Source organism: Panthera onca, chromosome C1, assembly GCF_046562875.1.
Source record: "Panthera onca isolate mPanOnc1 chromosome C1, mPanOnc1 haplotype 2, whole genome shotgun sequence".
In the NCBI taxonomy this organism is placed as follows: domain Eukaryota; kingdom Metazoa; phylum Chordata; class Mammalia; order Carnivora; family Felidae; genus Panthera; species Panthera onca.
In genome coordinates this window covers 147,015,738-147,087,826 of record NC_138346.1, presented here as the reverse complement: position 1 = coordinate 147,087,826, position 72,089 = coordinate 147,015,738, and the positions used below count along the sequence as shown (strand labels likewise).

General features: G+C 38.7%; 1 long non-coding RNA gene across 1 annotated transcript; it reads left to right on the top strand.

Annotated features, from left to right (window-relative positions):
• The first annotated feature begins 34,826 nt into the window (after positions 1–34,826).
• Positions 34,827–54,905, top strand: LOC132672469 (uncharacterized). Its single transcript, XR_009607531.1, has 3 exons — positions 34,827–34,887; positions 48,677–48,908; positions 54,691–54,905. It is a non-coding gene; the product is annotated as an uncharacterized LOC132672469 (long non-coding RNA).
• The last annotated feature ends 17,184 nt before the right edge of the window (positions 54,906–72,089 follow it).

The window sequence follows — 72,089 nt, the reverse complement described above, 5'->3', positions numbered from 1 at the left end:
GGGAAAACTAAAAACTGAGTATCACAAATTAGTAAGTGCAGCCAAAGGCCTACACACTTTGATGAAGTATCCTTTTTACCTGTAACAGACACCAACACAAAATTTCAAAATAAGCTGAATTTAGAACCAGACCATACTACATCAGAAAGTACTAAACCAAGATGATAAAATATTATTGATTATAACCAATCATGGTCACAATGAAAATTTTTGTGAAAGTAAAGGACTTTGTACCATTACTATATGAAATATTTTATCTCACTTTTGTCTCCTCCAGTTAAAATGTTTGCACAGGCTCTATTATGTATTAACAATTCATGGAATAGTACATATATAATTTATAAATCGATAAATATGCATATTTTGAAGTATTCAAAAAAGTTTATTGATGGGATATATAATTTTAGAATTTTGAACTACTTTTAGGAGGTTCCCTTTTGTTTCCTTCTTCTACTCCCTTAAATAAAATTTCTCAAGTGGAATTTCAGATTTTAGTAAGTAAATGGAAGGGGAACACAGGAAAGTCTTTTCTTTCACCTTCTGAAAGTACGTTCAGAATCCACCTAAGGGTAAGCAGTCTTTAGCACTTGTCTTGCCTCAGAGCTAAAATAGATAAGTATAGTGGGGCTAACAGACATAAGTAAAAATTGTAACCACAATTGGGTTAGCCTCAAGTTGGAAGAGATGACATGTCTATTTATTCATTTTTTTTTTTCCAAAAAAAACCCCACCAAAAACCAAAAAACAAAACAAAAACAAAACAAAACAAAACAAAACAAAACCAACTTTCTTAAATTCCTACAGGCTCTATCCTGGGTGCTGGAGAAGGAGACCTGCTTTAAAACTCATTCACTCCTGGGAGAAGTAGACACAACTCATCTCCCCTTTGCCTATGGAGGGCCCACAAGAACCCCAACTTAGAAACAAGGAAGCCATGTATCCACTCTGTGAAACAGTTATACAAATTGCATTTGCAATGTGTCTTTAAATTGCAGGGAGCACAAGTGCACCTGTGATTTTAAAATATTCCAAACAGTGTCCTCTGGATATGCTCCCCCTTCAGCTACAAACATTCTGCCGGCAAATGCTATTCCAGTCACTCTATTTCCTTCCTCAGCCCTTCTGTTCCTCTGCCCACACGTTTCACGGAACTACCAGAAGCCACCAGGCAGGCAGCTGCCACGGAGCACCGAGAAAGGATTTAATTTCTTGGGGTACGTTTTCCAAATGCCAGAAAATGCAGAATCAAAGAAAATTAGCTATTCTGACAATCACACAGTGCAGACAACAGGGCACACTGGGTTCTGCCCCCCAGGTTGCAAGAAAGGGCAACAGTTTCAAGATCTGTCTTATGTACTTGTGGTTCAGAAACATTTTCCCTGAAAACATGCGGGCAAAATCGTTCAGTTCTTGAATGCAGTCCTGAGAAAGTACCAAACCCTGTAAAACAGGTTACTGTTGCAGGACACACTCACCTAGGAGACAAGCTCCATGATTGCCATTTTCTGTCTAGGCTCCTTCTTTCCAACTTCCAAAGAAATATTCATATCAGACCTAATTAAAAGCAATGCAAAACAGCAAGGTACGTTGTTTAAGGATAAATGTATACGTAAAGAATGTGTAAAGGAGTGCACCAACCAAATTCATTCTCACAGTTACCACTTACAGAGGAATCAGCAATGCCATCAGAGAGGGCGAGCTTTGTATCTTAAATTGGGGAAAGGGGCAGTGCTTTACTGTCACAAGTCTTTATGCCTTCTGAGAGTCTTAAATATGGTTTATAATGCATTTTAACCCGAACGCCTTCAGTTCTCTATGGCACCAACCTTCTCATTACCTGAACACTCAAGGTAAAGAAACTGAGCCCCAGAGTCAAGTGGCCAGAATCAAAACCTGTTCTCTGTCACTTAATAGATTAGGCAATTTCTTTAACCACTCTAAGTAATGGATCTAGTCTTCTGAAAAATATGCAGAAATAAGAGTATCTCCTTCAAAGATTGGTGAGAGAAATAAATTAGGTCATGCATACAAGAACTTAGTACTGTTCCTAGCATATAGGAAGTACTCAATAAATGTCAGCCATCACCAATAATCATTTTACACTTTCTCAATGAGCAACCTGCTAGTAATTCCACTCAGCTTTGGACTGTATTCAATCAGCATCCATTTTCAGCTCTCCTTCCTGAGCAACAAGCCAAGTATATACTACCAAGAGATATGAGGAGCCCTACCCTTAGAACCCAATTCCACATTCCCCTATGTTTTGAAACAAACATCTGTGCTTTGGAAAACAGTCAATTTCATTCTTTTTAGCTTCAGGAATCAGGGATGGATAGGCTCTGGGGCTAATGCACCAGAAAGAATTTTAATATGACAGTAATGTGGGAATAGTCTCACCATGACTTAGACACTATAGGCATATACCCAGCATGTTGGTTTTCCCACAATTCTAGACCTGAACATTATGATAATAATATGTACCCATAAATAGTGACAACAACCAGGTCTTAGGTATCAGTGTCTTTAGGTGTCATAAAACAAGACACTTCATGGGACACAAGGTAACTTCTCAGAGTCCCCCTGAAGACAAAACTGCCCAGCATTTACTAATACTGTCTGGCAGCAACAGCTATCATCAGATATCCCTCCCCCTTAAAGGTCTCCCATGGAATAACGTAGCCCCCACATACAATGGGATGCATTCAGCCTCTGAGTTGCCATCTCTACAGATATGCTGGCTGTTCTCCATGGACTGAGGATGGCTCTGTGTGAAACCAAAGAGGTAATTTCAGCAGCAACATCAGTCACTTGGCTAGTTGTTATCAGCATTGCTCAGGGAGCCACAAGGGTGGGAGGTGATCCAGGAGAGGTTTCAAAGCCTTTGCTAGTGACATAAAGACCACATCTGCTGCCTGACCACTCACTGGCCATGGCCAATGAGCACTGCCAAGATACATTCTATTTTCACTTGATTTTATTCTCCCTCCCCAGGATGGTCAATCTACCCATATTAACTGTGGAAGGTTCATTTTACATACATTTATCATCAGGATTTGTGAAAATGCTACATTTTTCTTTGGAGTTGCCTAATGCACGAACCCTAAGCAGTTCTGTCCTCTGGTTTCAAGATGTGGTTGATAAATGAAGAAGGCAACTCCTTTTGTCTTTTAGGTTGATTATCCCTGATCCTTAAGATAAACTGACTCAATTATTATCATTGACTTTCAGCTCTTGGCCACAACCACACAAGTCAATCTCCAACTCTGTATTGTGATCAGGTTCTCCCGTTAGCTGACACTTTATCTATCTATGCTGTGGTTCCAGAGAGGTTTCTGTTACCAAAACTCCAAATCCAAGTCCTATTTAGGGTTGTTGCTTCCTGTTTGGCCTACACTTGGTCAATGGCAGGAATGTCCTCTCTGAATAAATCTGGCGTATCTGCCACATTTTTTAAGGGGTGCACCTTCATGGCTATCTTGAATTTATGATCTAGTCCTTCTAGACATCTAGAGAGACACACAGCTGCTGTTGAGCTCAGAGAAATCTGCTGGAAAGTTGCAATGAATAACAAGGAGAAACAAACACCTCATTATCAAAGGCTGCATTTCTCTCCACCAGATCCTCACCTGTATTCTACTTCCCCAGATCCCCCACTCCCATTCAGTTTCCTCTTACCATATCTTTCCTACAGACCCACAGCTTAGACGTGGATATGAATGAGCGCCAAGCTTGGAAGTCAGAAGTCATCATGATTTTAACTTCTTTGCATTAAGCATAATGTACTGAGAGTCAGGATGTCTTTTAATTGCATAACGATGAGACCCCAGGCTCAAGGAACTTTTACTTCCAAGACAAAAAAAAACAACCCACAACAGCTTAGATGCAAAGTTAGTGATTTCAAACACATGAAACATAATTTAAGTATTAAAACAAAATACACAGTTTCATCCATAAACATGTCTTTCAGTCTGTTTTGATGTAAAACTCCCATTGTTTTTCTGGATTGACTTCAAAAAATCCTGTTTTTTTTTTTTTCTCCCCACCCCCTCCCCCACCAAAAAGCTCTCTATCAGGAAAGAGCAGTGTTGGTCTGAGCTCTTGAACTTTTCTGATTCAAACTCAAGCAGACAGGCATTGTGCATATCATGCATGTAAATTTGTAAGTGTGACAATTCCTTGAAAATTGACCTCAAAAAGAAGGTATATGAATGGGCCTAGTACAATGGCTGGCAAATAATAAGCACTCAGTACGCGTGAAAGACAAATTCAAACCATTGTGTCATAAATTATGATTTACATGTTTTTCTATGAAGAACTATACAAGAGAGAATGAATTTTTTCTTGCATTAACTATGGAAATTATAGCTCCAGAAAAAAAAAAAAAAACTTGGAAAAGACAGTCAGGGACACTTACATATGTATTCCAAGAGGAAAACAGAAAAAATCCAGGCAAATTCTGTAAGAAGAGCTTGCAACTGGTGAACCTGTTATCAAATACTTTCTTCCAAATTTCACAGAATTAAGGAACCTGTTTTCATGGGGGTGAAAAAAACCCCATGGGGTGGTGAATAGAAATCTCCTTAAAAAAAATTAAAACTCTCACAAGGGACAAAAAAAGTAATTAAGAAATATGGTTATTCATCCAAGTCTTCCGTGGCAGCCATCTTGTTTCCTATTCCAGTATATAAAGTTAGTAATTCTAAAACAATAAAGATGGGACGGGGAAACTCCTTATTAATGAAACACTTTAAATGAGCTCCCTAAATACTTTAACTAGCATTTAATTTATTTTTAATCAGGTGCTTATCATTTGTTAATTCCAAAGGCCCCAGGATTCCACAGCCCTTAGATAGGCTAATCTCCCATTGGGAAGCAACACATATTAAATAGTTACTAAACCTTGGTAAATACACTTTTAATAATTAATTCTAGAAGTATTTAACTTGCAGTAATATACCGGATATTTCAGCAATATTGTAATCCATGGGATATTGCCCAGGGATTTCTCAGATTAACACATTTGGGTCCCTGAGTCCCATCTGTATACCTCTATCTGAATTAACAGCAGGTGATTCAACACATGGCTACCGGGCTCTGTGTGTCTGAGTGACCAATGATTTTATTACCATATCAGTGAGATCAAATCAGTGAAATGCATCAGCTAAGGAAACGCTTAGTAAGGGATGAGACAGAGCGGCCTGCAAGTCAACCTGGGTTTTCAAAAATGATAACTACTGAAAAGAAAAATTACTTTTCCTGTTGAGATGTGTAAATATTATGTAGATATTCTAACTCAATCTCTATGATGGATGGTGCTCAATTTTAAACATATTTCAGTAATGCCTTAATTTAATAGAATGGAAGATACACAAGATGTTGAAGGATCAAGGTGAGAATAAATCTCGCACAGACGGTTTAGTGTCGTTCTCAAAATCCATGGGATTCTTACATTTCTCACTCCCCTTTGCTTTCTTCTTTAAAAAAGATGCTGTGCATAACATTCTACAGGCCCTTCCAGCTCTGTTTAGCCTTCTCGGAAATGACTATAGTTTACCCTTCCCCCTATTTGGTGAAAAATGCAACTGGCATGCTGGATGTTACAACTGAATCAGACCTGACCTTTGTCTGGAGCACAACAGGCCACTGCTCCACCCAGGCCGACAGAAACTGCAGACTGACCAGCAGATGGTGCTACAGAGCAGGCAGCTACCAGGGCTTAACTCCTTGGAGCCCTTCAAGGCCTGCGGCACACTACCCAAAGGATCTGTGTAGTCTTCTGGCTAGTCAGTTACCTCACTGAGCAAGGATCCTCCATTCTCCATCTTTTCTGTCCTCCACTTTTTTCCCAATGTCATAAATGTGCTCTTTGTAGTCTTAAAAATAGTGTGTCCCATCCCCAGTGCCATTCTCCAGCCTGTTCCTTCAGGGCATCATGGAGTACTTGTGTAAACATAACCGGTGCGGACAGCCCTTTCATTCAGAAAGAAGGATCCTGTTTCCTGCACTGGCTAACGAAAATGTGCGCCATGACAATGTTTTAGTAGTGATAAAATCAAACATTTTCTGGAGCCATTATAGTCTAAAATGTTAATGCAGTTTACTTTTTAAGATGTGATCGATAGACGGGGGGAAAGTGCCCATAAATTACTAAAGGCAAAAAAACATTCTATTAGCACACAGTAGATTCTGCAATATTTGTTGGTCTGTGTTTTACTGGGGGGACATTTTTTTAATTTGCTGAAAGCCTGAGTTTTGTTTTGTTTTTTCAATACCTGTCTTTGTCTTTCTCTGTGCAAGAGGGATATTTTTAACATGAGTCATTTAGGAAATGTAATTCTAATGCAGTATAGCTATAGGTTTCAATTAACGTTCTACCTTTCTGACAGGCTTTACATTACATGTTTTATGAAATCATTAACTATTGTCATGTTTCTATTATGATACTATTAGGAAATAAAGAGACTTATGTAAATGGAGATGTAAAAGAAATGTATGACAGTTACTCAGAGCAACATCTGTGCACTATCATACATGCTCACACTAATTTTCTAAAGATTGTTCCATTCATTATAGAGCATTGTTAGTTGCAGTGGCACAACCCTTATTTCCATGCATTTAGGGAATGAGGCAGAGAGTGGGTAAATGAGAGCCTAATCAATACCACTTTTCATTTTGCATCTAATGTGCTGCCTTTCCCTTTCTTTTCCTCATGCACAAATCCAAAAAAGATCCTGACGTTACAGTCATAAAATGTAATTCTTCTGCAGAAACACAGACAATAATGCCTTCTGTATTCAGGCGTATTGCATATTCTAATGGCATTTGGCTAAATTGAGTATGGATTTAACATCAAAGGCTTCATGAATTTTTCAAATGAGATATTAAAGTCAATATTTCAAGTGAAAGATATTTCAATTTAGTTGCATACACAACAATAAAAAACTTCTACAAGGTAGAGGTACTAGTGGCTGTAGCAGTATTAGTTCATTCAAGAAATTATTAGTTTATAAGAAAATCAAACACAAGGTTGTGATATGGCAACAACTCTGAATAAATTAGACTAACCGATATGCACTAGTGTGCTTTATCTCTTGCAGGCTGAAGCAGTACACTTGCCATGGGCATGTTCAGGGCTCCTGGCTGATTTTTTCTAAACTCTGTTGATTAGCGTGAAGATTTGCATTGCCATTTCATAAATCTCCTTATTTTCATTTGTAGCAGTGGAAGACTTAGGATATGGGGGGGGGGGGGGAGAGCTGTTTTTCCCCCTGCATTTAAGTGAATCTTACTTCAAGGTGTCAATGCCTAAAGTGGGTTTCCACAATGATGTTATAAATGTTGCCTTTCAGGCAGGTTGGAGGATGGTCGGGTTCAGTGGGGGGTGGGGGGTGGGGTTACACTGCAGATGACTGCTGGCCATCTATGTCACCGCAGACTGCCGGTACCTCCCAACGGCACATGCAAGCTTGGGTTTCCAGAGCACCTTTCCATCAAAGAGCTTGAGGCTCTTACACACATGTTGCCTCATCCATCTAACCAAATCCCCAGCAAGGAAAGGAACAACAGAGAGCGTCGTCATCCCCATTTCATAGATGGGCACATGTAACACACAAAACATGAAAATGACTTGCTTGCTCACTGGACTCTGGCCTTTGGGGAAATGTTTTAATACAGACGTCAGCACTAAAACTGGAACTGGAACTATGCCTCCTGATTTCCGGACCAAAGTCCTAAATACTGAATCTCCATCTCTCCTATGCAGCCAGGATGGCAGCAGGCTGGTCTGTTTGGGTTTGCACTGCCTCTTTGGCTTTGCTCTGTAGATACATAGAACGGCATTAGCCTGAATTTCCTGCATCACAGTCCCCATCTTACCTCCTTGATTTGACTATAGCAAACTTACAGTGCCTTTCATCCAGTATCGTCAAGCTCGCATCACTGTAATCACAGATTAACCCTTAACATCAGAGAGACTCTCTATATTTACAGACACTTCAGGCAAAAAAAGAGTAAAGCAACACACAAACCCACCATCCTAGAAGAAGTGGCCATTTCTAGGCGACGACAAGCAGCCCACCCAGCTGGCCTCTATGCAAAAACCCATTGCTATAGTTCATAGCTAAGCCAGATACCAAACAATGCAAATCACTCAGCTCTGCTGCATGCCTGTTAACCCGTCTGCTACCAGTGCATTATTGAAACCAGCGTCACTGTCAGACTCCCTCACTTTATCGAGGTCTCTTAAAAGAGATGGCATTTTAAAGACCCAATAACCCTGAAATGCATGAGGTTTCACTGTGTAATTTGAAGGATGACTGCCCATCTTTAAAATAGGAAAAATCCTAACTTCATAAATACTCTGTAATGAGGAAGACAGGAAGATGCACATCTACAACAAATGTGCTGTTTTTTTTAACAAGAGCAAAATATTAGAGCCATCATTTCTTGTTATTTCAAAGGATGTAGAGCCCCTAGGAGGGTGTTTTCCATTGGCTGGCCCACCACACACATATACCCACAAAATATTCCCTTCACTTGTTGAAGATAATACAGACTTATGTGATAGAACTTACTCTGCAAGTGGATCACACAGAACTGTTTCTCAGTGTATCATACCCACTCCCAACACCACCACCACCACCACCACCACCAAAAAGCCTCCAGAACTGAACACTGCCTTTTTGCTTCATTGCATCTAAATGATCAGACTCATTTCAGTCTCGATCCTCAAACTTCCCTCCCTCCTTTTATTCCCCTTCCGTTTTAAGGGACCCTATCGTCCCCATCGTTTGGGAGGAAAACCAAAACGACAAAAGCTATAATTCAACACTCATTGTAAGGTTTTCAGTTATAACAGTGCTCCTGAGCATGACTATTAGATATTGGCTTCTTTGGAAAACTGTTGATCTTTTGATATTTATCATTTCTTTATTTAAACTGTAAAAGAGAGCTTTGTGGAGAGCTCGACTTCTCTCTAACTAAGGTCTGTATTAAAACTCAGCCTGGGCCATGAATGAAAATGGAAGCTGTGGACACAAACTATTCCCTCATCGGCCCCTGCCCACATCATAAAACCAGTACGCTACTTGGCACAGAAGAAAAGAGATGGGGGAACGCAAGAACTAAAAGCAGGGCCGACCACGGACCTAAGAGCCACGAATATAAACACAGAGGGAAGTGTTAGCTTAGCTCTAGAAGGTGGCAAGGGGAACATCAGAAGTTTATGTGATATTCAGTGTTCATATTCCTAAAAGAAAGTGCACATTTTAAAATTTTCACTGCACATCTGTGCATTGCTACATTTTTTAAGGGCCTGCTAGGACAGGAATTACAGGAGATTTGAAGCTCACAACTGAGTAACTCTGGCAAAGCTGCATGGGGGAGGAAGGCTACTGAAAATCATGGGGGGAAAGGTAGAGCCTGTGCCAAAGAGGAACATTAAAAAGGGTTCTAGCCGAGGAAACTGTCAGCTTTATATATGGGAACTTGGAATGGAAAAATTGGTAGTGCCACTGAACCTGAACAGCAGCTGTGAAATCAGAATTTACTCCCTAATCTGAATTAACTAATCAAAACCAGGTCACTCCTCCGCCTTCCCTCCACTACCCACCACATCGCCCCTGGGTTATTTTTCATGACCAATCGCATTCTGCAGCAAAATAAATACAGAGCAACAAAAACAGAAATACTAAAGGTCAAAGTTTCCCCACAAGACCCAATGCACTCGAGATTTATCAATGGAGGAAAACACATAGGCTTTCCACCTCCCATCTTTTCATTTGTGGTGCAGGGACTTGGTAAAAAAGAGCAAGGTTACATCTGCATCAGCAATGCACTGAATAGAAACCAAGAATGACTTATAAGTGATGACTTCTGAGATCTAAGCTCAAAAGAAAACGAAAAGGTCTGCATGACGCAAAAGGACCACCGTGCTAGTAATTTTTAAAAATTCAGATTTTGCAGCTAATTTCATACACAAGCACTTTTTGATCAAGCATACGCATTTAATAAAATTGTACTGGTAAATTACCCAAAGAAATACATTAAAGGGTGTACACTAGCCAAAGCACAATTTGAAGCTCTTATTAACTGGTGATTATCTTCACTGATCCACATTACCATTCAGTTGCAGATGTTACTGACATTAAGATGTATGATGCAGAGGCTGGAGAAAAAGCCCATTTAAGACAGGTGAATACTTAATAGTAATTCAACATACGCGGCACAAAATGTCTTTCACAGGAGTTCAAGGATTTTCCCTTTTTTCTCCTTGCAATTTTATGTGAATGTTTATAAATAAAATGAGAAATGAAACTCCATTTGGTAGCCATTTGACTTGCTCCAGTTTAATGGCCATTTAAAACTTTGCAATTTATCATTTTAGGCCTCTTTCTCATCTGGCTTTATTTTTATTTATTTATTTATCTTTAAAACTCTTCCTCTCCTCTGAATCCTTATGCAAGATCCACATTTTGAGTATGCAGATGAAATTTATCTGACCTCGCGTGGTTGTTTATATTTTAGTTTCAGGAACTGCACGGCTGCTACTGGAATGGTTAACTGACTGCCCGCTGGGTGCAGAATAACTGTTCAGTATTACAGAAGGACATGTTGCCTTCATCCCTGTCACACGCCTGTCCTTTGCTATGCAGCCCAAGGTAGATACAGAAATTGATCAATTCTATGCATTTCCAAATGCTGCTAACAGCTTATTGGGGATGCTTTTTTTAAGTGGACTTTTAGGAAAGAGAACCTAGATGTTTCAGTAAGTAAAGAGATTAAAAGCAAAGGAATCTGTAGGGAAGCAAGTCAACACAATGGGAAAAATTCAGGTACAAGTCAGACCATCAAGTCAATCTTCCTCTTACTTTCTTCCACATACAGACGCCAACGGATTATTAATTTTATATACATGGTATATTCACACAAACTCTAAGTAGTTAAAAAAACAATTGCAAAAGCCACAAGGTTTCCTCAGCACTTCTATCCTCCTTTCTGGATAGCTCTGATTTTATTTTTCTTTAGTTTTTTTTTTTTTTTTTTTTTTGTAACGTTTATTTATTTTGAGAGAGAGAGCAAGGGGAGGGGGGAGCAGAGAGAGTGAGAGACACAAAATCCAAAGCAGGCTCCAGGCTCTGAGCTGTCAGCACAGAGCCCAATGTGGGGCTTGAACTCACGAACCATGAGATCATGACCTGAAGTTGGATGCTTAATTGACTGAGCCACCCAGGTGCCCCTCGACAGTCCTGATTTTAAATGTATGACTATCTCAGCTAACCTCTGTCACACTGCAGCTTGTCAAAGCACCACTCTTCCAAACCCAACCTAAACAACGTTCCTCAAAACCCAACTGCTTCTCTATCCTTCTTTTTCTCTTTGAATCTTTTTAATTCTGTGCTTCCCACACTCCTAATCTTGCTCTCTGCAGTACTGACTGAAAATAAAATATTAAAGGTTAATAAGGGCAAAATGTATGCCATATCCCTGCTGATACTTCTTTTTCAACAACTGCCTTTACCCAAAGGACTAAATTATGGGAGATCCAACACAGGCAACAGGGCCAGTGAGGAGTATATTTTGTCTGAGGAAGTTTTCTTCTAATCACGCAGTATAAGTATCTACTTATTCTTCACAAGCATAACTCTGACCCTGTAAACATATACATATGTGTATTCATAGTTTTCTTTCCCATATTTGGAAATACATGCATGTTGCTAGTTATTATATACAAACAGAAATTCTACCATCTTTAGGGGAATCTATATTATAAAATAGCTCGCAATTCAAACATTGGGTTTCCAATATTCCTCCCTATTTCATCAAAGTAGAGAGTAAAAAGTGACTTCTCTCCAGGTCAAGGGAAATGAGTCCCAAGGAGTTGTCTTGAGTCAATGATTTTCAGACTGTGCTCAGAGAAACTATAAATATCTTCTGAGGCTTCCAAGGAGAGCAAACTTGGGGAAGACAAGACATGAGGTTGAGCTTGAGACAGAGGTACTATCCTTCCATCTTCCTTCCTTAGTCAAGGCAATTCTACTTTTATTAATTTCACATATGAAAGATTTTACCCGAAGACAGGTCTCCTCTGCTTAAAGACAGTGTTAGCTTCTTTCTAGGGAGAACAGCACTGGGGAGATGAAGACTCTATGGGCTCAAAGGGAAGGGAGACCTTCTTTTTTTAAAATGTTTATTTATTTTCAGAGAGGGAGAGGGGCAGAGAGAGAGAGGGAGAGAGAATCCCATGTAGGCTCTGCACTGTTAGCACAGAGCCCGACGCAGGGCTCAAACTCACGAACTGTGAGATTATGACCTGAGCTGAAATCAAGAGTTGGAGGCTTAACCAACCAAGCCACCCCAGCTCCCCAGAAGAGGAGACTTTCTACTGAGCCATCTATCTTCTGTAGTTGTAGTCTTCAAGCAAACTTCCCTCTCCTGGCTAAAGATTCTGCCAGGGACTTTGAAATACTAGGACCCACCTGACTTTGTCTCCTTCTAGGCTCCTTAGAAATATACAGACAAGTCGTATTCATGGGCTTTAAACAGAGTTCATCCTTGGAATCTTTCCTGAGAATAAAAATTAATATATAAACAACCTATGTTTATTTTACTTTGCATAAAGGCAGAATTCCTAGTGGAGAATATCTAATTTGTCCACTTAATAGAGGGGAACCTTATTTCTTTTTTAAATTAATTCGGTGAGCAGACATGTAAGCTAAACATCTTTGCAAAAATATCATTAGGAGATGGTCCTTAGCCCAAATTGTTAAACTCTGAGCTGCCAAGTTTTACATTATGCATAAGTGCCCACACCAGCAGGGTGAGACACGCATTTTACATTTGTGCCAAGGGAAGGCCGTGACATATGATATAGGCTCCTTTCCTACTGGACATTGTTAGATAGATGGTAATATAAGTGAACAGAAGACACCAAACTTACAGTAAGTACTTTCTAGAGGCAAATAATTCTCTACTGTATGGTCCATTATCATTTCAATGTACATTTTGTCTTCCTTATTTGAGGAAGAGTTGTTAAACTAATTACCTCAAACTCTGAAAGTGGGGGTAAAAGAGACCATAAAAACATAAAATAATAGTAATGAAGGTTAAATAATAATAAATGTGCCCTCACTGTCAGATTCTGAGAAATTTCTATTTTGCAAAGGATTTCACACTTCCTACATCCCCGTGTAACATATGGTATGTTCAAGTGGTTAATTAAAGTTCATGTGTGACTATTGATTCATCCCTATTTCAGACCATAGTGGCAGGAAAAGGTGTTCACACAAACTTGGGCTACCACTGGCACCAGTTAGTTCTTCAGTTAAACGCATATCCGATCAATTAAGTTCCAAAGTTGAAACTGCATCAAAAGTATGAAAAGAAAATCTGCCAGTAAGTTACCAAACGGTGCACGTTTAATGAAATGCTTCCTTTGGTTCTATATTTGAAAACGACTGTTGTCTCCTTTCCTAACAAAGGAAGACAAAGCTCTGGTAGGACATTAAGGACACTCCACGTTTTCCTAGCAAAGGCAGTTCTGTGGTACAGGAGGGGCTCCTTGTCACCAGGTTGCCATATCACCACCAAAGAATGCTCTTGTAGAATAGTGTGGTGCTTAAAATACAGTAATTACTGTTACAGTGTGTGCACAGCAATGTAAGAACCGTATCTAGAGCTATACGTGGTACCGAGAGTCGAGAAACAGCTGTAATTTTGGCTTTAAATATGTTTATGAGCATTCTGAATGGTTTAAGCTTGCTGTGCAGCATATGATTTTAATTTTCTTTATGGATATAAGGGGGCCATGAAATGCTGACTTTTGATATAATAATCTTTCAGATTTCAGAGAAACTATAGGAGGCCAGTCAGTCCTCAAGCCTGCCCTCTTAAATATCGACTTATAAATTTCTCGGTGGTAGATGTAAGTTAAAAAAATTATACTGCACATTGTATAGTAAGTCTTATATCTCTGATTTGAATGAACCCTTTCAGTCGACTACCTAGGCTTGGGAAATCAAAGAAAACCTATAAAATGGAGGCAGATACCTTATTTACCAAATCATGACTCCTTTCTTTGAAACAGAAGAAAATAGAGTATTCCAGAGGAAAATTTCATTTCTTTATTTTCCATACACAAAAATCAAGGAATAGCTGTTTTTATACTGAAACTTATATTTAAATACACTTCAAAGCAATTGCTAAATTGGTCACTTCTTAGGAATTGCTAAACCAGATTTGCTTACAATTAAAAAAGAAAAAAAAAGAAAAACATTTCAATTGCCTCCAGTTATTGTAAGTTAATTGTGCCTACTTTAGTTTGTTTCATTTAAAAGAGCACATCCCAGACCAGTTAGTAGTTGAAAGATTAGTGATGGAGAAGAAATGGATCCTACAAAAAAAGATACACTTAATGAAAAAGAAATTATGTTATTTCCCTCAAATGATTTCTACTGTGAGAGCTTATAAATACCCACTTGACTAGAACAAGAGAAAATAAACCTTGATAGACAAGTATTACTTGCTAAGGTGTGTGCTCAGGCAGGTAATTTCATCTGTTCTTAAAAAATATTTTTCTGCATTATAATTTTTTCAGCAACATGTCTTACTTCTGTCATCAAGGTACAAAGTTACTTCTCAAATTAAAAAAAATACATTTGTCAATCAAATATTCCTACCAACTTCTGTTCACATCAAGAGAGTATAACAAATGACACACTAAAAGCTCAGGAACATGTTGACAATTAAGTCCTAAGTAGCTAATAGTCAATCTGTTATGATAAAAAAAAATACTTGAGATATATAACCCACTGTGTGATAGGGGCAACTAGATTCTATGCTTCCTTAGACGGTAGTATAGCAGGTTCAAAGCTGGGTTAATCAACCTTCATCTCATTTTTCTCCTGGCACATAACTAGATCACCTTCGCACACCTTCTGAACAGCTAGAGTCACTGGACTGACTTCTGGCCAATACAATGTGGTTGAAGTTATATGTGAAACTTGGGCTTTTACATTTTCCCTTGTTTCCCATACACTTCAGGATGAAGCCCCGGTAAATGGCAGAGCCACATAACAGAGGAACCCTGGTCCTGAATGACCACACCAAGTCAAGACATGAGGGAGAAATCTTCCATTTTGTGAAACCACTGAGATTTTGACTAATATAATCAGGGATATTGTTGTGTCTCCCACATACTAGCATTGAACTGAAAACCACAATAATAATAAAGCCCAAGTGTTTGGTTTTTTTAAGACTGCCTTAGAGAAGTGGTGTGTACATTCATTCAAAAGCCTGTATTTAGCACTTATTCCAGGCACCATATAACGTTGAAAGATGCAGGCTGTTTTCTCATGATTTTTAATGTCCAATGGCAGCAAGGGGAGTGAGGAAGAAGAGTTCTTGGGACTACAAGGCAACCTAATAGGATATATTGCATGAGGTGCAAAGTATGCGCATGGCAAAGGCTTCTAACATGGGCTACAGGGGTTATTGAAGACTCCATAATCATGGTTATAATTCAAATAAAAGGGCCACATGAGAAATGGAGCCATGAACAATGGTAGAGGGGCCTAAGGATACACTAGACTATGCTATCCGTGAGGGCGTAATCACTCAGGAAATTTATACACATTATAATACATTGGGGTCAAATTCCAGGTTCTATCAGTTGGCTTCATGACAGAAATATCTATTTTGTTATATTTAAATATAGGACTCCATCCAGAAAGAAAAGCTACATCCACCAAAAAAAAAAAAAAAAAGAGGTTACAAGTAAGGTCCTACTGATCCCTCTGAAAGTGGCAAGTTTGACCAATTCACTGAAAGTGATGCAGATGAGGCAGCATTGTTAGTCATCAGTTTTGGAAGAAACATCGACATGGTCTAGCTATATGACATTAAAACTTTCTGTGTTTTCTGAGAGTACCGAGAGAACAATTTTTGTGCTCTGAAAATTCAGGCTAATATTTGTTTACATTATATATAGATATTGCTGGAACAAAATTCTGTTGTATCACTCTTTGAGTCTCATGTGTGTGAAATTCAGATACATTAATTATCAATAGAAGTGTCCTGCAGGCTATAACACAATGGGATTTTTTTATTTATTTTTTGTTTGGGTAGGAGATGATAGTTTTCATTTATGCATGCACTCTTGATCAGAAGATGAGGGAAAACAAAATGGTATAGTTCCATTCTGGGTTTAAATAAAATGATTTAGAGAAGAGATTTACTAAAAACACTGAGAACTGAAGTTTCCCTGAATCAGAGAAATATATAGAAAGAGGGCATTAAGAAAATAAAACTCTCTGTATTAGGAATGCCAGCAGATAAAAGTGGTCAAGGTAACATAAATAAGCAGACACTATGTTACAAGACATTAGTCACTAGCTTTAGGCAATATACCAGCTTCAGACAAAACTAACCAATAAAATGTGCTCAAGCCAACGCTATGTTGGATATGTGCAGAATCTTTCATAAAACTTTGGACATCGTGGAAAATAGCAGAGGAAACAATAACACCCCAGGAGACAATTGTATGTATGGTATATCATCTCCAAACCACCTGCAGTGTTTCTCATCTAAATCTTTATTTAAAATAGAAAGGCCCAGACTATTCTGATTATGTCGAAAGGCTTCAATATTATTTTGAGTAACAGAAAGACCATATTTCTATTAAAAACATAAAAGGAAGGATTCTTAACATGAAGGATGTGTTGAAAAATCTCAGTCTGAATCCTGTCTACCTTGGGTTTTAAACTTCTGAAAGCAGAAAGCATCGTGGTAGAATGGAATGTGTGCTTGTCAAATCCCCTCTTCCACAAGCAATGGATAATATAAAAATAAAAAAGCAAAAAGATATGATCAGGCTTAAAACCAAGGTGAAGAACCTTTGGGCTCCAAAAGGAACAGAAATGCAAAGCTGGGTGTGGTGAGCTGAAGCTGTACACCCACTGCATTTCAAATCTGAAAGCAGCAGCCAAGTTCAGGAAGCCTAGGTAGTAAGTGGAAATTAAAGTGCTTCAAGTCAGATTGGGGTTGGAGAAACAGGGTGGGAGAGGGTGTGAGAAGAGCAACCAGAGCTTGGTTTACTACTTGACGGCAGAAAGGGACACTACTATTGCCACCTATGAAGATGGTTTAAAACATAACATAACAAGCCAAAACATGTTGCCAGCCACCATGGTCAGGAATTGAATCCAGCCATCCATGGGCTCAATGGATACATCTATAAGATCTCCCATTTCACCATAGAACAGAACAGAAATAGCAGGAGAGGATATGGGTCTGGAAAGGGATAGAGGTCACATGACATTGGTTGGGAGTGGCAGTTGCACAAAAAAGGGAAGAAGGCACATAGAAGTAGAAAGAAAAAATTAAAACATAGCAAAACAACAACAACAAATCCCTCTCAACATGAGTTGTTACATCAAAATTACAAAACTCATCAGGAAACACAGTGTGAAGAAAAGTAGTCACCGTATAAACATTCAGAATAGTAATCATTCTAAAGAAATTAGTTTTATGGGGCAGTGTAACAAAAATTTTACTAATATATATGTTGTGGATGTTCATTAAAAATGAATAAGAAGTTATTTTTTAAAGGATATATAAAGTAAAAACAGACAAATGTGAAAAAGAACCAATTAGAAGTCTTGGAAGTAAGAAATATTTTACTGGAAAAAAATATATATATACATATATATATACACACATATATATGTATATACATATGTGTGTATATATATAGCAATGATAAACCCTGGACTGAAAATGGTTGAAGAAAGAATTATAAAACTGGAAAACAGAACTGAGGGATTTACCCAGAATGAAGCCTAGAGGGACAAAGAGATTTCAGGGGTTGTTGGGTTTGGGTTTTTTTTTTTAATATGAAATATCAGATACAAGAACAAAAGATGACAAGATCTAATTTACATCCACCTAATGCTACAGAAAATGGAAGTAAAATGGAAAAATCGTGAAGTATTATTTGAAAAAATAGTACCTATGAATTTTGTAGAACTGAAGAGAAACACAAATACTTAGTTCTAAATACTTCTCCGAGTATTGAGTAGGGTAAGTAAAGAAAATTTTAGCCAAGAGGCATCTTACCAAAACCGCAGGACATTGAAGATGTATTAAAAAAAAAAAAAAACCATCATGACAATTATACTCATGGTAGACTTGTCAGTAGTAACAATAAATGCCAGAAAAGAATGAACAAACACTTTGGAAATGCTCAAGGAACAATTTAGCACTTATTACTCAGCTAAGGGATTTTTCAGAAAGGAAAGCAAAATGGAAGCCTTTCACACATGCAAAAAACAAAAGGAGTTTACTACTCACTAACTTTCACTGAAAGATTTATTGGGGAATATGCTTCAGGAAAATGACAAATTAACACTGAAGGACATGGGAATTAAGGAACAGGGATGAGACCAAAAATTGATAAAATAGGTCAACACATGTAATGGTTAACTGTAAAAGCAATATTTGTGTGTTTGCATATTTAAAATAAAGCAAGTTAAAAAAACTGTCATAATAATAAGATATATTGTGTGTGTGTCGTGGGGAGGGAAGGGAGAAAGTGTTCAGTGGCAGCGAAGATCAGTGGTGTGCCAGAACTATTTCAAAAAAGCCAGATATTAAATTTTCAGGAATTTTGCAAGCCAGTTGTTAAACACAGCCTTTTTTTTTTTAAGTGTGTTTATTTATTTAGAGAGAAACAGCTGAAGTTGCAGAAGGGCAGAGTGAGAAGGAGAGAGAGAATCCCAAGCAGCATGCTTTGCACTGTCAGCACAGAGCCTGACTTGGGGCTTGAACCCACGAAACCATGAGATCGTGACCTGAGCTGAAACCAAGAGTCAGATGCTTAACTGACTGAGCCACCCAAGTGCCCCAAACACAGCTAAGTTTGAAAATTATGTAAACTTACAATTAATTCTAATATAAGCAAAGATAATAAATACTCAAAACCTGTCACTTTCTAATTATTTTACATTTAACTATTTCCTATGTTCTTAAGGTAATCTATGCCATTATATCTGAAATATTTATGCTTGTGTGCTATTGAGCATTTTTTCCCATCTATGCATTCAATGACATCATGTTTGTAACTGGAAATCAGCCATGGGATTTCAAATGGAACTATTTATGCCGGAAAATTAGTAAATTCTATAAATCAGGGTTTTTTTCCTCTTTCAGAGAGCAGGTGGCTACACACTTACCAGCACATCATTGGCTAAAATTCATATTTTTTTAAGAGACAACTAGAAATACTGGATAATTTTACATCTTATTACGTTACATACATTTATTTTAAAAATTATGAACAACTGCTTAAAGGAAGGAAATGAGAAATAGAAGGAGAGAGGAAGCCAAGGGAAGATGATAAAAAAGATTATTAAAAACTTGATCAATCCAAAAGTCAACAAAGGAAAGAAAACACAAACAGAAATCCAAATAAGATTATAGAATAAGCCCAAATCTTACAGTATTCATAATAAATGAAAATAGAAAAGTGTATATCAGAATAGACTGACAAAAAAAATAGCACCATATTGCTTACTAGACACATTTAAACAAAATCACAAAGAATGGTTACAACTAGAGATTGACAAATACCAGAAAAATATAAGTCACAGGAATTAAGGAACAATGGTGAAACCATAAATTAATATAAACCTGGGGCACCTGGGTGGCTCAGTCGGTTAAGCGTCCAACTTCAGCTCAAGCCATGATCTCATAGTTCATGGGTTTGAGCCCCATGTCAGGCTTTGTGCTGACAGCTCAGAGCCCGGAGCCTGTTTCAGATTCTGTGTCTCCCTCTCTCTCTGCCCCTTCCCTGCTCATGCTCTGTCTCTCAGAAATTAAAAAAAAAAACAAAAATAAATAAAAATAAACCTGGCCTATTTGTAATTTTTTAAATCATAAGCATATATGGCAACATGCTAATAACATTTGATCAGGCTGATTTTTGTTTAATTTCTCTCTAGGACTTTCTGTAGAGTAGTAATATTTTCTAATATTTTTTAAACTATATCAGATCCAGGAAGTCAGGAGTTTTACAATAAATTCTCAACCACTTCACTAATTTTGGCATCTCTCTAGCCTTCCGATAGTAACTATACAAAGTGAGAATTTTGGATTTTCAGCAGTTCATGCATGCTGCATCAATGTCATTGCCACATGTTAAAAATACCTCCTGTATCAGAATCTTTAGATGGGGCCAAGGTTGGTATAGGGCAGGCAGGTCTAATTTTAAAAGCCCACTTCCTACCCCCATGAAGGACATCTGGATCTGGAAACCACTGATAGATGATCTCTCATTTCAAAAGAAACTTTGGCTATGATTTGTCATAATCTTGGAAACAAGCTATTAATAATCTTTACTCTTCCTTTTATGGGGAAAAGATCCAAAAAGTAAACCAACCTCAAGGCTAAAAGACATGAGACTTACACATATTAGCAAAAAACACCAGAGCAAAATAATTATTTGTAGTAAATAATACTTTAAAAGCTTTCTATCACTTACCTCAGAGGTTCTTAACCTGAAGTTGACAGGAGTTCAGAAGGTCCACAGAACCCCCTAAATGTATGCAGTTCTATGTGTGTGCATTTTCAGGAGAGGATAGTGTCATTTGCTTTCATTTAGATACAAAGGTTTATAATTCTAAATATACTAGGAACCACTGACTTAAGAAAATGACCATAGAAAACTAAAAATACTAAAAAGAAGCTTCCCCATTTCAGTGTGATGTTAGCAGTAATGACTAAATGTTCTGTGTGTGAGATTGACACCAGCTAATTCCATAGGAGATGGTGACTGAGAATCCAGGAGAGGTCATTTCTGATGAAATGTCCTGACACCTCTATAGTCCCATGAAGGAAAAGAGGATTCTTTAAGCAGGTACTGTGTAGAAAAGGACAATTAGACCACTCATTGTTGTAGAAGGCTAGACACTGCCTTCTTATTTTGCTCCCAAATGAGAAGTATCCCTGGGAAAGTCACCTGACCTCTCATCAGCAAAATGTGAAGGGAGTGGCAGGTTACTCAAAAATTTCTTCTTGTTCTAGATGTCATCAATTCCACCAGAAACAATGTTCTCTCCTCCAAAATAGAAGATAAACCAACACCACACCCCAAGTACATATCTAAATAGAATCCAGAAAACCCAGTGATGGATCAGAAAGAGAAAAATCCAATTTGGGGGGAGAAAGGGGATTAATTTTGTTAATACAACAGTCCAAACACTAATTCCATGAAAAACTAGCACAATACGCTGCCCCTCTTTGTGTGCATAATTGAGTTTCAGCAAGTAGATAAAGGCCATTAGAATGACTAAAAGTTACGAGCAGTGACTCTCCTTCCAAGGTGTTCTCATTTCTCTTGAAAGTTCAAAATCAACAAATTAGATAAACTTGGGCAGGCTTCGATTGCTGGCAGTCAGCCCAAACCACCATTTATCTCAGGAGTCCTAGAGTCAAAGCATAATTACATGACGTTTAGGCCCACTAGATCCCTTGAGTTGTGACTGCATTAGTCTTTAGCTGACCCCAGCTATTCATATTTATCATTCCTAAAAGTGCATCTATTTGATCCCATGGTTCCCAGACTGTGTGCCAAGGCACTGTGAAATACTTCAACAAATTCACAGGGCACAGCCACATTTCTCAGACATCCCTTGAACTACTAGCATGGTTTCAACATTAGGTCTTGTCACTCCTTTCAATGATAATGTATCTCTGCCAAGGTACATTTTTGATGATTGCTATGATAAAAACTAAGTAAACACACAAAATTCATTGTGGAATAAAAAATGAGGGAGGCATTATTCAATTGGATTCCAGAATCTGAAAAGTTGTGAGGTATTCAACAGGTGTACATATCCCATTAGTAAGTATTTGTAGTTCTTTAAGAATAAAAATACGAGGAACATCTGGGTGGCTCATTCAGCTGAGCATCCAACTTCAGCTGGGGGTCATGATCTCATGGTTCATGAGTTTAAGCCCCACATCCAGCTCTCTGCTGTCAACATGGAGCCCACTTTGGATCCTCTGTCCCAGCTCTCTCTCTCTCTCTGCCCCTCCCTTGCTCATGTTCTCTCTCACACACAAAAAAATAAACATTTAAAAAAAAGAATAAAAATATGAGTTTGTGTTTCAATTTCCTTTATTACTTTTTTTTTTCAAATGTTATGTTACCACACAGATACTTAACTAAACCATCTGGACAATACCCACACACTAGAAGGAACTTGGGAGTTCCTTTCTGATTTCATGCATGATTATTTCTTCTCCAGAAGATGGCAAATCACATCAAGAACTGCCTCCTCTCCAGAGTCCTAGGTGGCTCAGTTGGTTGAGCATTCAATTCTTGATTTCAGCGCAGATCATGACCCCAGGGTCATGGGATCAAGCCCCATGTTGGGCTCTGTACTGAGCGTGGAGTCTGCTTGAGATTCTTTTTCTCTTTCCCTCTGTCCCCTCCCCCATTCACACACTCTTTCTCCCTTTAAAAAAAATATTGCCTCCTCTCCTTGCAGAATGATGTTTGGTCCCCATCCCACTGGGATTGGTGGGAGAAAGAGCCCTTGAGAACAATTAATAATCTTAAATAGAGAAGAGTATGAAATACCACCTCAACTATACAGTCCTCTTTCAACTGTAGGACAGGGTTTCCTCCCTCTCTTATTTTTATGATTTCATCAGAATGACCCCACAGTGTGCTTTTATTGAGAAATCCCATGAGATTCTCAGTGAAACAAAAGCAAACTCTGCCCCTCCTTGCCAGATTCTTCTATTTCTATTGTTCCCACCACCCTTCCCCTCCTCTCCAAGTTATTTGTTAAAGCTGAAGTGATTATAAAATGATCACAGAAAAACAAACAGCATCCAGCCTGATTTTGTGTGAAGAAACAACTTTCTGGAAACAAAATGCCCTTCACTTTTCCAGGCACTATTAAGTAAATTTCCTCTTTCAGAGCACTAATCAGCATCCTAGAAGGGCAAATCCATCTCCTATGGGTAATGATTTGCTCCCACCGAATAGTTTAATTACTCCAGCTCACCAAAGGTTCAGGTCCACTGTAATTAGAATACCATAAACTTCAACTGGGTATAGCAAGGACAGTCATTTGTGTCTTTACTCTGTCCTATTTTTACAAGTTCTCAAAGTAAGTTTTCAAAACTCCACACAATCAGTCAGATATTCAGACAGAATGGATCTGATTGATGTGACTGGAGAAGTCTCCCTAGGATGAGAAAACTGGACAGTGGCTTGGTTGTTTGGTATAAAATTTAGTTTCTAAAGGTATGAATGTATTGGTATCTCTATTTAGGTAACCAACACAAGTAAAAATTAGGCTTAGAATAATTGTAAAATAATTATTAAAATGATATTTTAGAGCACTTAGCCCTCACTTTCTCAGTTTAAAGTTAAGATACATTAAGGTCAGCAGAGGTTATCAACACAAAGTTAAATAACTAGTCAATGGCAGAGCCAAATTAGATCCCCAGTCTCTTGCACTTAAGGGTCCCATTATTTTCCATACACTATATAGAAAAGGCCAAGCTGCACTTTTTCTTTGTAATTTTATTCGTTGTATATTCTTTGAATATAAAGAACCAAGTCCAGACACTCAGTTTCACTCAAGACCAACTTACTAAACATTTTCCATGTGCAAGATATTATGTAAGGTACTAAAGGGGGCTGTAAAGTTGACCAAAAATGCCCTCTGCCCTCAAGGAACTTACACTCTAACGTAATCTAACAGTATAGTAAAACCTTGAATTGTGAGTAACTTGTTCTGCGAGTGTTCCACAAGATGAGCAAACATTTCTAATAAATTTTAACTTGATAAAGGAGTGATGTATTTCAATATGAGTAGTGCATAATGCAGAACATCCCATGATCACAACTGAGCCAATGGTTCTTGAAACTCGCTTTGATATATGAATGTTTTGGATTACAAGCATGTTTCCAGAACAAATGCTCACAAACCAAGGTTTTACTATATTGTTCCTGTTTATTTGAGCAAAATAGATATCCAAACTTACTCTAGATTAAGATTTTTACCAAGTTTTTCAAACAGGAATTGATTTTTTTTTTTTGAGATTTGACAGTTTTTGACAGACTATAATCCTTCCTGATAATGTAACATTATTTTTGGACAGATCTTGTCCTTAGAACTAAGCATTCCTCTTTTCCCTTGAAAATTTGGAAGTCAATTTACAGGAGCCACACCTGAATGAATTCCTAATGACCTATTTTAACTATTGTGAATTTGCCCTAACTAGTGTGATTAACCTCTTCTATAAAATATCTTTTTGTAAATACAGAGTAGGATTAACTTGACTGGGAAGTAGCCCCTTTGGATGCCAAAGTTCTCTGTCAGGGAGGTTGAGGTTGAGGGGAATGAACAGAAGCCACTTAGAGGAACTGCTGAAATCAACTCCACTATTTTAATGAGCTCTGAAATAATTGCATACACTCCCTACAAAGGAATAAAAGGGGTGTCTGGGGTTCCTGGCTGGCTCAGTCAGCTAAGCATCAGACTCTTGGTTTTGGCGCAGGTCATGATCTCACAGATCATGAGTTCGAGCCCTGTGTCCCTCTGGATCCACACTTAGAGTGCCGAGCCTATCTGGGATTCTCTCTCCCTCTCTCTCTGCACCTCCCTCTCAAAACTAAATTAACTAAAAAAAAATTTTTTTTAAGGAATTGGGGCATTTGGGTGGCTCAGTTGGTTAAACATCCAATCTTGGTTTTAGCTCAGATCATGATCTCGTGGTTCATGAATTTAAGCCCCACATCGAGCTCTGCACTGTGAGCACAGAGCCTGCTTGGGATTCTTTCTCTCCCTCTCTCTCTGCCCCTCACTCATGCACGTGCACACTCTCTTTCAAAATAAATAAATTTTAAAAAAAGGAATAAATAGGGTTTCTAAGTGAAGATAGAAAATAAAGAGCTTCCCCTGATGTAAAAGTACTCCCTACCCTTTATATTTTTTGCATGTTTATAAATTTTATAGATAGAAACCGTATTAGAAAGAAGACGGGCAAAACCATCAGAAGTCAAAGAAGAGATATGTGTATTTTTATTCTATTCTTAACTCATTGATCCTGATCCAGACCAGAGTCCAATACCCAACATGATCTATAATACACGCCTACATGCCTCTATGCCTACAAAAAGGTAAAGAACAATGGAAGCAAATGAGGACAATGGCATTCATGCTAAGGCCTCACAGGGTAGTATTTAGATTTTGAAGTTTAAGAAGGTGAAAATCAAGAGCATACGATGTCAACAATGCTAATAAAAATCAAATGGGCTGAGTATGAACAAGTTCAGAGTGGAGTTGACCTTTCTTACTCGTGATCTTCAAATGATGTGTTGAAACATTCTGTGCCATTTGGTACTTATAGTCCAACAACTCTCAGACTCCATGTGTGACCTAAAAACATCTGGCATGAAACCACAACTGCTCTGGACATATACTGTCTAATGTTGAGTAGCACAATGTCTCAAATTAGGCTAGGGACCAATTTCACAATGATGTTTTATCTTCTGTGCAACCAACTCAGTGCAGCTGTTGTTCCCTTCCACCACCATAAGATGTCTCATATTAGGACCACCTCTGGAAGAACCAATATGTTCTTGCTCATACAAAGTGGAATACTGGGGGGGCACCTGGGTGGCTCAGTTGGTTGAGTGTCCAACTCTGGTTTTCAGCTCCGGTCATGATCCCAGGGTTGTGGGATCAAGCCCCACATCGTGCTCTGAGCTGGGTGTGGAGCCTGCTTAGGATTCTCTCTTTTTCTCCCTCTGCCCCACTCTCCATTCACACACTGTCTAAAATAAAACACCAAAACAAAACCAAAAAAAAAAAAAAACCGAAGTGGAAGACTAGGAGTCAGATATTCACTCATGACTCACGTTGTGCACATTTATGGAACACCTGTAATCAGCATGTATACTGTAGAACGCTGAAGAAGCAGGATAAATGAGACCCATCCCAGCTCTTATGCTACTCACAACCAGTTGTAATGACCCTACAGATAAGATTCCAGGACAGATCATTTCCAAAATACTCTGTTCTATTGTCAGACAGCATTTTCTGCCTCTTAATTCACTACATAATTCTTAAAGAAGTGATAAAATTGAAGCTATCAAGATTTCAGCATGTGGCATTTAGGATGTAGAGATTTGAAGTAGGGGAAGAATACTAGTACTTTTAAAAATAAGATGGCATGGAATTCAAAAGGCCTTGGCAACAAAAGAAAACCAAGAATTGTGAAATTTCAGACAATATTAAACTTATTTGAACTTCTTGGACTAAATAAATTAGGAAATATGTAATATGTTACCATTTCTAAGTTACAGTCCTTTTCTTTAACCTGCAGTGTCTCACATGACCTTGATAAGTTTCCTCGGTGGTAGTCAGGGCTGGTATTTTTTTCTTCCATTTTGAAAATAAGGAAAAGGATGCTCAAGGGTATCCCTCCTGGTTTTCTCCTGCCTTTGGCTATCTCTCTTTCAGCTTTCAGATCCTCTGGGTCCTTTTCAGTGTTAGAGCTCCTCAAGGGCTTGTCTCTAACCCCCTTTTCTAGTTCACCTTTGCCCACTGTATCAAGGAAATTCATCTAGTTCCATGTTACTGAATGCATTGATGACTGCATGTTGATGGCTTATTTAAATCTCTACTTTTATGACTTCTAAATGGATGATTTCCTAATCTCTACATGAATGTCTCCCCAATGTAAATCTCCAGCCCTTGGTGTCTAAGTTCCAGATGTCTGCTTAGTATCTTCAGTTTAATGTCCTAAAGTATCTCAAACTTAACATGAACAAAAACAAACTGTTGTTCTTTCAAATATTTATCCATTCTGAGGCTCCCACATTCTTCCCTGACTCAGCTAAAGGCACCAACTCCACCCTAAGTGCTCAGGGCAAAACCTAGGAGACATTTTTACTTCCTTTCTTTCCTTCACCTTCCACAGCCAAGCCATCCCCAACTTTTGACGGCTGTGCCACTGGATTCAGACTACTTCTTATCACCCTCACCGTTATGTCTTAGGTCACATTTCCATGATCTCTTACTTTGGGAATGATGATTGTTCCCTAATTGATTCCCTGTTGCCACTTTATCTACCTGTATAATATTTTGGAGTTTATGAATTTGTAAAATGATATTGGCCTCACAGCCTTTTGGTATTTTTCTGTAGATCACATGAAATAATATATGCTAAGCACTTATTCTGTCTTATAGTAGCTGCTTAAAACACAGTGACTTAGAAAGGCCTCATTGGCATCACGGTCTAGAGGAAAGAGCCTAGACTTTGGCCTGAAATAGACCTTATTTTAAATCCCAGCTCCACCAATGTAATGGTAGTGTGATCTTTAGAAAGTTATTGAACCTCTCTCAGTTTACTTCCTCACCAATAAAAGAGGAAAAGTAATAGTACCACTTGGTGGCATAGTAAGGATTAGAATGACAGATGCAAAATACCTGGTAAATAGAAACCACTTAACAATGAATAGCTTTTAGTGTATTTATAATCACTATTATTGCCTAAGTTGCATGGCTAGTCACATGCTCTAACACAGCTCAGAGCTCAGGTTCCAAATTCCAGTATTTGGACTCTAAGTTTGGTGCTCTTTCCACAAGATCCTGTCATTCAATAGCACTCTTCAAGCAGCCAGTTTGTCATCCTTAATAAGATGAGTAACACTTTCCCTAGAATTCTAGTTTCCCCCTACCCACACTACAAGTCCACAATCATTAGCATCTATGATCTAATGGTTTCACAATGCTTTGGTGCTCAAAATAGTTACCCTGGGAGGAAAAAACAACCTCATGGCTTCTCCACTGGAATTGTAAATGTGAGGAACAAAACAATTTTCTCTGACTGCACTGAACAGCTAGGAGGCAGGAATGGAGAGAGAGCTAAATTCCATACTTACCCATAAACAACTTGAGCTTTCACATGCACCCAACCAATATTTTAGGATTTAAAAAACTGGAGTCTTCAGACACAATTTGACCCATCTCTGTTTTGACATTAAACATTGGTGAGAAAAGAATGATTATGGATAAGTTTTATAATATCTTTAGTAAAAATTCTTTGAGTTTCTCAGATGAAAGATGCTTGCATGGAATATAGGTGATGATTCTTCTTTGATTAGTTATATTCTATCCCAAATGCACTTAGTAAAGTATGTGCATAACATTACTAACCGTGATACTGTATTTTGAATTTACATTTTCAAGGCTTTATTGCTGTATGAATACTATTCAAGTAGTTTTCTCTAGCCAAGTTCTGTGTGTTTGCTTTGAATAACAGGCCTTCGTTTGAAACAAATACTATTAAAATGGCTCCCATGAAAGGAAATAAAAAGAAGTGAGATGAAGTTGACTGGTTATACACATATACACTGAGCATGAAATGAAACATGAGGAAGAAATAGCTTTTGAAGGAGATAAACTAGAGTTTGAGCAGTAGATATAATAAAGTGGGGAATCAGAAACAAATTCTCTGAATTAAATTAGGCTACATTTATGCCCTTAGTGGAGGCTAAGTCCATCTGGTAGGCACTGTGAATGATTTCAAAAGATGGAATTTTTACCCTCAAGGAGTTTACAGGCTAGCCTAGAAAGCAGTGAGTGTGCGTGCACACACATACACACAACTACACATACATACACACTTAAAATACTTACAAAGCAATATGGGAAAATGTGCAAATCATACAGAAAACAAAAATCTTAGCTTGAGTTAGCTCTGTAATAGAACCCAAACTCAATCTCCATATACAAACAGCTACACAAATACCTAATTTGAGTTTGTGTTACCACATTTATTTATTCTTTTGAACTAACTTAAAGTTCTTTAGGACAGTCAAAACTGTGCTTGTGTGGAACACTCAAATCAATGTAAGGTCATCATTCTACCTACTAGATTCTCTGTCCTGTTGTTCTGATGTGATGCAGTAGATACTGTATAAGCTTTCAAGGATCCACTCTGCTCAGTGAAGCCAACTGAATAGGCCTTGGTGGATATGCTGCAGGAAATGCTCGAGTCTCTTAAGGTTCATGCATACTTATAATCAAATAACCTGAGAGAGAGCTGTTCCTTTGGATAGCCCAGTGCCCCAGAGAAAATATCACACTTTTAGAATCAATAGTTTAACAGCCAATTAATATGACTACCATGGCCCCTTGGAAGGGAATGATAGGGTAAGGGACCACACTCCCAGGGAGGTTGGACAATCTGGTGATACAGAGGAGATGGAAGAAGGCTCTGGTGCTGACCATGAAAAGCCAAGTGAACTTGACACAGCTGCTCTTTTTGGATCCTCTGTACCACACTAACAGCAGGACTGCAAATGACTAGTCTCTTTACATTCTTCAATGGGAATTCCCAACAGGTGGTCCCAACAACCTTGGAATGTTTCTAGAATACTACAGTTGTCCCAAAAAGAAAAGGTCAGTTCCTCTCACCAAGGTTGGTGGAGATTAGCTGTGTACCTCTACATAATATGCTATACCTTTTCTTCCATCCAAACTCTATGATGTCATCAGTCTGGATCAAGCCCCAGCTCCTCCATGAAACTGTCTCCTCCTCCCCCTTCTCTGACTTCCACTAACACTTCCTGTGCCACATTTCTGATCACTTACATTGTTAAATAGTCAAATTTAAATGCTTCCTCAAATTTGCTTTGTTCCTTTCCATATAGGATGGTATGCTTTTCTAAAACACAGACTGCATTTCATACTTCGGTTTATTTCCCAGGGAACCTAACATGATCCTTTGCATTGCCTCTTTTAGATTTCTTCCTGCTATCTCTTAAAGCAATCATGAACTGTCATTGAATTGAGGCTGTCACAGGTTGGGTCTTTAATAGGTAACCAAAGCTAACATCAGATCTAAGGCTGAGGACAACTGTGACCATCAAACAGCAGCAACTATGATAAGAGGCAACACACAAACACACAAACAAAAAACATAGTGAACAACACTAACCAACAAACATCACTGAGTGTCTTCTAAGGTCTCAGCCTAAGTGAGGCACTAGGGGTAAGATGTGTTACAAACTCTTCATTCCAAAGCACTGGGTTCCTTTAGGAGCTCTAGTTCTGATACCTAAAAATCAGTGAATGTCCAGACATACATGGTCTTGAAATGTGTTAAAGTTGGTGATTACAAGGCAGCCATAAATACAGACTAATACAACTCTGGGCTCATCTATGAAACCAGGGCAATATTGCCTGGCTACCCAAATCTGGAAAATGTTTCTATGGAGTATATTCTCTATTTGGGTTGATACTCTTATGCCCAAGACCTTCATCACTTCAAAGTAACAAGTGAAAACTGATCTGCTCCAAGGATGGCCTAGACTATTTTTTGCTGGCCTTGTTTGTTTTACAATGAAGATTCACATTTGGCTTCTGAAATTTCTTTCAATATATTATATAAAATTAGAAATCACTTTTAATTAACAAAATTCCCAATTGTATTTATACATCAGGCACCATTTGTCCACGTAGAGATTTTGCTCAAAAGCAATCCAGTTTTGGTAAACTCTGTGAGAAAAATCTGAGTTAAGTTTTGGGTACCCCTGAAATAAACTGTAAGTGCATACACAGCTTAATGACTAGGAATTCATAAGAGATTTATACCTTCATCCAGTAACCATCCAATACCTAATGATTTCTTTTTATTTGGCTTTAACCAGTAATAACAATACTCCTTGAGCAACCAGACATGTTTGTGCTGAGACTCAAAGAAGCACATGAGTTGCAAACACACTGTGTCAGAGCCCAATAAATGATTTCTTGAACTCCTTGCAAACAGGGTTCTGGACACATGCTTCTGATATCTCCTGGTATCTCTATGACAAACCCAGGTCAATGAATCAATTATATCACATATACAAAATGGTATATAAACAATACTAAAAAAATTATATAACTACATGAATAATTTTGTTTCTAAATCTAATCCTACAAGTTACAGAGAAACATATAATACACTGCCTTTCTAGAGGGAAGCAGCTGTACAACAGAATATGGATTATCCATTCTTCTTCGGGAATAATTTTTTGTCTACAAGCTAATATTCCACTACGCCCACGTAGACGTATGCCATAGCACCCCACCTGATGTCCTCATATATTTTCTTGATACTCTGGAGATAATTTCTTAATCTGATAGCCAAAACACAATATCAATGTTGGAGCCATGTGTCAGAGAGCAGGATTGAATGATTAAGCTGTTTCTCTTTAAGAACAAAATGAATGCCATTTTGGCATCCCAAAATGGACTCTATCTTTCTCGGAAGCTACACAACCCCATGTAAGATACCATATTTTTGTTCTATTTGGTTTTATTCTATAATTATTTATATATTGTGCCAGGTCCTGTTCCAGGTAGAGGAGATATAAAGATGACTAAGACACGAACCCATCCTGGAGATAAACATGAAATTGGCCATACATGCACAACAAAGCTTACACAGTCAGCCTCAGTCTGGTTGCAAGGCTCAGTAATATTCCCCGCAGTTGGGGTCCTGAACCACTTTCAGGCTTAGACCTATCTATTACCCCACTCACTTTTGCTCTCCAGATCAACTCTGACCATACGCAAAAGGAATTGAACATTCTGCAGCTAGGTATCAATATTCCTGGACTGAAGACACAATCTGTCTTCCAATACTAATAAATGCCAGAAACTACTAGCTCTTTACTAACACTACTTGTTCAAATCCTCACAACAAGCCAACAAAGTATTACTCAACCCATTTTATAGAAGAAGAAACTGAGAAACTGAGAGGTGACATACCTTCCCCCAAATCATGCTGTCAAGTAAATGATAGAACAAGGGTTTGGCCCTAGATTCCTAGGACTTCAAAATCTTTTCTCCATGAAGCTCAAGGTTTCACTCCAAAGCCCAGCACTGGGCTTGACTGCCTACTTTTAATTCCCACTGATGATGACCACTGCCTTCCTACCTCCTGTCCTCCCAAGAATCTGCCTGTCCTTCCAGATTCCCCATGACTATCAACTGTCTCCTCTACTTACCCTGGTTACCATAACAGACTATTTTCCTGACACAGCCATAGCCCCAGAAGGCATTTGGCTCCCACAGCTCCTGTCCCTATGGGTGGGGAAACCAGTGAGAGGTTCTAGCCCCACCCCAACTGGCTGACTGGCCATGGTTGACCAACTGTAATGGTAATTTTAAGGGAGCACAGCTTTTAAAATACCACTTTCCTCCTCCTTTCTTTGTTGCTGTGTAAGAATCAAAAGACTACTGAGGGTAGCTTGTTCTGTGCTTAAAAAGTGCCAAAAAGTATCTCTCCCCCAGTTTTTTTCTAAACATAAAGCCAGACTTGAGGTTCTGTGAAGATTCTAGACCTCTTATACCATATCATGCAGGGTAGTGCATGTATTCTATTTATTGTTTTGATTCAAATGCAATCCTACATTTAGAAGCAAAAATAATTGTTTCAATATATTCAGTTCTTCCTTTCCTCTCATGCCCATTCCCCCAAATCAATCAAAATAACAATATCACAAACACAAAACAAAGAAATTAACCCATGATCTATAATAATTCTGACTCAGATTAGTGGTCATAAATGAAATCGGCTGATTGTCCCTTGTAAATTTTAGGTAGGTCCACCATGATTTCCTGTATTATTTGCATGTAAAAAGCTCATCTTACTCAAAGATCCCTGAGAGCTTTGTGGACATCAGCATTTATTATTTCCATCTTATACAAAAAAAAAAAAAAAAATCAAATGCCCAGAGAGGTTAAGGCATCAGCAAAGAGCTACAGAGTGATGCATTGGAAGTCCTATGAGGAGTCCTTTTTCCAGAAGCCTAATTTCTAAAGCAGTGTTCTATCTACTCAACCATGCTACCTCTCATTAAGAAAGATGGAGCATCATCATAAAAAATCCTTTAGCTTTCTAACATTAACTACCTTTGTGCATCTCAAGTCTAATGCTTCACAAAGGCTTGGAAATTAATTAGACATTTTATTTAACTGCTACTTGACTAAAAGTTAAAAAGTATAATTTTCTATTGCAGAATAAGAACCAGAGAGACTAATTTGGTAGAGTTGTTAAATTTTACAAAGCCCGAGTCTCAATTTTCAAAAAATATTGTACATTTATTTATTGAAGTGAATGAAACATTTGCTATAAAACTATTCAATGGAAAGTTTTTTAACAAAGCATAATTTACTTTTCATTTACAGAACAATGGAAAGTAGAAGGAAATCTCCTCCAAGGTATTAGAATCATGTACAGTTTCATATTTGACTAAAAAATTATTTCCCTAGCCTGTTTTCTCAACACTAAGGATATGCAGAAAAGTATCGCTTGCATTCATCATGAAAATTACAGAAAAATGACTGAAACTACTGAGAACATTATTAAATAAAACATATACTTATTATCTTTTTGTCTCTGTCTTTTAGTCTATGGTTTACAGAACATTGACTCTTCTTTACCAGTCCTCCTACTCAGAAATTCAATTGCATTCTACTCCCAAATGTGGGAAGTCAAAGAACTCCCACACAACTTCATCTGGGGCATTTGAGGGTGAAATCCACACCCGGGATGTGGATCCACACTCTCAACCACCTGCTGGGAATGCACCCTCCAATTTAAGTGTGGCAAATGGGGCAGTGGGAGGCCTTCTCTTCCCCCAGCAGATGGTAAGCAGAATCAGAAGTTCTTTGTTCCAGGTGCATTGAGTTTCTAAATGAGGATGGGGCCCACTTCTCCTTATCTGATTATGCATGAGCACAGCAACTCAACCCAGGAGGCTAAGGCAATGAATATGTGCCCTGATACATTCAATGTGATAATATAGAATTAGGAAAAAAGGAAAAAAAGTTTATCCTTGTTACCACCCACTATTCATATTCAGATACAGAACAAGTGAGCTGAGCTTGGTATCATAGGCAGTTGTCATCATGTATTCCAGGAAACCCGATCAGAGCCCCCAGTCACCTTGCCCATACAAGTGCAAAGGTTTTGGGGAATATAACAGGAAGTCTTAGAATCAAAAATGTAACTAATATAAATGAATATCGTCTTTTCTGGTGGAGTACAACAGAGAAAGCATAAACGTGTGTGTGTGCATGCACACATGCACGTGCTTGTGGGAAACTGGTCAGCTCCATGAGGTATGATGATGCCACCATGGGCACCATGGGCACCCTGGTGAGGTATGATGATGCCACCATAAGGTCATGGGCAGCCATGAGGTATGCTACTGACTTCAACAAGCTCAGGATTCTAAAGACCCATAAGCATCAAATGCAGTACCCTAAGCAACAGCAGTGAGGTGGTGGTAAAGGGAAATGTGATGGGGCCAGGACCCAGAGAACAGACTCAGAGGGAATAAGGTGAACTCTCAAGAGGTAGCAGCAGACAAGAGATGGAGGCTCTCACAGGAGAATGGGGTTCCATTGGACTTTATGCTTCTTAAGCAAGGACTAGTATTTCATTTATTGCTGTTTTCTCGGCAATAGAGTAAGCATACAGTATATATTTGCCCCAGAAAGAAGGAAGAAAGAAGCAAGGAAGGGAGGAAAAATGAGGCATGAGCAGAGGCTTAGATAATTAGGACTAGGGAGATCCAACTGTAGGTAGCAGAGGCCCAGGCCAGGAGTACTCCTAATCAAAATTTGCAGGAACAGGAAACTATGGGACAGATATGGGATGGGAAGCATAAGACAGGAATCAGTTATTGCAAGTAGAATAAATGGACTCTGACACTTAGAATGTCAGGGAAATTCCAATCCTGCAAACAGCATCAACTGTCAGAGGAAACCTTCAGCCATGGAGACATGATACTAAAACCCTGAGCTGGTGAGGGGAAGGTTTAGTGCATGGACTCATTGTGTGATTGGACCCTTCTAGGTAGGGGTGTATGTGTAAGTAAGACAGACAGGCAGACATATAGACAGGGATGCAGAGATACAGAGAGAACAGAAGAAAGACTATCTTTGGGGCTTTTCCTTATTTGATTTGCTTATTCATTCAATCACCAAGCATTTACTGAATGTCTACTTTGTATTACCCACTGTGCTGGGCACTGGAGAGACAAAACGTCTATTTCATTTGGAAGGATACGCATGTATAAGGAAAATAGGGACGAATAAACATTAATACCTGTTCCTTCCAAAGCCTGGGAAAGGGGCCCAGCAACCAACAGCGCAGATCATTGGTGGGGTAGGTAGAGGGATCCCTCATTGAGGAGGTAGAGGGATTATCCAAAATAATGTGTCGGTCACTCCCAACTGACCTTTCCCCTTCCATACATTTACTGTATCTAAAACCTCAAGAATCAGAAACATCACTCTTGATCAATTACTGCTCCAGATCCATAATAGTAGCCGAATAAAGAAGCAGAGGATGATGGCACAAAGAAAATCCATCTTACTCTGAAGTTCTTATAGAACTTCCTATAGAAGTCCTGATTCTTGAAGGTTTTGTTGTTGTTAAGACAAAGAAAATATCATTTCTGCAGGTAACCAGATAAAGAAGTTTTACTATTTAGTATTTGAAATAAAAGCATCCTGAAAATACGTAACACAAAAAGAGAAGGCTCAGAGAAAACATGAGGTCTTTCTTCAGAAACGTGAAGACAGGACTTTTACCATGTGAGAGACAATTAACCTTGTTCCATGATATTCTCAAGGAGCAGAGTGAGGATCATTGGGATGTAAGCTCTGCCCAGATATTATAAATGAATTGCTAGCCAAGAGCTATCCATGAAAGAATGGTCTATCATAACATGCATTGGCAAGCTTGCACCACTCAAAGCAGAGAATAAAACAGGTACCTACTGTGTAAGGATCCAGAGAAACCTATCAGAGACCATTAGTACTGAGAACCAAAGAGTCCAATATACCAACTCAGACCCAAGGATGGTAAGCACAGCAGCACCAACATAAACAACTCTTCTACATCAGGTAGGTTAACAGCTGTATACCCTCAAGTGAACAGTCACTGGGAAAAGGACTCCAGCCAACAGCTAATTGGCAGAAGGTGAGGTGGAATCAGTCCTTGTTAGAAAGTAAGAGCTACAGGGTAATTGGCTGGTATCCTGAACAGGCCTCTAGAAGGGTAGCCTGCAGTGTTCATCTGGATGAGAAGGTAAAAGTCTGGGTCTGTGTGTTCCCCATACCGTCTTACCCTAACTCAGTTGTTTCCAGTTGTACTGTGTGAAGCCCTTGTAGTCCAAGAAGGTACTTCACAGGAGCCCTGAGGAAAATGCTGAGAAATGAAGAATCTGGAATCCTTATTTCCCATGTCAAAGAGAAGCTTCTTGTTTGTTTTATTTGTGTACATTTTCTTTGAATAAATGTCACTCTTGTTGACTGCAAGCAGAATATCCAGCCCAATGCTCCAATGAAGTTTGAAAACCATAAATGTAGAAGGGTTTCAAGCCTTTCACATCTCATTCCAACCTTCCATGAAGGAATATCCAAGGACATAATGAAATCATCCTAGATGGACAGTTGGGCTATGATAACTAAGAAACTTCAGATGTGTACAGCCAAAAGACGAAGAGCTATCCCTGCTTCTCTACCATGTTTCTGAGTTCCTATTTGGATGGTTCACATTACTTATCTCTCTTCTACCTTCTTCCAGTGTGGCTCCTTTGTTGACTCTAATTGCAAGGCCCAGCAAGACCAGGGAAGCACAGGGAAGTGGATCTCTGCATCCTTCTCTAACTCTGAAAGTGATAAGTTTCTGCAGACCATAATCATCAGATAGGGCTTGAGGAAAGGGATTTCAAGTTACGTAAAAGCAGTTCTCAAAGCCTATGTGTAATCTAGCCCAGTTCACAAGTGCAGGCCAAAACAGGCATTAGTACTAAGGCCGAGGTCAAAACTTGTTTGCTCAAAACAACACTATGTTTTAAATTTTACACAGGTACTGAGGTCCCAGTGGATGCCTGAGTTGGATTTAGGATCTTACCTACCCTTCCATGGAGATCTATGTGATTACACAGCATGTCAGAGTAATACAGAAGGGTTCCATCCATTACAAATGTATTTGCTTATGATTTACAATTGGGAAAGCAGACATCAGGCCTATGGCAGCAAAATCACTTCCTGCTTTTGCCTGCTGCTGCACTGAACCCACACTAGAATTAGACTTTTGTTTTGTTTTGTTTTGTTTGAGAGAGAGAGAGAGAGAGAGGGAGGGAGAGAGAGGGAGGGAGAGAGAGGGAGGGAGAGAGAGGGAGGGAGAGAGAGGGAGGGAGAGAGAGAGGGAGGGAGAGAGAGAGGGAGAGAGGGAGGGAGAGAGGGAGGGAGAGAGAGAGGGAGAGAGGGAGGGAGAGAGGGAGGGAGAGAGGGAGGGAGAGAGGGAGGGAGAGAGGGAGGGAGAGAGGGAGGGAGAGAGGGAGGGAGAGAGGGAGGGAGAGAGGGAGGGAGAGAGGGAGGGAGAGAGGGAGGGAGAGAGGGAGGGAGAGAGGGAGGGAGAGAGGGAGGGAGAGAGGGAGGGAGAGAGAGAGGGAGGGAGAGAGAGAGGGAGGGAGAGAGGGAGAGAGGGAGGGAGGGAGAGAGGGAGGGAGGGAGGGAGGGAGAGAGAGAGGGAGGGAGGGAGAGAGAGAGAGGGAGGGAGGGAGAGAGAGAGAGGGAGGGAGGGAGAGAGAGAGAGGGAGGGAGAGAGAGAGAGGGAGGGAGAGAGAGGGAGGGAGGGAGAGAGAGGGAGGGAGGGAGAGAGAGGGAGGGAGGGAGAGAGAGGGAGGGAGGGAGAGAGAGGGAGGGAGGGAGAGAGAGAGAGGGAGGGAGGGAGAGAGAGAGAGGGAGGGAGAGAGAGAGAGGGAGGGAGAGAGAGAGAGGGAGGGAGAGAGAGAGAGGGAGGGAGGGAGAGAGAGGGAGGGAGGGAGAGAGAGGGAGGGAGGGAGAGAGAGAGAGGGAGGGAGAGAGAGAGAGGGAGGGAGAGAGAGAGAGGGAGGGAGAGAGAGGGAGGGAGGGAGAGAGAGGGAGGGAGGGAGAGAGAGAGAGGGAGGGAGAGAGAGAGAGGGAGGGAGGGAGAGAGAGAGAGGGAGGGAGGGAGGGAGAGAGAGGGAGGGAGGGAGAGAGAGAGAGAGGGAGGGAGGGAGAGAGAGAGAGGGAGGGAGGGAGGGAGGGAGAGAGAGAGAGGGAGGGAGGGAGGGAGGGAGGGAGGGCGTGTGAGCGCACATGCTTATGCAAGCAGGGGAAGAGAAAGAGGGAGAGAATCTTAAGCAGCCTCCATGCTCAGCAGCACAACAGAGCCTGATGATGTAGGGCTCCATCCCATGACCCTGGGATCATGACCTGAACCAGAATCCAGAGTCACTCACCTAACTGAGCCATGCAGGCACCCAAGAATTCTATTTCAATCGCTCAGGGATATTACTGCGAATCAAAGGTAAAAATGCCTGAAAAAGACAGGGATGGTCTTCTTTTGATAAGTTCTAACTTGAGCTGAAAGTCTGTTTGTTGTGGAAAACTTAGGAAGGAATTCAAGTACTGGAATTCATCCCCTTTCTTCAAGCACTACTGCTCCTGCTCCCACTCCCATCTCCAATTTGCATTGCCAAAGATCTCTTTGATCCAGTGCAATCCAGTAAGTACCAGAATGATTTTTTTATAGTGTGAACACAATAAAATTATATTTCTCACCCATGTATAGTCTACTGAGGGTGTTCTGGATGAGGAGATTTCTAGTTTCAAGAAAATATATTTTTCCCTTTCCAGACTGTAACTTACACAATTAAAATATTTACCAATATTTTGTAACTTTAAGTGTAGAAAACTTATTTCCATTTAGATTACTTTACCTTACCCATTTTTAAAACATAATTTTCTTGAGTATTTCTACTCAAGTATCACATCAGAAGGTATATTGGTTTTTGCTTCAACTATCACATATAATTTAAAAAATTCATGAGAAGAACGGTCTATTATATTTATCATGATTTTTTTTTTTTTTTACCTTTTCTGATGTTCTTTCATTTCTTAAGGAAACATCCTTAAGAGTTTTCATTTCCTTTCTGTTTAGAGAACTCCTTTAGCCATTCTTTAAGGGTAGGATTTTTTAGTGACAAATTTTAGTTTTCTTTTGAAAATGTTTATTTTGTCTTCATTCCTGAAGGATATTTTTGCTAGATATAAAATTCTGGGTTGACTGTTCCTTTCTTTCAACTCTTTAAAATTCTGTGCCACTTTTTTTCGGCCTGGCCTTCTGTGTTTCAGATGAGAAATTCATCATGTGAATCGATACTAAATTCAAACTAACATTCAATTCAATTGATAAATAATGTGTCATTTATCTCTAGCTGCTTTCAATTTTTTTTCTTTGTATTTAGTTTTCAAAGTTTAATTTTATTGTATTTTAGCATAGATTTCTTTGGGTTTATCCCACTTAAGGTTTGCTCAGATTCTTGAATATGTAGGTTTGGAGCATTCATCAAATTTAGGAAATTGTCAGACATTATTTTTTTTCAAATAATCTCTTTTTCCTTCTTTCTTTCCTTCTCTCCTTCCTCTACTTTTTAAAATAAGTTTATCTTCTCTGTGTTTAAGTTGTATAAACTTTATTGATCTTTCCTCAGGTCCACCGATTCTATCCCCTATCATCTGTTCCCTACTACTGAGCCCATTCACTATTTTCTTTTGCTTTTAATAATTTTCAGTTCTATAATTTCCATTTGGTTCTTTTTTATAACTTATTTCTTTGCTAAGATTTTTTTTTTCATTTGATTCAAGAGAATTTGTCACCGCTGTTGAAGTATTTTTACGATGGCTGCTTTGGAATTCTTGTAAGATAATTCCAACATCTGAATCATCTTGGTGTCTCTTGATTATCATTTCAAGTTGTTATTTTTGTGGTTCTTGATAAGTGACTTTTTATTGTATCCAGATATTTTGTATGCTGTATTAGTGGGCTCTAGATCCTATTTGATCTTCTGTTTTGTAGATAGTCCCCCTGTCAAGGTGTAGTATGATGGCTAGGTGAGTATGTCCAGCATCTTGCTGGGTCCTACTGGCATTACTTATGCAAAAATGGAGCACTTACTCACACTGCCTCATTGCAAATGGGTGGAGTGGAAGTTTAGCTCCCTCTTCAGCTCCTAAGACACCTTTCCTGCTTACAGTGGAGCACTGACTGGCACCACCTCATTCCCTTCAAGTTGGGGTATAAACTCAGTTTAGCTTCCCACTCTGCCCCACTGGTACAAGGAGGTCAGAAGCTTGGGACTGACTAGTAGCAACACATTCTACTTTTATCAGTCCCGCTGATTCCAGGTCAGGGTGGGGAGCCTCAGCAATCTTCTGGGTCCCACTAACACTGGTGAAGGATAGAGTAGTGACAAGCCCATATTCTCAACATCTGTCCATGTCTTGCTGCTGCTGGGGTAACTGTAGATTTGGCTCACAGTAGAACCTTGTTTTGCTGGTTTCTTAGAGTAGAGCATGAGCTCTGTGAAGAGACAGAGGTGTCTGACTCATCTTTACATTTCTAGAACCTCATATAGCATGATACAGCTATTCTTGATAATTAAATGAATAAATAAAATAATGAATTAAAGAGAGGATGGGATTAAATGAACTTCATGGGCTCAAATTTCTGGAGTTTTAGATTCACTAAACCTAAGGGAACAACCCAGATAATCTTTTCTCTAATTCATTTAATATTTAAACACAAGATTTAGAATTTCCACTAAAATAAATTGATAACCCACCTTCCTGAGAAGATGATTTGATTAAATTCTCAAAAATGTCAATGAGTAAGCTCTATACTACCTCTTCTGAGAAGCAATTTGAGTTTTTCAGAACTCAGAACTATACATGTCCTTCCCTTTCTCCCTATATGGATAGACCAGGAAGCCAGAAACCCACAAGTTACAGCTTTGCTGGCTGTTTCCCAGTAGCTTGCTTTCAATTTTAAAGAAGCATTATCTGGAGTCATTAAATTAACAATACTCTCCAGTGCACCCACTCTGTCATCCATCTGCTTAAGATGCTTGTCAGATGATACCCTCCTGTATCTGCAGTCTTCATCTGGAATTCAAAGCTATCAAACCTGGCTCCAAGGTAGTGCACCTTCTGTTCCCAGCTACAAAACTCTCATCTTTCAATTCTAGCGACGATGTAGTGACTAATAATACTTCCCTCCCCCACAAGTCCCCGGTAAGGATCTTGGATCTTTGGAATACATTTATACTTGGAGCATGGTGAGCGGAAAACATTTTAGGGATCAGAATATGTAGAAAGGTGCTTGTAAAAGAGACTCAGGTTGTCATTTTCACTCTCCCTCAACCAAAGAGTCTGACCCTGGGTTATCTTACTTTTTTCCAAATGTCAGTTCATTTCTTACAGCCTGAAAAACTCCCTTCTTCTTCATCCCCATGAACAAAAATGATAAAAATATTTGGCCATCATTGGAATCCAACCACGACCCTGAATTTACTAAAAGCAAATCAAAACATAACCTTCAACTGCAGAGAAATTCCATGAGTAAATGAGATAAAGTGAATAAAATTACATGGCCTTTTAACCATAATTATCTGTAAAAACTTTGGCTGCCCTTTATTTCAAAGTCCTACAAGTTAATATAATCCCAACCCCATAACTTCTCCCCCAAATCACAATTGCACACTTCTCTACTCCAACCCAACTCAACTGAATTGTACTCTGAAAGGCCAATTATGTGTTTTCCCAAGTTCAAATCTCTGTTCACACCTTCTGCCCTGCCTGGAAAGCCTGCTGTTCCTGTCTTAATGCCCATGGATTGCATCCATGTAATCAATGGCATCTTCAGTTTTCAGTGGTCCCTCATTTGGAACTCCTATGCCAGTTGTTTTCTACATCACTCACTTAACACCTAACATTCACTGCTTTTCTTATTATCCTTCTATACCAATAGTTCTCAAAGTTTATTACTCATCAGAATCATTTGGAGTGCTGCTAAAAAGATTTCATTGGTTCCCCTGAAGAGATGCTGATTTAGTAGGTAGACAGAATTCTAAAGATGGGCCCCCCACAATTCCCATAGCCTCCTTATTCAATCAAACACTAATTGAGGTACTGCTATGAAGGGATTCTTCAGATGTAATTTAAGTCGCAAGCTGGTGCAACTTAAAATGTGGAAATTATCTAGTTGGGTCTACTCTAATCATATGAGTGCTTCAGAAGCAGAGAGTTTTCTCTGATACATAACAGCAAAAGAAGTCAGAGAGATTCTAAGCATGGAAAGGACTCCATGTGCCTTGAATATGGGAATGGCCATGTGGGAAAAATGTAGGTGGCTTCCAGGAGCAAAAAGCTGCCCTCAGCTGACAGCCAGCAAGAAACTGAATTTTTCCAACAACCTAAGTAAGATTTGAACTGGATTTTTCCCCAGAGCCTTCAATAGGAACCTAACCTAGTTAGACCTTTAACAAAGAACCTAGCAACATGGCCTGAACTTCTGATTTCAGAACTATGATATAATAAATACATGTTGTTTTATTCTAAGTTAGTGGTCATTTGTTCCACAGCAATAAAAAACTAATATAATAAATATAGGGCTGGGCCCAGGAATCTGTGTTTCAACAAGTAGGTGGTCCCTGACCACAACTTAAGAAACGTTCTTCGAAAGTTTCATAATTTTCATTCCATCTGTTAACAAACTAAGTTCACAACTAATTTCCTGCTTGGGAAGATAAGATAATTTGTCATTAATTCCACCTCACACAGATATAACCCTTGAATACATTTTTACCTTGTAAAAGTCTCAAAGGTAGATAACCGATTTGTATCCAAATGTGATACCCAAAATTTGTGTTTGGACAAGTCCTCATTCATGGAGAAAACAAGGAAATGCTGTGAAAGCAGAGAATGGCTTCTGGATGGACCATTAAGTTCTCTATAGCTGTACATTGGCTATACAGCAGTGACAGGAGGCTCTTGGTCTACTAGACAGGCTTCTGTCTGAAATTTGACAAGGGGTACCCTAAAGCTGGACTTCAAAATGCCATCTAGGCCACTGGTCTCTCAGCATGACCAGACACCCCAGGTGTTACCAGAATATTTGCCAGGTAACATGTGGTAGCAGGTAAACTGCTTTCCAGGCATCAGAAAATGTGAGGCACAGAAGAGCAAGGATTGGAGATTCCTGAATATTTTGAACTTCTATCACAATGGGGATTCTCCTAGTATTCTTGATGGGAATAACCTTTCCAATAAAGAAAAACATCAAAAATAGTAATGGAAAGGAATCTGGAATTCATATAGTTTGAGTTCCTGAGCCAAACTCTGCTTTACTATTTCTGGTAATGGGAGCTCACTACCTCACAAGCCAGCCTATTCCATGTCTGGACACCACTATTACAGAGTGCTTCCTCAAGCAGAACCATAATTTTCCTCTCTGTATCTTCCCCTTGCTTGCTGTAGAGAGACTCTTGCAGCCACTCCACAGTGTTAACCTGGCCTTGAGTACCCTATAGACATCTGATGACCTCCATCATACCTTTCCCCTTTGCTGTGTATGTTTTTAGGTAAATACCTCCATTCTCTCCAATAATATATTGTTGTATATTTTCCCTACCCTATTCCACATGATTGGTGTCTCAGAAAATCAACCACATCAGTAGTGAGGAGTAAGGCCTGGGAAAGGCAGAGTATTTACAAAAACAAGAGAGGGTAGTGAAGTAACAAAGAGGAACAGAGGCACAAAAAAAGAGAAACTGACACACAGGCCAAATAGTATGCAATCCTTCACAGCTCTAAAGTTCCCAAAGAATAGACAGGATTCAAAATAGCTTTTTTTAAGTCCACTACTACCTTAAAAAAAATCATTTCCTACCATCGTGCCACTATTTTATAGACCCTACCTTATTCACGCCCCTATTTCTGCCAGAATCATAAAGCAGCTTCAATCACAAGCCCTAATGGAGTCTCTAACCTGAGCCAGGGAACAAAGAATATTTTAAAGACAAAACGAATAGATCTCAGAGGAGGAGAAGCAGCCTTCAGTCCCCTTTCGTCCAGTTCCTACAACATCATCTTTGTCTTATCTGTCAATATCTAGAAGTCTGAAAGCTAAATATGTACAGTGCTCATGTGTCTAGACAGACAGACAGTTCTAGACAAATCATTGAGCTGAATTTTTATGCTTCAGAAATATTTTAAACAAAGGTACGGCTGTAGTGGTTTTACACTGCACATGCTCATAGCTTGAATGCAGCAGGAATTCAAGCAAGCATGTTCAGGTTCTGATGGAAGGGAAAAGATCTGACATTACAAAAAAGTTTCTTTTCTGTTTCCCTCTCCCTTCCCAGCAGCCCAGTGCAACACCTGTCTCATCAGCAGGGGCACTCGGAAGGGATGGGCCTCAAGGCACCTCAGTCCCAAGATTCTCCATGCCTCATTCTTCATCCGCGCTGCTCGTAATGTTCCATCACTGGCACAGTTACACCTGAACACTCTGGTGCTGCCAAACACCTGGCTTGATTTTCCACTGTCCAAATGAAAAATAAGCATAATCTGCTTTTTGAGGATACAGCAAATGAGGGAGTTCATGACAAATTGTGTTGGTTTATGCAGAATAGTGATAATAAGATACAAATGAGAATTTTTTGCTTAATGAATAATACTAATCACGTTTCAACAAATGCTGTGCCCTTCTAATTAGAGAGACTGCATAAAATCAGCTTAATTTATTTGTGACTAGTTATACAGAGTTTAAATATTTACTAGAGATTTACTCAAATGTTTGAGAGGATTTTAAACATTTCCTACAGTTGAAGCGGTCTGCCTAGTTCTGTGGGGTGCAGTGACAGCTCTAACTTGTGGGGCTCTCTGATTTTGCAGTGTGTCATGAAAATCCTGGATTCAAAATGAAGAAAGGGTATTATTGATTTACATGCTAATTCTCCAACTGTTACTCATTTTCTTGATTCCAGCTTCCAAAGTTGCTCTCCCAACATTCATCACTGTAGTACACTAGAGGGGATGAGCATCTTTTTCAATAAATTATAGGAACTATGACTAATTACGGTGATATTAACTATGCAAAGTAATGTGTAACTTAAAATGGATACGTTCATCATTTCAAATTATGCCTTTGACTTTTGATGGTCTAATACGGGCATGCTCTTTTTGTATTGAACATGTACTATATTTTCTAAGATTCCTTTGCAATTCAAGGCTCTGGTGAGCATACTGACCTATTAAAAAGGACCTACTAGAGTATCTTCAATGACCCAGTGCAAGTAAAGGGACAAGCAGATGACCACGAGATAAGGAACACAAAAAATATGTTACACCTCCCTGACATAGAATTAGCCATAAGAAATCTGATCATTAGAAGCTTTGCTGAAATGCCTTATTATCTGTATTTTTCAAAAGCATTTGACCATGAATTATTTTTATCCAATCCTAATGGCAACTTTGAAGGGTTTTATATATGTATCCTTGTCTTCTGGATGAAGACACTGAATCACTGATAAGTTAAGCGATCTGAGGCCACCGGACCAATTAGAGACAGTCTAGGAGTAGACCCCAGACTTTGTGCCATCTAGTCCATGTTATATGTTCTATTCCAACTGGATGGATGTTTAAGTGAGTTCATTAAAGAAACTCCGAGAAAACTTCCAGAATTCTCTTCTTATTTGAAGGATATAATTTGTTCCATCATTTGTTAATCCATTCATTCCTCCATCTACAATCACTTATTGAATACGTTTTCTGTGTCACACACTGCATTAGATACAGTAGATAGAACATGAAGACACAACCACTACCTTACAGAGCCCTCCCTCCAGTGAGAAAGATTGACAGGTAGTTCAAGAATTATAAAACACCCCTGGAAAGACTATACTAAATGTTTGAATAAGTGTAAGGGGGAGCACAAAGGTGATAGAATTTTTTCTGAGAGACAAGTAAGGAGGTGGTCAAAAGAGGTTCTCCAATGAGGTGATGGTTAAATTCAGTCTGAAAGCATTCACTGGATTTCTCCCAGCAGGCAAGAGCAGAAAAGGCATTCCACATGCTTGAAAGAGCCAAGCATGAAAGGCACAGTGTATCACGGAAGAAAGGGCTGGAAAACTAGGCAGATGATTTTGTGGAGGGCCTTATATGTCATCCTAAAGAGTTCAAGTTTGATATGTGGAGGTAAAAAATCAGAGGAAGGTTCTCAGCAACAGCAATGAGGTAATTATTCTGTCATCACAATCACATGGAAAGAATATGCAAAATAAAATGGAAGGTAGTAAAAGGAAGAGCAACCAGGGGTGCCTGGGTGGCTCAGTCCGTTAAGCGTCCAACTTCAGCTCGGGTCATGTTCTCACGGCTTGTGAGTTCGAGCCCCGCATCGGGCTCTGTGCTGACAGCTCAGAGCCTGGAGCCTGCTTCAGATTCATTCTCTCTCTCTCTCTCTCTCTCTCTCTCTGCCCCTCCCCCGCCACACTCTGCATCTCTCTCAAGAACAAATGTTAAAAAAAATTTTTTTTAATAAATAAAAGAAGAGCAACCAAGAAGGAGACTATTGCAATGCTGGAGGAGAAAGTGATGAGGCTCTCTGAGTCAGGACTGGGTAGAGGAAATAGATTTGAAAGATATTTAGGAATAGAATGGTTTATTAGATTTTACTTTTGATATACATAGGCATGTATTCCCCAATCCTCAGTTACTTTGTTCTTTCAGTGTTCAGGTGACATGACTCATTAGTCATTGTGCTTCTAAGTCCATATGCATGGAAGAATATAGTAAATTCCTAAATATACCTTCCCCTAGATACCAATTGGAACCACCACCATAAACGTTAAGGAAAATATTTGTTCCAAACTATAACTATGTAACCCAGATTAAGTATTTAAGATGACCTATCATAATTCAAGATAGCTTGTGACAACATGAAACTCACAGTTAAATAAATGATTGCATAGTAAGTGGGTGAAGTGGAGGCTCTAGAGCCAATTGCCTTTCTTCAAATCCTGCCTCTACCACTAAGCTGTATGATCTTGGACAAGTCATTTAAAAACTGTCTCAGTTTCTTTCTTCATTTGTAAAAGGGGACAAGAAACTAACCACCACAAGGGTTGTTATTAGTATAAGTGAGTTATTATATGTACAGAGCTTAGAACAGCTGTGACATTATCATTATCATTGTTACTACCATTGTCAAATTAAAGAAAGGCAGGCCCAGGCCTTAATGTGAATGGGTTCCACCCAATAGTCTTAATTATGACAGTAATAGTCTGGCTGTCTTCAAAATCCAAAATAAGATAGCATCATCATTATTAATTATAATGAGAGCAAAGGAATGGTCTTTCGATCACAGCCAGGTTCCTGACTCTGCTGTAAACATGGATTACTTTGAAAGCTGCACTCTTAAGAGATTAAACCTGTTTCATTTTTTTTCCTAGTTTTTTCCTTTAAAACTTACTAAATATGGAGCATCCCTTAATTTACATAAAAACTTTTTTCAACTTAGTGATATTTTTAATCTTGAGGTGAAAACCTCCTTTTACCCAGCATTGCTCTTCATTTGTCATACATCTCTTCTGTCAATCTTCAGAAGATACTAAACCCATTCAGTCTTAAGATTCGAAAGAAAAGGAAGCATTTATTGAAAACACAATAGATGCTCAATAAAAGTTTGTCAGGCCAGACTCTTAATATCAGCAGACAGTATGCTCCCTATATATATAAACTCCTATTTCGGCCTCATGACTTTAGATAAGGTAGTGATCGTCATCTCCTCTGTGCAGGCAAGAAATCTAGAAGATGCAGGGCCTTGCTTAGGGTCACACCACTAATAGATGTCCCTGAAGGGACTTGCCCTGAGGTCACCTGACTATAAGTCCCTGCACCCAGCTCTACCCATCAGGGGGATTCTTGGCCTTCAGCTCCTCATGATGAAGATCTTAATTCTCTTAGACAAAGTTGGCTTCTCCCATGTATTAAATATCTCATTAAGCTTCTCTCAAGATATTCAATTCCATTACTTCTTTTCCTTCTAAGGTCAACTCAGCAGCTTAAACAACATGCAGAAGTTCACATGCAGACACATCACGGTGGAGCAGAGTATTGTAAACTACCCTCTAAACACGTAGCATCCTTATCTAGAAATCAGTATACCAAGCATAGGTGGAAATTAAGAAACCACCAGGATTTTAGACCTTGGTCATCTCAAGCACCTTTCAGGGACTGCATGGGCTCACAATTCATTACCGATATAAAATAAAGATTAATTGATTAAATGAAATGTAAAAGATCACCAAATATTTTTTAAAAGTGTTTAATAAAATTACCCTTTAAAAACAACCTATTAGCTGTCAGATGCCTTTCAAATATATATAATGCATCCTAATTAGAACAGAACAAACAAACAGCTGAGGCCTTTAGGGTCCCCAAGATCATAAAACTTGCGGCCTCTTTTCTGACACCAACAGCTTTAGGCCCCACTTCACCCCTGGACATTTGGCGCCCAAGGCTGCAGCCTTGACAGGTAGCCTGGAGCAGCTCGGACTGAAGTTGTTCTGGGAGCAGAAGGAGGCCCCAAAAGCATCTGATTATTTTAAAATGTGCTTTCATTGTGCTGCTTGCAGCTGTGAGTTAATTTTGTTTAAAAAAAAAAAACAAGACCATTTGCTTCTTTAAAATCCAGGTTTTTTTCCCCTCTGCAGAGCAGCTGCAAGGAGAGCAGCAATAACTTCAAAAGCCCCTGCCTCCCTGAGAGCACCACTTTGGGAGGATGCCTTCCTGGCCAGCAGGGAGTCAACACTGCGTTGCAGAGTGTACTGGCTTTCAAAGCTTTCCTCATTGGCTGATTTGTGCAGACGGGCGGAAGGATGGACCAACTATAGAGCATGCAGAGTCCTTTGAAGTACTTGGGACTGCCTCTCAGACCTTTTACAGGTGAGAAAACTCAAGGACAGAGAGGTTAAGTGGCTGGCCTAAGATCTCACATCTAGTTAATGGCAGCCCCATAGTGTATATAATCTGCAACCAGGAGCAATGGGGTATAGGGAAATAGAGATAGAATCCACCCAATGATGGCACCCCTATCAGGGAGCATTCTTCTTCACCAAGGCAGCATTTACTACAGCTGTCCACTCGGTATCTTAAAGATGCTTGGCCACTGACTCCTTTGTTCCTCTCTAGGTCCACTTCTGAATTATCTTCCCAACAGAATTTTGAGCTACTGCTCTCTATTCTCACCATTTGCTGCAGGCTCACCGCTCTCAAAAAGTACCCTCTCCAACATGTCATGCCTTACAAATTCTAGCCAATTTGATTTGACTGCAACTCATTAGATGTGAATATATGTCGAGGCTAAATTTACTTCAGATTTTGCAATCCACATTGCTCCTGGGGTTTCTTCCTTTGACCACACTGCCAAATTTGGCAAGGGAGTTCTAGTGCCTGGCTTTGGAGCTTCTTTGGTCAGCATATGATAACCAGTGTCCCTGTGAATCCTCCTGCATTTCCACATATTTAGCCACATGCTGATAAACAGTGGTGATCATCTCATCTCTGCCATTGCCCTGTTAGCAAGAAGGTAGCCCTGCCAGTCACTTGCCAATCAATTTCACAGAATGTAGGTTGTGCCTCCCCCAGTTCAAGTCTCCTAATTAATGAAGTGACAAAATTTTGACATTTTTTTGGCTTCTCTGGCTCTTGTGGGAATTTGGGGAAAAGAACTGAAAGAGGTTCAAAAGGGGGAGAGTGAGAAAGGAGAGAAGAATACACACTGACTTAATGGGTCTTTGCCAGTTTTTAGCTAATGGCAATTTTCATAATAAGTAATCTTTTTAAATTATAAAACTAATATGTGCTCGATGAAAAAAATCTTTAAAAATAATGGAAAACATTAAAAAAATGAAAACCACTTAAGTCTGATCTGTTTTATTTTCATGTGATGAAAGCCTCAATGCCACCTAGCCTAATTAATTAGGTAATATGTTAGTTCATTCTAAAATTAGGGCAGACTTTAGTGTTATGATTCAGAGACGTGACAATGCCAGCACATAAAAGATCTCATTACACCTCTGTTCTGTCCTGTATGCATCACACAGTTTACCCAAGGCTAGCTTCCCTCTAAGGTCACAAAATCTCTTCCAATATTACCTAGAACTCTAGGTGTCCTTATCCATATCAGGGAGAGAGACTGGGTGCCTCCTATCCAACTAATAGTCTTTCAACTCTTTCTGACTAGATCCAATGAAATTATGTGCCTATCTCTGAACTAGATGTTAATGCCAAGATAATGCTTTCCACTAAATGGTTCATGCCTAGATTATGTGTCCACCACTAACCCAATAACCACAACTAGAGAGATAGGATCGTACTGATTGATTTCACACAATGATGGACCACCCATGGAACTCAAGGTGAAGGTCAACCTCACCAAATTGCATGGCTACTGCACATGGTATAGAAGTGGGGAGGAAATAATGGGATGGATGCTGGGGAATCAATTGCAATGTCTTCCTTACACCAAGTAATGCAACTGCCTAGGGAAAAACCATTGTTGGTATTTTTGCTATATAGCTGTGAACACATACACACACACACACACACACACACACACACACACGTGTGTGTGAGCATATGTGCATATTGCAAATCAGAATCATATACACCATTTTCTGGCCTTTATTTTTTTCTGAAAAATCTATCAGAGTTTTCTCATGTCATCAAATATTATAAAAATTACCTAAAGGCTGCAAGGCACTTAAATAACCCCTAAGATTTGAGCGTTAAGTAATTTTATCTTCATCCTTACAAATTAAGCTACAATAAATAAATTTGTACATATAGCATTGTTCATATGCAGGCTTGTTGCCACAGGATAGAATACCAAAAATGGAATTCATGAGTAAAAAAGTATAAACAAAACTTTTGGATACTTATTACCAAATCATCACCTAGAAATTATACCAGTTTTGTACTCTGCAATAATATACATTATATAATAATATGCATTAGCATATGTAAATATCCACATATTTTTAAAGCCTCCAAAGTATAAAAAACATTGTTTAGATTAGTAGTTAAATCTTTGGGGGAAAAGTAAAAGGAGAGATTCCTAATAGATTAAAAACTTGGAATTCAGATTATAGAAACTCTTGATTATTTCAATCAATAATGCCTGGGACTATCCTGAGAGGATCCAAAAATAAATAAATAAATAAATAAATAAATAAATAAATAAATAAACAAGATAATATTTGTGTGGAGAAGAGAACTGAAGTCCCCTCAGGATCTATAGTATGCTACTCTACTAGTCCTTGACTCTTTGATATGTAAATTACAGGCATGCAATTTGAGATGGCTTAGGCAAAAAGGTAAATTTATTGACTCAGATGACAAGGGAAAAGAAAAGTATAATTGGGAATGGCAACAAGGAAAGATGTTATGGTACCTGGATCTTTCCGCTCTGTTACCTCAACTCCATCCAAGTCTTCTGCCAATCAGAAGCCTCTGAGAAGCCAGGACCCCAGCTGCCAGAAGCTTCTGAGTCTGCATTTTCTCACCTTTACCACCAGAAAGCCTCACCTTATACTCATTTTCAAAGATCCAGGACCATATTCTGATTTCTCAGGCTCAGTTCATCAACAGATCCCTCACTCTGGGGATATTGGGAGTAGACTTCCATACAGCAACCAATCACTGCTTGATTGGCAGCCTTTATATCATAGTCATGATCTAAGTAGAGAGGATGACTCCTCTAGAAGAGAATGCTGTTATCAGAAGACAGAAGGCATGCTAAATGGACACAAATAACTCATAGATATTGTCTTTTAAAAATCCTTAAACAACTCTATGACATAGTTACTATCATAAATGTGCAGAGGAGGAAACAGAGACTCATAGAAATCAAATTAATTGCCTTGGATATCTCTCTCTCTCTCTCTCTCACGCACAATAAGATGATGCAGCTGGAATCTAAACCCTGATCAGTCTAATTATAAATCCTACGCCTTTTCATTAATTATGCATTAACCACACTTCATCAAATCACCCCACAACCTCCACCATGTGGCCATATACTACCCTGGCTTGCCACTAATCCACGTGAGAGCATGTTTCATGTATGTCCACCATCAGCTCTCTCTGAGCCAGAACTGCGTGGGCTGCTGTGAATCACAGAGCAATGGGGAGGAGGGCACATGCTAGAGGAAACAGACACCCTGTCCTCAGCCCTCTCTACGTCAAAATCTAGTATTCCCTATAGGAAGATATGCTGAATTGCCATTTGTTCACCTTTCAATCATTTTATCTTCTGTATACTCCAGCACAATTGTCTAAATCTTCTTTAAAGTACACAAAATGGCTTCTTAGGGTCACAGAGATGCCCGTATATTCAGTCCAGTCTATTCCTCTCATTTTGGGGCCTAGGGGAATAATAACCAGAGAGATTAAACAGTTTGCCCAGAGTTAAAACCCCAACAAATATCATAGGTGAATTCAAATTCAAGCCTCTCATCTCTGAGGCTAGTGATCTCCCACACACCAAGAGATGTTTCAGTCACTCCAAAGCAAACTGGGCTCCTAGAGTGAAAGTAGCATCAGGAAGAAGCTCCAAGAGAGGAATGATAAAGGACAGTGAGTATCTGTGCAATTTCAAAAGAAGAACATCCCATGGTCTCCTTGGAAAGAGACTAACATGCATCCAATGACAGAAGAGAGTCACTGATGTCAGTGGTGGAATTAGTTCTCAAGTGATATCAGCAAACATTTGTTATACTCATTAGCTCCCCAAACACCTTTTATGTGCAAGGTGCTGGGGAGAGAGTAGTAACGATGCAGATATGGTCACTGGCCTCACAAAGAGAGCAATCTAGTGGGGAAGGTAGGTGTTAAACAAAAAGTCACAGGAGTGATGGCTATTTTGAAAGGTCAAGCGTAGGATCCTGTGGGAATACAGAGCCAATCAATGGCAGTAAGAGGAACTGCTCAGAAGAGGGGAGCTTAAGCTGAAGAATGAGCAGGATACATTCAGGAGCAGGTTTAGTGGAACAATGAGCCAAGTGAAGTGAAGAGCATGTACGAGGGCCCAGAGGTGAAGAAAGTGATGATGTGGGGTCTGAATTCCAGGCCTGTGGTTGGAGCACAAAGATGGGGGCCGGTGGGGGGGGGGGGGGGGGTGTCAAGTGTCCTCAGAGGCAAGTCAGGACCAGAGTAGGAAGCACTCCATGGGCCAGGCCCATGGTCTTTGTCCTAAGGGCAAAAGAAGGGTTTGAAGCAGAGAGATGCAGAATCATCTCCACATTTTTAAAAGATCATTCTAACAGCAGTATCAAGAGATTAGAAGGGACTGAAGCTGAACATAGTGAAAAACTTCTTAGGAAGTGCTTGCACTGGTCTGATTAAACCAAGGTGGTGGCTTAGAAGTGACTGCTGGCAGAGAGGAAAGGGCGGGGACTCAGGATTTGCTTCCATTGTTCCCTGAACCATGTATAACAGGAAAGGCAAAATCAAACCTAAGGTCTGTATATGAGGGGGGTCTCTGAGAATTAGGATACAGAAGAATCCACATTGTCTCCTGTTTGCTAGGAAAGGATTAGAGAAATGAGTAGACAGAAGAAAAATAAAATTAGGTGTAGTAATTCTGATTCACAGACACTATTTCCTGGCCAGATGCTGCTGTGGAAATTTCAGGAACACCCACTAAAATCATAAATGAAAATCACATATTTGTAACATTTAATGAGAATACAGGCTGAATTTACAGCCGCTGAATGTGCAATATGGATGAAGATGTTGATTTACCCATGGAAGATGGAAATACATATGATAGAGGAAAACAATACCCAGAAATGTGATAAACATTTGCATGAAAATGAGTCACTGGAAAAACCCAAAATTTCTTCAATACTTTATGCACCAAATTATCTTCAGAGCAGTCAAAAAGAAATAATAAATAATAGTGCATTTTCCTGCCATTAATTTATTTTTATTTTCTTTTATTTCTTTTTACAAAACTTCTGTTGACTTCAGTGGAAGTTTTGCATCTAGAATGTGGCCCAGGAAATTTATAGTCTGTAACTCAGAGACCAAAGACCTTGAACATCAAGAAAATCTCTTACCCTTATTTATATACACTGTTCTTTATCACAAAGGAAGAGCTGGTACCCATTCCAAGTAACCAATCATTATGCAAGGAATATTCTGACTCACCCAGCATCCTTAATCAGTAAATGCTGTGCCAATGGAAAGAGAGTGGGAAGAAGTCACAGCATCCATTAATAAAAAATGACTGGGGCTTTCTATCAACAGAAGCATCATTAGGAAACGTATGGTAGGAAAATAGTAGGCTGTAGATTTGTGGTGGCAGGGATAGCAATGGAATACTAACATTTATACCCTCTTAACCACTTTGTTTTAAAAGGATGCCAGATTTCAGGTACCTACACATGTGCTTACTACAGCTTTTTGCATTTTCAATTGCTTGCTAAATTCCTGACTACAGTCTCAAAAGATGGGACTGTCTTCTCTGACCTCTTGGCCCTCTCTCCAGCCTCCAAACACAAATATTTCTCCTTTTTTTCCAGTTTTATTGAGATATAATTGACATAACATTGGATTTTAAGGTGTACAATGTAATGATTTGACATATGTAACTATTACAAGATGATTATCACCATAAGTTTATCTTAAAAATATGAAATACTTCATGAATTTGTTTTCACAGGGGCCATGCTAATTTCCTCTGTACACAAGCTATCAAGGTGAGCACCACAGATATTTCTAACAGGTAAATGACCGTCATTTCCTGAGCATATCTGCCATGAAGGCGCTGGCCAACTCTCGGCAAAAGATAAATCAGATACGAAAGGGAAGGACCTCAGATTAATCCAATACTTTCTTGAACAGTCTTCTCTTTCTGCTGCACTTCTACTCCCAACCATGAACCCTGGAGTAAATAAAGGAAGTATGATTCACATTTCCAATAAACTGTGCAATCGGTATCCAACTGAGGATGCTTCTTGGTCACACAGTAGACTTGTAATTCCAAAGTAACTGTACTGCATTTTGAGAGAAAACACGGCAGTCACGTTCCATTAACAGAAAGCCTTCTTGCGTGTGTCTCCTGGTAGGTTAAAGGGATCGGAGTCATTCACTGAGGGTGAAGGGAGAATATTAAGTTCATGTAAAACACCTACAAATCTTACTAGGGGGATAAACACTACAAAAGTCCTCACTACTGTACAATTTTTCTAGTATCACTAACGCATGTCACCAGTGGATTAACTAATAGTATTCGGCTTTAATGGCATTTCTGCCCTATCATTAACCCAAGCATGGTTCATAAAGTTACTCAAATATCAATAAATGAGCTTACTACAGTTTATGTGATTTCCCGTTCTATCAGTTCTATAAGAATAACAGCATCAAATTCCTCATGCAGGCTCAGTTGTATGGATCTGAAGGTTAGGGATTGGATAATACCAATGGTTACACGAAATGAATTCAAATTCCCATTGTGTCAGTATTCCATGACTTATTCCATGATTTTTCTTCAAAAGATCATGGTCCTCATCCTAATTCTGCATGGTAGATATATTCCACTATTAATCCTATATTCTACCATCAGACGGTATCTGGATAGATGATGTTCCAAACCACTACCCAGTCTATACTAGAAATTATACTGGTTTTGATAAGAAATAGTTGGAATATACCACCCACCAACCTCCCAAAAAATCCTATTTAATCCAATCTTCTATTGGAAGTCCAGGATTTATGTCACTATTATAGAAAAACTCATTTTGGTTATAGCGCCAACATGACCAAATAAATGACTTCAAGATGCTAGAAGAAAGTATTTGGCCAAGATAAATAGGTGTTCAAACAGGCCTCCCCAGCTTACTCATTTTGCTATATGGAAAATGAACTAACTGAGTTTAATATACACCAAATGAGATTTGGAAGCACATTCCAATTCACTCCATTCTGTATCAGGAACGAACAGGTTTTGATTTCCCTGCTTCCACCTTTAACCCCTATAGTGTATTCTCAATAAGATGGCCAAAGCAATCCTTTTAAAATATAAATCCAATCATGTCCCTCCTCTGCTCCAAATTCGTCCCTATCTCCCACTCTATGAAGAGTACAAGCCAAAGCCCTGGCAGTGGTTTATAGGCACCTACACGATCTGTCCTCTCTGATGAATTTCTTACCTCTCACCCCTGCTCACTTTACTTCAGTTCCACTGTACACACTGTTTCTCAAACATGACCAACATTTTCGTACCTCAGGACCTTGGCACTATCAGTCCCCTCTAACCACAGCCTTCCTCTCTTCAATATCCAAAACGACCCACTCCCTTATCTCCTCAAATCTCTGTTCAACAGCCACCATCTCAATAGGCAACTCTGTCCTACTTATTTAAAATTATTTCATCCCCTCTCCCCACAGTCCCAATTATCCCTTATCCTATTCTATTTTTTTCCTCCATAGCACTCATCACCTTCTGACATTCTATATAGTTTAGATATTTATGATGTTTATTTTCTCTCTTCCTCATTAGAATTTAAATTCCACACGGAAAAATTTTAGTCCATTTGGTTCACTACTGTACAAACAGAACTTGAAACAACACACAGGCCATACTAGGTGCTTGATATTATTAACTAAATTTTAAAAATCCCAAAGTTGCTGAACATGGCACAGATCTAACAAACTGAAAATTTATATACGTTTTACTTATTAAATTCTGGAAGCCTCAGTTTTCTCATCTATAAAATGGAACAATTATAGTATGTAACACTTAGGGTTGTTGGAAAGGTTAAGTGAGAAAATAACTAGAAAGTGTTTAAGACAATGCTTTGTAAATTGATTATTTGGATTAGATCAAGAATAATAAAAGCAAGAATAATAAAAACAATACCTAACATTTAACAAACATTTACACTTTTTGAAGGACAGAATTGTTTTCATTAGATCCTCTCGGAATCCTCCCAGATTCACTCCAGGAAAATATTAAGTACTGGATTTTCAGTGTCTGCCTTGGCAATATTAGGGATAGAGCCAAACACAAGGCTATGTAGGATGGAAGCAGGATTCAAACCTAAGTGCTCTGAGACCAAGCCCTGTGCTCTTTCCCCAATATCAGAGAAAGGACATCTCGCTTCCAGCTCAAAATCTTAACAGATAAGATTGAAAGGTCTCTGAAGCGATCTTTTTTGTTTAGATGTTCTTTACAGAGTCTAGAGGTCTACATAAAATGCAGCTTAGATGAATGAGGATTTATCAGCATCTAGTACTCTCTGCAAGCCCTAAAAAGTCAAGACTCAACCACTGGAAGATATCTTCTCACCCTGATCATTGATTCATTCACATAAGTGCAATCTAGAATACTCTCATTATATAAATGTTTCCCAACATGGATTAGTTTTTCTTTTTTTAGGGAAGACCCCCAACTCCTGGTTCAGCATTGTTTATATGGTTAATGTCTAATAAATTCTTAACGAATAAATGAAGGAGTTCAAAGCAAATGGATGTGTTTACTGATGCTGCTTACTTATATCATCTTCCAAAACATTTTCCTCCCTTCGCTTCCACTAAAATAGAGTACAAGCAGATGTTCACAGCGTCATGCCCTGCCCCATCCTCCACAATTGTGCTAATTGGCAAACTAGTTCCCAGAATGTTGTGCACAAAATATGCCTTTAGGAAATGCTGAGTTAAACAAATTCAAACAGGCTTTTTCACTACAGGACTTCTCAGAGCCTTTACTACACTAATGCATATTGCACATCCTCAAAATTTATATGGTGTCTACAGCATTTTGCATCCCACTGGAAACAAAGCTCTTTGCATGGAGTTTCTATCAAGTCAAGCTTTCCAGAGCACATGTGCATCTACAACAAATGCACTCAGAGTCTTCAAAAGCAAATCCATAAAAAATTCAAATGGAACATGAGGAATATGAAGAGGTCAAGGAGAGTTTACATTTATTGCAAAGCTAGATCCCCTACAGGGTAATTTATGTAGATTTACTGTTTACTTTCTATTAAGCCTAAGACTAGGTTTGTGTAAGTTCACAAATCCTGGACAACCATTACACTGGGGCATGTGCTAAAAGACTGATGTTTATTTCACTGATTTGCTTTTAAAGAAGGCACTGGTTTGGGGGCCTCACACAATCTCAGGATTTTACGGAGAAGGCCAAAGCTGCTCATAGTCAAAGTAGTTAAACTGATGACTGGAAGGAAAACAAAGGATGTTTGTGTCCTGCTGGTCTTAGCATAGGGTCTCCTGGCCCATGTGAGTAAAATTTCTATCAAAAGGCAAATGTTATCCAAAGACACTTATCAGTTAATAGCATCTTACTTAATTTACAAGATTAAATAAGCCCAACAAGGCACTGAGGACATAGGCCACAGAAATATATACTTAGAGGAGGCCAAGAAGAAGTTGGTTAGGGTATGTCAAAGGAGGACAGTTGTACTTGGGCTTCTTGAAGGAGGTGAGGGGAAATCTTACTGGAAGAAGGATCCAACAAAATGGGAATGAACTGTGAATTCCACGTTGTCCACTTTATACTTTAGCCTCATGGTGGCCATGATAACAGATCTTAAATATTGGAGCTTTCACAGGAAGCCAGGAGACCTCAACCTGGTTTTGTAGGTATTGGTGGCTGAAGATACAAAGATACCATGGGAAAGGAAGTGATGTCCAAAAAGGACACTGACTTTAGCAAACATGAGAAGTTACTGATAGTAGGAGGTCCCCAAAGCCAACCACAGGCATTCAAAGTCAAAAGAACACAAAGCGGCCTTTCATCTGGTTCATCTAGAAATATCCCCTTTTCCCCCTCTTTATCCACTCCAGCCCAGCCACCACCCTTAGCCTTTACCCATGAATAAAGAAGGGATAAAAACTAGTCTGACTGTCTACATTGCTAGGACAGATTTTCCTATGGATATTAACACATACTGTATTTGTCACCATTGTACTAGGTCTTATATTTTTTTAAAGCTATGGAAACTTACAAACTATTTGAATAATATACAAATCCCCTCTGAACCTAGTGGTTTATGAATCATTAATGAAATTACTTGACCTTGAGACTCAGTCCCTTTATGGAGATTCTTCCCTAAACTTAAAATCTGCAATTGCACACCCATTTCCTTTTTGTTCTCCATGTTCCCATTATGCTCCTTCATCCAGGCTTTTATAAATGTCCCATAGAGGCCTTCTCTTCAGGAGATCCCCGTTAAGTACAGCTTCCTGAGGCAAAGGCATTCTCTTAGGGTACCTCGTTTTGGAAGGTTTTAATGAGAAGTTTTAAAACAAGTTAACCCCGACCCCTGAACAAGGCTCCGTGGTGCTGAGGGAGGACGCTGCTCCCAAATGAGCAGAGTTCACCACTGACCAACATGGTGAGACCGCACCCCAGTCAGTCTTGTCCACCATTCCAGAAATCAGCTCTTCCTTTGTCTTAAGAAGATCTAGTTTCCCCTGGATCTTTTCCAGAATAAAACCCACTCATTTCTTTGACTCACAATGTCCTCTTGAAAACTAAGTAATGAAAGCAGATGCTGTAACTCAGACACATATTTTCCCACTCAAACATTTATCACTGCTTCCCACCCAAAGCTGAAGCATGATCTGCTGGGAAATTCACACTCTCTACAGTTCACGGAGAGGCTGGTCAGGCTGTTCTCATGGGTTCCGTAACTGTAACTTTCAATTAATCCAAAACGTTGTTTTATAAAGCCTTGTGTACTCTATTTTGACTCCTATAGGATATCCACAGAAAAAGAGAGATAGGTTTTTCTTTCTGAATATCCTGTATGCTCTCTAGCATTCATACCTCTTAAAAACAACCACCACCACCACCAAGATATTCCTTTTCTTGGAAGAAAAACCTGCTACTTGGAGATTACTTTCACTGGCCAGTCGCAAATGAATTAATAAGTTTCAACTAGACCCTTAACTGTCACCTCCAAAGGCAAAATCTGACAAAAATTATCCCTCCTATTCCTGAGTATTCTTCCTCCCCCCAGGAGATGGAGAAAGTCATTTCTACTTGTTTCCATAAACCAACAGGCCCTATAACCTTGAACGTGGCCCTATTTATAAGTGCATCATCTGCTACAGACCCAAATTTTCAGTGTTCAGAAAGCAAACTGTTAAAATAATCTTGCATATCTTATTGAAGGGTTGATTCCAAAAAATAAATAAAATTAATTAAGAAGACTCACATCCAGTATTTCATGTGAATGCTGTTTATCCTCCATGGCAGGCACAAACTTTTTTTTTTTTTTTTAAAAGAAATTGCGGGAAGTGTCAAGACCCTTACTTGTTACAATTTAATTTTCTGCTGCTAAGGCAATTACAGTTCAATGAATGATGATTCCAACACATCGAAGTTTTCATTACTCTTTGCTTAATTTGTCAGTTAATGCCTTTGAGTTCTATGGTTTCCCCGGCAGTCTTAACTTGCCATTAAAAACCTGTCAAGGAAACAACCTTCTGATTCCAGCGGGTTTAAAGAGTATATATCCTTTCATTGTTAAGAAAGTTAGAACTCACTTCACAACCAAAATATTCATACTCTAGGAATCCACGGTTAGGAAAGGTTGCAATAATTCTGGATTAGTGTTTTTTAATACAACAGCACTGCAATAAATACTAGAAATAAGAGTTCATGCTTAAGATACTATATATCATAAGAATGTTACTTTCTATCAATGTTTCTTAGTGGTTTATGGTTACCTGATAAATGTTGGACTTTTACATTCCTCTCCATGTCCCAAGCATCTATTACATTTACACATTTTATACTTCTCTAATATTTTTGCAATACATTTTCCTGAATCGGCTGATGACATTTAATAGAATGTTTAAGACACAATATAAAACCTTAAATGTGTTTGCTTATTCTGGGGGAAAAAATGTGCACATAGATTGGATTTCAAATTAAAACCTACGATGGTGTACCCAACATTTTTGCTTCTGTTGTATATATTAAAATACGACTAAATGCTTCTTATGCAATACTGCAGTATCCGTACAAATAACAAGCTCTCACACTTATAAGCAAGCTAGATGATTAAGGAGCTATTAATGAAGGGAAACAAAACCACAGTGCTGGGATGTAATAGTCCGTGAAATTCTTATTGGTAGAAAGAAAATCTGCAGTAAATAAATATTAACCTAAATGCTATAGAAAACATAAAGCAAACAGAAAAAAAATGTATTCTTTAAACTAAAATATAGGTTAAAAATTGCTGACAATGTAAGGAAGGTCTATTTGCATACCACAGGGCTCCATCTGCTGTGGAAAATATAAGCTGCAAGAATGATTTAATATTTAATAGAAGTAGTAGCCACTGTTAATTATAATTTGCACATTTACAAATCAGCACTGATAGCAATACAAATTATGAAATATAAGGGTGTTCTGCTGGATACTAGGGAAAATAAGATGACAGACAAAGTTAATGGAGTATCCCTAACCACAGCTCTGTCAGAACACATCAGAGAACTAATCCAGTTACAAAGAGCCTGCAATGGAAAATCTATTTAAAATATTAAAATGTTGTTTGGTAAAAGCTTTTTCATAGTGCATTTTACTTAAACAGTTGCTTATTGCTCATGGGTCATTAGCTGTACACCCAGATGCGTTCTGCAAACCACCATTTAAAAGAATAGTAGAAATTAAATAAGAAATATATTTCTGCAGTATTTTTTTTTCTTGATGTATAGAAGGAGTTTGCCGAATATCAGTCCGGAGATGGAAAAAATAGTGTGTGGCCACAACATAAGTGGAAAGCTGCAGAATTAAAGCACTACGTTTTGCCTACATTGAGCCATAAAATTCAACACAACTCTTCCCTCTAGACCTGATCTTATTTCCATTTATACTTAGATGCTAATAGTGATGATACAAATCGACTCTTATTTAGTAAGAAGACAGAAATTACCATTGATTTTTTCATTAATCTTCTATTTCACCTCATTTCTCTCATCATCATAGAATATGGATTAGTGGTGGAAGCATTTTATGCACAATGTTTTAATAGTAACTTTTGTTCTCTAAATCATGAATACCACTAATTTTAGCCTCTAGAATCCCTAATTTATGGAATTGATTCTTTATCCAAACTCCTTCAATTTACTATGATTAGGAAATCCTTGCTCCATTATTTTTGACCATTATTCTTAACATATGCTAAAGATGTTTCTGCATCTTGGAAAAAAAAATGTAGAACAAAGGCTATATACCAAGCATAGGCTATACCAAGCATAGGGTTTTAAATACATAAGCCTAAGCAAGCCAGACTGTTATAGATCACATGTAAATGTCAAATTGAATGCTGTCACAGTATATTAGAAAATATTAACACATATTTAAGTCTATTTAAAGTATATTATCAAGTATGTGTTGGGTGTAGTCTCTGAGTCAGATACTTCTAGGAGATATTTTCCTGGCCATCTTCTTTTTTAAACTTTAATTTGAATCTTTCAGACAGTGTGCCCACTGCCTCTTCTTGTCTTACTTTTAGCAACTTTACACCTTTGCATTACCTGCCTGACCTCTGTATTATTTCTGGCTTAAGGAATTATTTTACTTCTCTATTAATATGCTATTCTATCTGTTCTTGGATGTAGCAGATGTACTTTTCCTCACCCAATACATCTAAGATATGTATTCACAGCTATAACCCAGTAAAGGACCCATGAGATATGGACTTCCTTAATTTGGGACCTCAAAGATGCTACAGCACTACTAAAAAGACATTAACAACATCTGCATAATAGCAATAGAAACCTATCAGAAATCAGTCTGTCTTCATGAGGACTCCAGGTGGCGCACACACACACTCGCACACACACGCACACTCGCGCACACGCGCACACTCACGCACGCGCGCACACTCGCACGCGCACACACTCGCACGCGCACACACTCGCACGCTAGTTTCTCATGAGAATTGGCCCCAATAGACCTGCTATCATTCAGGTCACAATTTCAAATATATGCTATCAATTCATCCAGAGAAATCTGAAGCCGAAATATTATATTTGAGTGATATCAACTTAGTTACATTCAACAGTACCCACAAAGAGCAAGTACCAGTTCTTTCTGGAGGAAAGCTCCCCCATGTTAGGCCCTCAAGACGACCACAGAACAAATTCAACAAAATATGAACTCATAATAAAAAAAAAAATACTATGAACATGAACAAACACTCCACAATTTAGGAGAGTGAGCATAAACAAACCACGGGTTATCAACCCTTAAACCTTTAGGGTTCTGAATACATTAGTTATAGAATGTAAAATAACTATGAATGAAATGTTTTAAAAAAGAGGAAAAGTATCAACATATGTGAAAAATAAACTGGACACCATGAAAAATGGCCAGTCAGATATGAAAACTAAATAAAATGTTTCAAATACAAACACACACACACACACACTGAATTTTAAAAATTACTGGAAGAGAATTCTGCTTCTGATACTGGTAAACTAGATATTTCATAGCATTTCTCTAACTTAAAACAACTAATAAATGTGGGCATAATGTTTTAAATAGTATGTCTGAATTCATAAGAAATACAACAAGAAAGGAAAGACTTATGAAGTCAAAATTCAGAAGAAGATAAACACCCAGAGTAATCAAACTCCATTTGAGTCTGGTTTCTCCTATGGCTGTCTGTATTTTCGGAACAAAGAGCTGAGAGTGAAGCTAAGCAGAGACCTTAGGCTAGATGGAAAGAAATTCTAGCCCAGAACTTTCCAAATGGGGAGGAACTGGCAAATCTCCTAGGATTGAGAATAAGGGTGAACAAAACATAAACCAGTGTCAAATGATCTAAAGTCATATTTGCATTAAAGTAAACCTTGATTACTAATGGCCTTAGCCACCTGTCAGAAATAAACACATATCCTCTGGCAGAAAATAACATCACTCCAAGCCCCAAGTTACCTCTCTATTTTTTTTATATGCAGGGATTAGTATTTAGAAACAAAAACAAAAAAAACAGTAACCAAGCATTTAATTAAGATAATGTAATCAAAACTTAAGAGAACTAATAGAGCATAAAAGCAGATCCACAGAATCTGAATAATGGAGTTCTCACCTAGCAATTTAAAAAGAACTATGGTTATTATGTTCATATAAATAAAAAATAAGATTAACAATTCTAGCACAGAATGTAAACTATAAAAATGGAAATTTCAGAAATAAAAAATATAATAATTGTACTTAAGAATTTCATGGCTAAAAAAAAACTTCATGGCTAGAATTAAACTGCAGAATAGAATTAGAGGGACTACCAATGATTTAGAATATACAAAAATATACGAGATATATTAGGAAATATATCAATATGTCAACAGAAATATCAATGTTAATAAACAAAAACACATTAATAGAAAATATCACAGATATTTTCAGAGAGGAAAAGTATAGTGTGAAAAACATAAGGGTATAAGAAATATGGTCAATGAAGTTAAAAGGTTTAATCTAGGTCTAATTAAAGTCCCAGGACAAATGACAGAAGGAAGTTGAAATGTTCTCTGAGAAGATAATAGACAATGTTTTAAAACTGTTGACATTAAGCCATATTTTCAAAAAATACTATAAACTTCAAGAGAGACAAATCTTAAAAATACCATAACCAAGCATTCCATAGATCCTATATGCAGCTAGAGAAAAAAGATACTCACCTTCAAATGAGCAATGGAAGGACTTTTCAAAATGCTGAAACCAAATACCTGCTACCATAAAATGTTATACCCAATGGAAAGAGCCATCAAAAATGTAAACTAAATAAAAGCATTTTTAGAAAACAAAACAAAAAAATAAAGGCCTGAACTAAACAAAATACAAAATGGTATTCTTTAGGAAGGAAATAAAAGATTCCCTAATTGGAAAAAAAAAAAAAAATCTAAATCCCTAAATAAGTTGAGAAATATGCTAGATTCATGGATAAAATAGCTTAGCATAGTTAAAATAGTTTTCCTCAAGAACAATCTTAAAGGCAATAAAATTCCACTCAAAATCCAAACAAAATATTTGAGAAATTTAACAATTCTAAAATGTATATGGGCAAAAAGCTAACAACAGGCAAAACATTCTCAAAATGACTGGTGGCAAGGTCAAAGTATAATATTCCTAGCAGAAATCAAAGTTCATTATTATGCTGTATTAATTAAACCAATTACGTATTTGGGAAAATACACAAAAATTAATCGAAAATATAATAAAAGGCGATGAGCCGAGCGGTCCCGTGATCTGCCTCTTGCTTCCACAGTGCTTGGGCACAGCAGTCCCGGGGACCCCGTCTTCCAGCCTCCCACCAACCCCGCAACCCCCTCTCCAGTCCCAACCTTGGGAACCATCGTGGGCCCCCTGTGCCTCCCGGACCGGAAGACCCCGTGTTTTGCGCTCGGCTCCTCACAGCGGATCAAGCACGAGCCCCGGGGCCGGTCGGAAAGCCTCCCCTCGAGGGGCCGCCGCCCAGCCGCCCAGCCGCCCACCGCCTGGTCAACACGCAGCCGCGGGCTCGCGCACCCACCTCTCTCCCGCTTCTCTTTCCGCCGCCAGGAGGTGGCTCCGGAGCGCGGCCCGCTTCTCGAGAGCCGGTGGAGGTGAAGCCAGAAGGCCTCTCCTGAACAGGCAGAGCCACGGCGGCGACCGGCCTCCTCCGGGACGAGCAGAGGCACAAGCCGTCCCAAGAAGAGCTGGGGGAAAGCCCTGGACGCCACGCGAGCCGCCAGGGGCCTGGAGCGGACCCTGAACCCGGCCCTTTATCTGCGCGCCCGTTTCCAACCGCGCAGGCGCCCATCTCCGGGGCCTCCTGCAGAACCGCCGGGGGGTCAGCAGGTGAAGCTCATCCAGAAGATGGAGACCACCTGACTCTCCTGGGAGGCCGGCGGCCCCGGGCCGGGCTGGGCGGGCACAGCTGCCAAACGCCCAGCCTCCGGCACCACGAGGAGCCTCCGGAGCCCGGCAGGCTTTGAGGGGCCCCTCTGGCACCCCGGCCCTGGTGTCAGGGCCTCTGGCTGAGGCTCGCCCTGCGGCCCCTAGGCAGGTTTTTGACCACCGCGGAGCCCTCGCCCAGGCCTGGACCAGGTGGAAACAGTAAAGTTTTTTGCCAGATGTAGAGAACGAGTCCAGAAACAGGCTTACATGTACCCACATGTGACCGTGACATTACAGATAATTGAAAAAAGAAAAAAACTAGTCAATAAATTGTATTAGGAAAATTGATTATCCACCTGGAAAAAATAAAATTGGATCTCTATATTATACAAAAGTATATTCTAGATGGATTAAATATATATATGTGGAAAGCAAATCTTTCAAAATTTTAGAAGAAATATCAGAGAATATCTCTATCACCACTAGTAGCAAAGGATTTCTTAAACAAGAACCCAAAACCTACTGACTATATAGGGTAAAACTGATAAATTTGCCAATATTGGTATCAAGAAATGATTAGCAGAACATTTCCTCAGCAGAACATAGTGACTATAGGCTGACTTTCAGAAGCTAGTGACCTGTCTTTACTCATTCCATATTTGAGCTGTATTTACCAAAACTATTTCAGTATGTTTCCACAACTGCTTTTTTCCAGTTGTATATCTTATTTTATCATGTTTTGTGTTGCCCACTTTTTTTCATTTTTATTTTTATACATTTTTTTAATGTTTATTTATTTTTGAGAAAGAGCGTCAGTAGGGGAGGGGCAGAGAGAAAGGGAGACACAAAATCTGAAGCAGGCTCCAGGCTGTGAGCTGTCAGCCCAGAGCCCAATGCAGGGCTCAAAGGTACCAACCGTGAGATCATGACCTGAGCTGAAGTCTGACTCTTAACCCACTGAGCCACCCAGGTGCCCTGTTGCCTACTTTTTTTGGTTAACCTGTTATGTACCAGTGTTAATTGTCTTGCATTAAACAAGGCTTTCGCCATAGATAGGCATGATTTAAATGACTCGGTATCCAACACTCAATTTTTTTAAAAAGTTTAACTTTGTTACTTAATGAATTATTAGCATATATCCCCCATCCAAAAAAATAAATAATTAGGAAAATATTTCATCAAAAAGGTTAAAATAAACCACAAACTTAGAGAAGACATTGGTAACATATGTAACCAAAAAAGTTTACTCTCCCTGATATAGTTGAAAATTGAACAAATCAATAAAGGACAAATAACCTATGAAAATGAGCAAAAGACATAATAGGTAATTCATAGTAAAGAACACACAAATGGTGAATAAATATTTTAAAAGGTTCACAACTGCATTAGCAACCAATGAAAGGCAAATTAAGGCTTCAATGTGATGTGATTTTATCTCCATTAGAACAGCAAAGATTAAAACACCTGACAGTATTGAGTAATATGAAGTAAGCAACAGTGATATATAGAATTTTTTAAAAACTTGAAATCACTGGTATCGATTCTGCTGAAGTTTTAAAAAATATATAATATGTGTAAATAAAATTGCCAGCCCCAGAGGCTGCCAGTTTGTTGTTTATTGTCATTGTGTTGACTGTACCAAATCCCTAGGATTTTTTGGTGGTCTTCCAGCAGATGCTATTCTGAATGAGTCAGTGCTAATGCAGTAATTTAAAATAATTCTGTGTGCCAAGTAATAAATTATAACTATGCCGTCTGAACTTCAACTTTATTCAGCCAGTGGTAAACAAGTTTGCTTGAATTTTTTCCTTGGATTTACGAAAACAACTGTTTGAAGTATATAGGATAGTTAGAAACATGTATTTCATTTTATCTGTTAAATGATATTGAGTAATTTAAAGCTTCTTTGTAGGCAACAAAAATGAGTTACAAAATTTAAAAAGTATTGTTTCTATAATAACTATAAAATTATCAGCTAAGCTCAAAGCATGGGCCTCAGAAAAGAGAATCAGCTTGATATTTTGGGCAATGTTAACACATGAATCACATCAACTACTTGGCTCCTTGGATTCACTGTCTTGAAATACGGTATCAAGGCCCCCAAATAAATAAATAAATACCACTTCAAGTCTTTTGAAAAATGATAGACTTGGTGATTCTGCATATTAGTGGTCTTAATGTTTTTCATCTGATAGGTAAAGATATCACTTCATTGCTTTCCCATGGTTAATATGAAAACAAATTAATAACTTGGCAAATATAAAGTCCCACGTGTATGCTAAGCATTGGTATTTGTTGAATAAAATGCCTTAACTAGAAGCCTAATTACTAGGTGTTTTTTTTTTTTTTAAATCTATTCCACACTAGGCATTGACAATTAACTATTTCAAAAGGATGTGTGGAATGTATTACTGGTTCCCTTTTCACTTTGGGACTAAAATGAAGTAAAGGATTCTATTATTGGTATAAGTCAATTCAAAACAACTTCTAAGATATCTACTAAAATTTTCTTTGTGTTGTTAGGGAAATATACATTCTTTACAGCACAGTATAAAAAAATATTCAATATTCTTCCCTCTACTTCCTTCCCATAATTCTATCATTGACCTATTAATCTAATCAATACATTGTTCAACTTCCTCTACTAAGAAAAGACACAAAAATAAGGCTTGTTTGGACTTAGCACAGGAAGAAAGCTTATAGATAATTTCATCTAGCTCTCCACTCAAATAGGATATCATTTAATTACATCTCCAACAAATGACCATCTACTTAGACTTTGTTGGAATACTGTCAGTGAAAGGGCACTTATTGTGTAAATGATGGAAACTACCTCAATTATTTCTAGAATACCAAACTGAAAATTCTCTGATTTGAGTCCAAATTCACCTCACTAAAATTTGTATCTGTTCTTGCTGTATCTGCTCTCTGAAATAAGACAGAGCAAGCCTATTCATTTTTCATGATCTTTAAGAATTTTGAAGTAATTGGGGTGCCTGGGTGCTCAGTCAGTTGAGCGTCCGACTTCAGCTCAGGTCATGATCTCACTGCTTGTGGGTTCAAGCCCTGCATGGAGCTCCGTGCTGACAGCTCAGAGCCTGGAGTCTGCTTCCGACTCTGAGTCTCCCTCTCTCTCTACCCGTCCCCCACTTGGACTCTCTCTCTCTCTCTCAAAAATAAATAAACATTAAAAAAACATTTAAAAATTTTTTCGAAGTAATTTTTCAGATGTTTTTTATAGTCATCTCTTGTCTAGTTTCTATGTGATATGGTTTCTAAAACATCATGAGTGGTACTGTCAGAGCATGCTCTAGTTTGCATGTAACCTTCTAAACATAAGGGACACAGAATTGGACATTCAATAGTACATGTGGTTTAGCTAATGCTGTTTTTAGGGAGACGCCTGCCCCCATGATCTTTTCCCACTGATGTGGTATTTGATTAGTTTTGCAGCAATGTCACTCCAAGTCACATAGGCAACTACAACTCCAAAAACTTTTCCAACCTGTTAAGGCAATTTGCCCTGATACTACCATCATGAATTTTTTGAACCTAAATTCATTTTATTTATTATTTTTGACTCAGAAATTTTATACTTCCATATTCATATTGAACCTTGATATGATATGTTGTATAATAAGATCCTGTTTCACTGTCTATACTTTAGATAAACCAGCCTTATATGACTTTATCCAACCATTGATGAATAAGATATGGTTAAAGGCAGAGTCCTAACACATATTCCTAGAAAATTCTATTCACTTTGACACAGCCCTAGTTTATTCATAATCTCGAGAATTACCCTTTAATCCATCTAACTATACCAGCATCTCACCTACATTTTTCAACTAATCTAGATGAATATCCTGATTGTTTTTGCTAGTTAATTCCTAAAATCAAGATGTCCTATGCTTATGAGAGTTCTTACACATAATACTACTAATAATAAATATTCCTTAAATGTGTACTAGTTTTTCTATGAGGACTTCCCTGTTAAACTAGCTTTCAGTTTTGTGCCGTATAATTTGTCACTTAATTATTGGCTGTTGTATGATCAGAAAGCTTCATGTTTTACTTATCTTTGCACTGTTGATACCTTCGCAGTATTTATGTTTAGTTTAATTTAATTTAATTTATGAAGGAGAAAAAAAGAAGGCAGGCAGGAAAAAAAGGAAGGAAGGAAGGAAGGAAGGAAGGAAGGAAGGAAGGAAAGAAGAAGGGAGAGAGTAAGGAAAGAAGGAAGAAAAGGGAGAAGGGGTAGAGTCTCATCTCTTCATCTAGATTATTAAACTCTGAAAAGTAAGAAACCACCCTTTGTGCACTGTTTCTCTCCTTACAGTACTTATCTCAATATTGAATCCACAGTCAGAAATCTACATCCCACATAAGGACTAAGAACAAACCTTTAGAGACCATTGAGACTGGAATTGATATCATCTATGGATTGATATAAGTGGATACAAGGGGATAATAAGAAAAAGTTGAATGAATTAAAGTATTACAGCAGGTTGTTAGAAGATGTGCAAACCTACAAGGCAGTGAAATAGCTCTCTAGGTATCCTGAAACAGTTTTGACAGAACTGAGAGCATATTGAATCAATCTGTAAGATACTCAGCTGCTGACACAGAGGAAAAGGAAAGGTTACTCCTGCAGATTGATTAGCTAGTAGGTTCTATACCTGGTGAATGAAAAGAGGTATTAATGAGCCCAAAGTAGAAGGAAACCTCTTTCCTGGAGTTAAAGTTGGGGAGAAAGGTCAATGGAGAAAATGAGGTGAACCAGGAAGGCCAATCAATTGCAGGTCACAGTGGATCAATTAGAGCCCCATCTGCAAGACTCCCAACCAGAAACTCAGAGTCAGCTCTATCTCCTCTTTTTCTCTCACTCCCCTATAGGTCCCAAGACCCATCAATTTTAATCTTGAAATCAGTCCTTTCCTCCCTATTCATACAGCTGCTGTCTTAATTTAGGCCCCATTTCTTGCTTAAAAATTGTTAGTGGTCTTTTAACTAATCTCCATGCCTTCAGGCTCACTCTCTCATCCTAACTGCAGTAAGAATTATCCTGTAAATCACGAAACTGCTCATGTCACCTTCCTAGATAAAGTCCTTTGATGGTTCCTAAATTACCTACTAGATATACTTCTTGGCATGGCTTTGGAGATCCTTCATTATCAAACTTCAACATGTTTTTCCAACATCACTCTCCACCATTCTCTAACACACACTATACTTTAGTCATCACAAATGATTTCTTGAGTTTCTATACCTCTTGCTTTTGCTAAAGCATCTCCCTCTGCCTGGAAATCCCTTTCTTCTTTCTCCACTTGATATACTTCTATTATCAATTAGAACTAGGCAAGTTCTTTTCAAAGATTTTCCCACTTCCTCAATCTCTTTTCCAAACGCAGATTCTTTCTTCCATCTCTGTACTTCCATACTACTTCTCCCATGCATCTAATTTTGTATCTATCTATTGTCAATGCCCAAAGGTTCTTGGTAAGTGCTGGATGAATGAATGAATGAATGAATGAGTGATCCATGAAACAGGTTCACTTGTGAGAAGTACAATTTGACAATAAAAGAAACAATGATATCTATCCTCTCAGCTATTACTTTGAGTCACTCTTACATGGAGTCCTATAAATCTCTCTAAAACAATGAAACATATACAATCAGAATGTACATATATATTTATCAGAATATGTGTATCTAAAAAAAGTTTATGATGATATATATTGATAATTTTTCATTCATAATCTTTATCATTCTGAAACATTCAAATATGCAGCCAGCCTACCCCCACCTACCCATCCCAAAAATGTTTATACCAGGCACTATTCTAGGCACTGGAGAGAAGAAGAAGAAGAAGAAGAAGAAGAAGAAGAAGAAGAAGAAGAAGAAGGAGAAGGAGAAGGAGAAGGAGAAGGAGAAGGAGAAGGAGAAGAAGAAGAAGAAGAAGAAGAAGAAGAAGAAGAAAGAAGAAAGAAGGAAGGAAGAAGGAAGGAAGAAGAAGAAGGAAGAGGAGGAAGAAGAAAAACGAGAAGGAGAAGGAGAAGCAGTAGCAGCAGCTACTATAAGCATTTGTATACATGTCTTTGTGTGTTTCTGTTCCATCTAGAAATGTTTCTATTTCTATTGAATAAAAACCTAAGAGTTGAATTTCTGTGTTAAGTGTTTTATAAGAAATTAACAAAGTGTGT